The 72,089-nt window shown below is 45.5% G+C and overlaps 3 protein-coding genes across 3 annotated transcripts; all 3 read right to left on the bottom strand.

Moving 5' to 3' along the window:
* Positions 1-12,413: 12,413 nt before the first annotated feature.
* On the bottom strand, positions 12,414-22,425 carry kif23 (kinesin family member 23). The gene is made up of 22 exons (XM_036543992.1): positions 22,348-22,425; positions 21,807-21,873; positions 21,297-21,425; positions 21,053-21,158; positions 20,757-20,893; positions 20,530-20,642; positions 20,201-20,371; positions 19,383-19,495; positions 19,166-19,287; positions 18,661-18,763; positions 18,306-18,385; positions 18,051-18,170; positions 17,645-17,804; positions 17,389-17,550; positions 16,958-17,298; positions 16,368-16,565; positions 15,774-16,007; positions 13,768-14,001; positions 13,454-13,542; positions 12,978-13,047; positions 12,632-12,696; positions 12,414-12,487 (listed from the first exon to the last, which is right to left on the bottom strand). The coding sequence occupies exons 1-22, from the start codon at positions 22,368-22,370 to the stop codon at positions 12,472-12,474; spliced, it is 2,853 nt and encodes a 950-aa protein (XP_036399885.1). The 5' UTR covers positions 22,371-22,425; the 3' UTR covers positions 12,414-12,471.
* Positions 22,426-25,677: 3,252 nt separating this feature from the next.
* LOC118788312 (membrane progestin receptor gamma-A-like) lies at positions 25,678-32,084 on the bottom strand. The gene is made up of 8 exons (XM_036544271.1): positions 32,031-32,084; positions 31,773-31,900; positions 29,645-29,850; positions 29,290-29,416; positions 28,799-28,843; positions 26,776-26,872; positions 26,079-26,223; positions 25,678-25,958 (listed from the first exon to the last, which is right to left on the bottom strand). The coding sequence occupies exons 1-8, from the start codon at positions 32,082-32,084 to the stop codon at positions 25,678-25,680; spliced, it is 1,083 nt and encodes a 360-aa protein (XP_036400164.1).
* Positions 32,085-40,716: 8,632 nt separating this feature from the next.
* Positions 40,717-67,874, bottom strand: LOC118787609 (D-glucuronyl C5-epimerase B-like). Its single transcript, XM_036543134.1, has 5 exons — positions 67,706-67,874; positions 53,757-53,870; positions 49,257-49,759; positions 46,724-46,963; positions 40,717-44,971 (listed from the first exon to the last, which is right to left on the bottom strand). Exons 3-5 carry the CDS (start codon positions 49,744-49,746, stop codon positions 43,947-43,949), a joined length of 1,755 nt encoding a protein of 584 aa, XP_036399027.1. The 5' UTR covers positions 49,747-49,759; positions 53,757-53,870; positions 67,706-67,874; the 3' UTR covers positions 40,717-43,946.
* Positions 67,875-72,089: the final 4,215 nt, after the last annotated feature.

Genomic DNA, 72,089 nt, shown 5'->3' with positions numbered 1-72,089 from the left:
GGAGGTAATATAAATGTTGTGTAGACATTCAAACATTCAAACCTTCCTGTTTTCCTGACAAAGTAGCACATTGCTGGAAACAACATCCATCTACTTACATGTGTCTTAGTGCAAGTGAAAGGTTCCTCTCTCCCAGACCCACATGGGAGCCCCACTGCTGTATACTGCCAATGCCTCTCAGCATCACTGAGCCGTTGCCGCTAATGGGGAGTGCAGGCCAAAATTAGACTTGATTGACAGTTAATCAATAGGACGGTAGGCCTAGTTGGACTGATGCATGTTTCATCTTTTCAGATTTGTCTGTGTATGTGGAATTGATGAATGTAGAATTGTTGTCAGTCAGAGTGCTCTTGTGTGGATCTGCTCTAATTCTGTCATGCCTCCAGCCGAGAGCTGAAGTTAAAGAGCCTGTTGTAGTGTGTGTTAAAATCCTGTAAAAATGTTCTCTTTAATTGAAAAGAAAAATCTAAAATGTGATAAATCTTTTTTTTTCACATTTTATTGCATTTGTACGCAGGCCAGCAGTACATTAAAACACTAAATCATGTGGAATTTTCATGTTCAATAAAAACACAGAAGAAAAAGAAATTACTGCCAGGACAAACATTCATAAATACTGTTACTTTTAACATCTGCCACTTGCATGTGAATTACAGGCTGTACGTCTAAGCTGCCCAGAGACATTGTGCCCTTTTAGAAGTGAAACATGGATATATCAGGAACACTGGGGTGATCAGAGGGCCAGCATTATGTCTTAGTCAATAGATGAAGTTACCGCCCAAAGAGAAACCTCCAGCTCAGTCTCCATTTCCCCAGAGAGTCATCCTGTATAATGTTGCTAAAGTATTCTATAGAGATTCATGCTAAGGGTAGAACTTGCTGTCTATTGGACAGACACCAGAGCGTGCACATTACAGGTGTGAGAGAGTATATCTGTGTGTGTGTGTGTGTGTGTTTGTGAATGACAGTGCATATCTGTGTGTGAATTTGTGCGAAAGAATGTATATCTGTGTGTGTGTGTCTGTGTGTTTGTATGTGTGAGTGCATATCAGTGTGTGTGTGTGTGAGAGAGAGACAGTGTGTATCTGTGTGTGTGTCTGTGTCTGTATGTGTTTGCATGTGTGAGTGCATATCTGTCTGTGAGTGTGCAAGTGTGTGTGTGAGAGAGAGAGAGTTTACATCTGTGTATGTATATGTTTGTGTGTGTGTGAGAGTGCATATCTGTGTATGAGTGTGTGTTCCCTCACAGAGATGCTGCTGTGTGGCTGATTTTTTTCACTCTGTGTTTATTCCTTGTGTTACGCTTTGTTCAACAGACTCTTGTTTCTAATGTTCTATCAGGCTTCTGCCAGCGGGTTGAAACACATCTCCACCAAAGTGTTTGCTCTGATCTCTGCAGCACAGATTCTGGCCGAGTCTCACAGACACTAGACACAGCAGCTCATGGTTCTGCATATTCACTTGGCTGAGTAAGAAACAGGATATAAACATTATTTTTTATTTCCAATAACACAGCTGGTTTGAGTGTCTGCCCCATGCTCATCAGTCTCCCAGTGGAGACACTGGCGCAACCTAGGTGCCAGCCGTGACCCCCCTCCCCCCTGCGCCCCCAAACCCACCACCCCAGGTCCCAAACAAATAACTCTGAGCAGCCATGTGAATCAGGAATTAGAAATCCTTATATTTGCTTACAAAATAATCCAATCACTAGTCATCCACCAAACCTTCTTAGCAATCACAAAGTAAGTGAGCTTGGAAGAGTAGATGCTGTGTAAATATTTTCCAGGAAGCTTGCTTTATTTGATTAAGAGTGGCTGCCCCCCCAGGGCTGACCCACACTTTCCCACCCAGCACTACTTCTTTGAGTGTGTGTGTGTGTGTGCATGTGTGTGTGTGTGTGTGTGGGTGGTGAGGGGGGGGGCTGGCTTTCATAGTGCTGCATGTACGGCAGGGACTGCTCAATTGTGACATTACTGGATACTTTGACAGTGCAGAAATGTCACATTCAAAAATCCCATTTGTGTGTTCAGGCAGACTGGCCCTCGATCAGAACTATCACCAGAGCACAAAGACACAAAATATTCATTTGTCTCTCAGAAAGAAGCCAATAAATCTTTTTAATTCACAGTCTTGAAGAAAGTGAATCCAGCGAGGAATTTGTACTGTAATGCGGAGTTACAACAAAAGGAAAGACACATATATAACAGGAACGACAAAAGAAGGGCTAGAAAAAGGCTTTACACAGATATGACTGGCGGAGAGTGTTCACTTTATTTCTGTTAAATAAAACAGGTTATCGGGGTTATTTTGTGTTTCACAGCTCCCTTCATAAATCCGCTTAACAGAAAGCTAACAGCTTCATTCTTTGCAAATCTGTCCACCTTAATATCACGCTCCGCTGAGCACAGATTAATTTAATAACTGTTTAATATTCTTTAAAAAAAGCTGCAGGGCTTTACATGGGCCTCTGGTATGGAATGACAGTGTGAGCTACGGTTTAAAATGACAAATTTAAAATTTACCACCAGGAGAAGCCTGTGCTCTGGAATGTTGTAGGTTCACTTCCCATTCGAAGCACTAGCTGTTTGTCTCCTTAAGCAAGTTACTTGATCCGATTCTACTTGTGCAAATGTCTAGCAGCATAAATGAACATGTGTCAAGAGAAAGCGATAAATAATAAGACAAGGAAAAGATGACTGTCCCTGCCTTTTCCACAATTAGACAGGTGCAGTGGAGACTCTCAGATAGTGTCCTGTCTGTTTCTCCCATCAGCAGAGTCGGCCTTACCCTGCATGCAATCACATTCATTTGTGTTTAAAAAATAACGGCGGCCTCAAAGCAGGTCACTGCTTTAAAAGGAAATGCACTGCTGAAAAAACACTGCTCGTAATTAAAGAAGCTGTTTTCGCAGGCGACACATGCTCTGCTGCAGACTGCGTTGTTTCGGAGGAAACTGGAAACAGCTGGCAGTGAGTGGGTGGAATCTGTCCCCCGGGGATCGGCAGTGACCTGTGGCAGATTAAGTCTACTGACCTGTGGGAGTCAAGCTAGAACCACACGATCCGTCTCAGTCTACAACCCGCCTGTGAATTTAATTTCATTTATTATTTTGATTGGCCTTCGCAAAGCATACATAACACTATCGCAAGCACCGCTTTACGAAGCATTCAGAAAAAAGAGCGCAGTGCTCTGTGACAGCTGATGTAATGACAGTAAGGTGATAGTGAAACACAGAATTTGCTTGTTACTGCTTAAAAAAGTGGTAAAAGGCCCTTCCTGATTATGAAGCACACCCAGTCAAAATAACACTGTTTACTTCACACTCACACAGCCTTTGCCTCACAGCAATGCAATCTATGACAGGGGCCAATGTGCCTCGTCTGGGCCCTGTCGAACGCTGCGAGTGGGGATTTGTTGATCTTTATTGTGCGTTTCCGCAGTGGCAGTCTCGCATGTGGCCATGGTGGCGTGACTAAATCCGCCCCACAGAGTGACGCGCCTCATTTGGGTTAAACCACAGTGTTTTTACGGGCCGACCCGGTTCTTTAATGACCCGCTGTGTCAGAGTCTCGCTGCAGCAGCTCAGATTACAGAGCTGTGGGTTTCGGCGGCGAGATCGCTTACCCACGGAGAGAGAGAGAGGTCTGCTTCCCATTACTGTAAAAAGGACGCTAAACATCCAACGATCTGAAAACAGAATTACGCATGACAACCAACATCAAATGTCTGTCATTACAGGCGGAGGTAACGGCGCGGCCAGCTTTGGCTGGCTTTGTGAAAATAAACAGAGTCAACTGCAGACCATGTAATGAGAATTTGCTACATTTGGTGGTTCCCCACAGCAAATGTCTCATCTGTTTTCTATTAGGAGGAAAGTCAGTTTACAGAGATACTATAATGACTGTGCCACACTGCCACTGCCTGGCTGCCAGAGGCATGGCCCTGACCATACACAGTGTGAGACATGAGGTCAGAGGTCATAGGTAAATTTAAGACTTTACACAGTCATATGACCCACAACCACTGAGTGTGCAGCAGAGACCCCCACTGTGTCTCCCCACAGCGCTGATAGGGTCAGGCCTGATTCCTAATCTTCTAAGAACAGTTTGGATCCCCTCCACTCTTCTTCTGCCAACTTGTTCCTGTCTGAGGATTAGTCCTGCATATTTTTTCTATCATTGGTAATTGTGTTTCTGTGAATTTGGCAAGTTCTACCTGTTCCCTTTTGCTGTTGTGGAAAATCTAAAAAAAAAAAATATTGGTCTCAAATGAAATGGCTTTATTCTTCAGTCCAGAAGCCTAGCCCACAGATGGCCTGGCTCCATTTCACTGGAAGCTGTATCAGCTTTAACCAGTTTTTCTTAACATTTTCCACGTGTCAGATGGGCGGAGCTTCCATTGTGTGTGACGTAGTGAGAACAGAGAACACACAGACTTACCCACCAGCCCATTGCCACAAAGACGCTAGTTTACCCACCAGCGCTCTGCCACAGAAAGCTACAGAGATCCTATCTGAGTGCAGATGGCTCCACGGTCTGCAGGAGAGAGGCCTATGGATGAGGGAAGGCCCCTCAAATCTGACTCTAATTAAGTCCTATTCAGTCAACTTCTCCTCCAATCACAGGTGAAAGAGTGTGCTGTAGGAGGGATCCATTGGTGGATTAGCAGGGCCAATTGTCCAAAAGGACATTAGGTAGCAGAGGATGGGTGGGTCTTAGAACAGTGACTAACCAAGGGGGAGAAAATCTCAACTGTGCCAAGACCTTTAGTCCAATTCTGCCACTGACCACACTGTGCAACCGTGTGACCATGTGACTTTGGCAGCCACTGATTTTCATACTGACTGGTTAGCAGGGCCATTTTCAGTGATTTCTCAGTGGCTTCACCATGTGACACGTGTGTAATATTTTGCTGTATGTATTTCAAAACTGAGCCATCTTCAAAAGGGTAATTACTTCTCCACATTTCATTATATGTGATTGGATTCCAAGAACACCTGCTTTGGTTCATTTTTAACAACTGATGAATAATTTATTTGTTGATGTATTGAGGATGATTATCTCTTAGGTCTAATCTCAGCTTCTCTGAAAATGTGTGTAATTTGAATATTACACAGGCTAACCAGACCTAATTGAAAACATCAAGCACTTTAACATTTGGAGCTGTGTTTGTAAATGTTACTTGAGAAAGCTTAATGTGTTTATTGTGTATGTGATTGCTTTACCATTTCAGTAACAATGTTGGCACCATACACATCAGACACTTATAAATGTGGAATGTATTATCAAACATTATGTGATATACTATTATATATTATTGTTATTTTAAATTGCAATTAATTATATGTTTAATTGCAAAGAGAGTGGCACAGAGGGGCATTGCAACAAGCATTGTAATTGCTAATAGTTACATAGGATTTCTAATTGCTTAATCAATTAGATTTTTAATTGATATAAAAATGTTGTATGCCCTTGTCAAAGGAGTCATTGCATGTTTCAGAGACAGTTACAGTTACTTGACTGACTGCTAATAGGGCAGCAGGCATCTAGTTGATATGGCCGGAGATCTAGTTTTAACAGCGTCACCAAACAGCCAGAAATGAATTCATTAGAGAAAGGTACTTCAAGAAGCAGCCATTAAACTCCAGCTCAGTGATCTGCTCTGATATGATGAGAGTGCCTTTGAATGTGGGATACAGGTATAATACTGAAATGAAAGCAGCAGTAACAGATACTGATGTACATAGTAAACACCTTGTGGTTGTTCAGGAGTCTATCACCACTTCTTGTTATTAAAATCAGTAGGATCAGTGGAGCCTTTCGTGGTTTGTTTTTTTATTTAGCAGATATTATAAAGTTTTCAAAGAAAAAATGTTTCATAATCCCCATTAAAGTAACATCACCAGCTCTGCATTACGCAAAAGGAAATGAATGTTTAGCCACTCTAACAACAAAACTATACTACTGACCACATTATCTTAGCTTGCGAAAGTGTAAGAAATTGGCAAGCAATACAAAACCAAGAAAGACAATCTCACTTTTCAGAAAGAATCATGTGGCGACAGTGATGGCGTTGTGGAACATACCACTGACTGTGATAGGTTGAGATTTTACATTTTTAATAAAAACAGTCGCTGCTTCAGTAAAGACAGAAGCCCGATGTTAACTACTTATGGCATGGAGTTTCTGTTCACTTCATGAAGCAGGAGAAATGCATTCACCTCTGACCAATGTTACTGCAGAGCACACACACACCTGTGACGCGGTGAAGCTCAGATGGATGTTTTCTCTTGCTGTCTTTGGAGAAGCAGCTTGATTTGCTGCAGTTAACCCGTCAGCTGATCCAGAATCACCTGTGTCAGAGTGACAGCTGACAGCCGCGCCCGACCGGTTCACTGTGGTCTTTTCAAAGCCGTCACTCAGCGAGCCGGCAGGTAAAGCAGCCCGCACAAACAGGACGGGGCGCGTTACAATAATAACAGTAAGAATGTAAGAAAAGCTGACAGCACAGAGTGTGAATAGCTATTTGAACAGCGTGCACCATCAAACACAATCGCTCTCCATGTATTTGTGTTTGACGGCCGTGGCCAAGCCCCGCCAGTCACAGCAGGGAGAAAAGCATAAAGACTTTTACATTCATCACCAAGGTCCCACAAATGACTCGTGACCAACTGAATACAATGTTCTAATGCAAACATCGAGATCGCGGAGATAAAAAAGTGTTTAAGGAAGAATTAGTGAATGTTTAACTAGGAAGAGATGTTTGGAAAGCCTCGGGGCATATGATGTTTGCTCAAACTGCGCTTAAAGCTGTCTGCTTTGAAAGAACAAACTGCCAAGGGGAAGGTCAATATTTTCGCAAGGAGTCTGGAAAACGTAGAGAGGCGGGGCTACGACATGGTTGACAGCTTCCATGCCTCTGATAGCTTTTTTCAGTCAAATCAAACTCCTCGGGCGAATATCTGATATTTGAATGTGATTTGGTTAATATCCAGCTTAGCCTCAAACACCACAGGACAAAATGTTTTAGACAACTAAAAGAGGTCAACTCATGAAATATTTTTGGTTGAACTCTGGCCTTTCATTGGTTGTTGTGATTATCTAGCTATTAGAGATGAGAAAAACAGCACCGCAGAATTGTGCATTTTATGCCATTAGAGGGGTCAGAGGTCTCACCACAGGCTTATTTAGAGTGGTTAAAGTCATCATATGGACAGCTCTCTATAGCTGTATAGAATAATACTGCTTTTACATAGTGTGCAGTGAGTCCAGAGCATAACATTACAGCAGTCGTGGAATGGGCCATATCGTTATAAAAACATTACACACCACCCAATGTAAAATAAGTATGACACAAAACAGTTAATGAACATTTAGAGTTAAGATTTGTTGCTCATAATTTTACACTGTAAAATTGAAAGTTCATTATTCACTTCATATGTTTTGTTTCTGAATTACATGAAATATGAATTGTTACTGACTACTACTACTGCGACTACTGCCACCACTATGACTATGACTACTACTACTAATAATAACAATGTAATGTCACTAACTGTGCTCTATCAGTTTTTGTGAAAGACACAGTGCCACTGTTCACACAGCATACAAAAACAGCATGTAGACTATTTCTGTGTGTTCCTTTACCATTCTCATAGGTTACGTTTGTCTCATAACACATCCTCAGCTCTGACCTCTGTCCCTCCAGCACCCTGAAAGTGAGGTCTTTCATTTTGGTTGTATTGGTTTGGTTGTAATGGCTCAACGCACTCGCTAGCTTTACCTGCGAGTTGGTACCTTGCCTGGCCAACCTTTGGTACTTTGTCATGCAGTACTAATAATGTTGACTCTGTATGGTTTTTCGCTTATGTTGCATTGTACCTCACTTGTAAGCTGCTTTGGATAAAAGTGTCTGCCAAATGAATGAATGTAAATGTAAATGTAAATAAGCAGGCAGAGGGTGATGATGAGCAATGCTAGGAGAATGGCTGGTGGCAGTAAGAAACTGTGATTTTTCACCTTAATGAGTATGTTATTGCTTCACTGTGTGAATATGTTGAATTACTATGTTATTGTTAAGTGATTACATATATAATACTGTGTTTTATAATAATGTGTAATTAAGACATTAGAGAGCTTTATTGTCATTGTTCAGGACAATGAAATTACAGTTGCTATCCCATGTCAGTGCTATGACAACATATAACAAGAATTTGAAGACAACAAGAATAAATACAAAATGTGTGAATATATAGAATAAGAGGAGTGTATGGAACATGGAAATAATAATAATAATAATAAGTCTGCATTGAGTGCATTGGCAGAAAAATGTTCTCCCTAGCTGTTACCGTGAAAAAAAATCACTTTTTATTACTACTTAATACTATTTGTTACTATTTGCTATTTGTTACTATTGATACTAATATGTAATATATGTAATAATATGGAATTACTGTTGATACTATTGAAGGCCATTCATTGAACAGCCTTTTTATCCTTTAGAATTCTGCATCAATATTTTAGACATGTGTTATACATTTACACAGCTTACAATTTATGCTTAAAAAGAGTGGATGTAGTCAATGGTTCAAGCCAAACCAGGACCTTGCAGGGATAAAAAGTTAGCCTATTTTACATGGTTGAAATAACTAGGTAAATGGTGGCAATAATTGTAAGTTGTTTGTAGTGTGTGTGTGAGTGTGTGTGTGCATGTGTGAGGCCTCTGAACAGTAAATAGCATCTCAAACATTATTTATAGAGCTAATGTTGACAAACAGCCACAAAGCATGAAGTCAATGTGATCATATGAATCCTCAACTAGGAGGCCATTCTTTCAGTTTGAGCTTAAGGCTTTTACACGCCGTTCGTTTGAGAAGCAGTGATAACACAACCCGTTAACCAAACAACATGCCTCATTCACAAGGAGCTGTTCCAGGCGGTTATGGTGAAATCGCTCTGCGGTGCATACAAGCCTATCTGTCTGTGGTGGGTGAAGCTTGAGCTGTGGGCTCCCCATGCCACAAGCTGTTGTGTGCACGGATTTTGTAAGAATGATGTAATCACTGGGTTCAGTCCAGACCAACATCGTATGAAGGAGGAAAAACAAGTCTGTTTAGCGTTCTGGATCTTCATCTGAACAACAGCTTTTAGCCGCAAGCTAACAAAGTCACAAAGGAAATGTCACTTGATGAGCAGAAGCAAAAAAGAAAAATCGAATCTCTCCAAGAATTCATTTCCTTTCTGAAATTTGTACTGATAAATTATTTGCCATCTTTTTAAGAGTGTAATAGCTCTGTCTTGTCTGATTGGCTCATTTTGGCAGTGTGTCTAAGCAGGAGCCAGTCTGCTGCTGCCCTAATAGACAGTAATAGCTTCATCATGTGATGCCACTCAACAGTAAAGCACCACAACACTTTATGTTTGTACTCAAAAGCAAAATTATGTCACAGTAAATCAGTTTTTTTTCTCAAAGTCCCCTGCTGCCACCTACTGGTGACCCTTTTTTACTGCTGGGAAGCAGACTGCTGGTTCTAATGCTGCGTTCCATTTACCTTGGAAGTTGGAAGTCGGAGCTGGGAATGACGTCACATCTGCGGTGACTGCGTTCCAGTACAACAGGTTGGAAAACCAAGATGGACGCCTCCATTAAAACCCTTGTTAGCCATTGTTAGCAGTACCAGCTGATAACACATTACGTGGTATTTTGCGCATACAGACAACATAGCAACAACACAACATGCACTTCTGAAGACCTACTGCAGCTGAGACAGAACAAGACCTCTCTCTTGCAGTTCTGGAGAATCCTTTGCCTCCTATTGGCCCAAACACCAGGTTCTGGGTATGTTTTTGCCGCTTTTAAACCTGCACATATCAGGGTTTGAGCTCCTCTTGAAGAGCACCTTGTAATATGAACATGGTGGGGCGGAAATCATCTACATGTCTACGTCTACATGTACATGACACGATGACTGTTTTTTCCACAGCAGGTAGAACTTCAGCACTCAGCAGTGTAGGTACAGAGCTGGGATTCACATAGCAGTACAGGCTGAGGGACATGGCATGGCAAACACTGGCATCCACATGGAATGCGGCTTGATAGCACTGCAAAAACCACACAGCCTTAAAGTGGTCTAAGCTGGAACAGGGCTGGTTCCATGTAGCTAAGGAAACAAGGAGGAATAAAACCCATGGACTCCAGATGAACAGAACTCCCTAGATGGTGACAGCCATTGCAGGAGGAAGACCAGTTTGTTGGAGCAGTTTCTGGATAGAGCACCCATACACAAAAGAGATATTCTTTGGTTTAAAATTCATTGGCATTTTAATATGGCACCGCATTCCAGTCAACACTGTTTTCCTTTCACACTTCAGGGCCTCCAGCAAAACTCTTCCTACAACACCATCTCCAAGCTGGCTCCTGCTTATTCACCACCCTTAGCTATTCCAAATCTCTGATTTCTCAAAAAAGACATTTGCCACATCTAATTTCAAACCCATTTTCTATGTATAGACTTCATGATTATTTAGCTAACTTTTGTTAACTACATAAAAAACATTTTTTTTAGCAGATGTCAGATGTCAGGCTGTACAAGCTTTTCATACTTTTCATTGTGTTTAGATTCCATATTTAGTTACTTGAACCTGCCATTTGTCTAAGCATGTTTTGTACTTTGGTGATTTAAAAAAATGCACTTCCCCTTTCATGACATTAAGCCCATTTTCATATTCAGCTTTTTCCCACTTCAGTTAATACTGGTAGAAAAAAACCCACAGCTCTCTATAAAACATTTCTTTAAAAATACTTTGTTCAGAGTGAGATACTAAGGTGACCACTGTAAACAGTAGAAACACTTTTGTCAAGTTTTGAGTCATTTTCCATGGAAGTGAGGACAGTCAGAACCCTGGATATCGCAGCAGTGGACTCTAGGAAGGGCGCCACTATTGTGCCCTTAAATGAACCTTCAGTTAATGCATCCAACTGCAGCATGACCATATAGAACCAAATGATGGCAGTGTGGCACAGTGGTTAAGGGGCAGGATTTAACCGAAAGTTTGCCGGTTCGATTCCCTGCTGGGCCACTGCTGCGGTACCCTTTGGCAAGGTACGTAAAACACAATTGCCTCAATGAATATCTTGCCTTATAAATGGATAACGTAAAAAAAAAAAACTGTAACCAATGTAAGTTGCTCTGGATAAGAGTGTATGCCAAATGCCAAAAAAAGTACCACAATGTAAATGAACTATGGATATCCACCTGGGGGTTTTCAGCAGTAAGCAAATTGAACATGACTGCTTACAAAGAATAGGCTTCAGGTTTTTGCACAGAAAAACATTTTACTAGTGTTTAGGGATAATACACTTATTGTGCAGAGGAAGTAAAAGATAAAGCTTTCCTAAAAGGACATTATTTATCGTAACTATCAATCCCAGAGCAAAAGGCTGGAGGGACCAGTACAGGAGGAAGTGATTATGATATTTCAAAAACGGAGTTGTCAGAGAAATGATCAGATATAAACTGCACACAGAAACAGATTTTTAAATAACCACACCTTAAAAATCAGAAGATTTACATTGAACATCAAGATTCAAAGAAACTGAAAACCACACAGCAGTAGATGTAACAGTTCCTTCTGATTTAGCATTTCATATCTTCTTTTAGATCAGTCCTGGTGGACCACGGTGCTTGCTGGTTTTTAGTTCCAATTAGACTCAACTAAACAAAATCTCAGCACATTTATGGATCAAAGTTATCTGCTCAAAATTCATTAGGAGAAATGTGTAGTTGGGTTTGTTTGTGCCACTAAAGATAGATGGAAAGGGATCTTTTTAGCCAACTTAGGGAGCATCTCTACCTGGCTTTCTTATTTGCTCTGGGCCTTACAGCATTAAATAATGAAAAAAAAAATATCTTGACTCCCTTAGAGCTTAATCTCTATCACTAATTCAAGAGGCATAATTACAAATATTTCTCAAACGCCATTAGTTTTTAGCAGCATACACATCCAAACTACACATAAATCCAACCTCAGAAATGAACCACGTAGCTGGCATCATATTGACATCAAGCTGTGAATTTAACAGCCCACTCAAACCTGATTAACCCCAGTGAGAACTAAAAGCAGCACACAGTGGTCTGCAGAAACAGTTCCATATACTGACTTTATCCCCAACCAAAGTATGAAGCAAGAATGAGCATACTGATGAATATGCAAAAAGCTGCCAGTGGACTCACTTGCCCCCTCTGCTGGAGTCATGATTTACTACAACTCTGGCTTTTTCACACTCTTAAAAATGCAAAATGCTTTACAGAATTTTATATATATACATTCTAATATATATCAGGAAAAAAAACATTTGAAAAAAGTATACATAGTTTAAAGTGAAGGAGAATTCAAAGATATTGCACAAGAGCGTGAGGATTAAATAGGGTTTGAGGCTTGTTTCCTCCTTGTGGCAGTTATCCCTGCAGTCTCAAGGCTTTCTGCGTCTACAGGAACAAAAACACAAATGAGTGAAAGTATTCATCCTTTCAGTGGCACAAAATGACAGTGACACTAAACCCGTTGCACAGGAAAACTACCATGACTAGCTCCACCAGCATTACAACACTGCCTCAATGGAATTCACTTACTTCTGACATCCATGCAATGCAGGGTCCATCTTTGAGCCTGACCTCATCTCCACAGCCACAGCACACTAGGGGAAAGGAAACAGAAGGGTTTAGTGTTCACTGGGGGAGAGAGAGGGAACACAGAAGGGTTTACGGCTCAGGGCACAGCAGCAGTGGCGTCCAGTTTATGGACAGCGTGAAAACTGGAAGATTCAAAGTTCCTCTAAATTCAGGGACTCGAGTTACAGACTGAGCTGGATGTAGACCAGAAACCCCGTTTCTCCAGTGGAGTCCACTGCTCTGCATGAGCGTGAACATGAGCAACAGCACTAAGACACAGCTCAGGGGTTCAGAGATCACGGCTCACCCTTGTCTCCACGTCTGTCCAGTCCCCCTCTGGAGGGTCATCCTCCTTCCCTGATGATCTCCTCTTGCGGCTTCAAAAAATACAGAACATCCAATCAATTCACTTCACTTCTAGCCTATATTTCACTTCACTTTCTACATCAGTAGAAAAAAGCACTGCCCATCTTTTTCACGGCTACTTATTTTGGTCTAAACTTACTCTCAAAACATTGTGTTTCAAAAATAAGATGTAAGCTCAAACAAGTTATATTATTTGTTAAGGAAAAGTCTTCAGCAAGAACCATTGTTCATATTTATATTTCCATTTGTAACACTGTACACTTTCTCGAAGCAGTTCAAGTTAAGTTCATTGCTTAAGACTACTTAATGAGATTATTATGAAAGTCAGTTGTGGTCTCCAGTGGTATCAGTCTGCTGGTGGTGTTACAGTGGCAGGCACAGTCCTGGAGTCACAGGAGAGACTCAGGTAACTCTTACCTGGGAGCCGTAGGGCACTCCTGTTTCAATGTCTCGATGTCTGTGAAGTGGACCGACTGCCCCCCAGCTCTTGTTTTGAACACTTCTCCCTGCAAGACAGTGCCACACGGTAGAGAGAGAATTCAGGCAAAATTCCCCATGTTCTAGACCTCTCTCCCAGCAAGCCTATCAAATGAAACCAAACAATCAAACCCAAAGCAGAGCGCATGCTCCCACACCACACTCTTTCTGCACATACAGCCCCTCTCCACACCTGCCTACAAGGCAGCAGAGGCAGGTAATCTTGGCAGGGTTGGAGGAGCTCCAGTTTTTACCTTGATCAGTTTGGTTCGAATCTCTCCGTCCGACGCCACCTCCTGGTGCGTCAGCACATACTTGTCGCACTTAGACAGCGCTTTCTCAGTGGGTGCTGACACTTTGATGGCGTTGGGCAGGTTGGGCTGGAGCACAGTGTCGAGCTCCAGGTTGGAGGGGGGTTTGTGATCAACCCACCTCTCCGCCCCCGCAGAGTGAGAGCGTCTGTGTCGCGGTCGCACTGGCAGCCCAGTCTAGCCGATCACAGCAAATCAAGTAAAAAAAAAAAAATCACCAAATTATTCAGGGAATTACTGTGGCACAACACAGGCTATGATTCTCTGTGCTGGCATTACTCTGACCATGCAGGAGACCTCAAGCTGCAGTAAGTCAATGGCCTGTCAGTAGTTTTAGCCTTCCGATCCTGGGCAGTTCCTATGCTTATAAAAGCATTTAAAGCGGAACAAGCCATTCATTGTGTCCCCTTCAATTTATATGGCTCTTTTTATTCAACAGAACTAACCAGATCTAAATGTGCCTTCTCATCTACTACAAGGGCAGCTAATGAGTTTGAACTTCAGAGTGGAATGTTTTTATGTTTTTCCAAATTTCCAGAGACTTTGCAGCGCCCTCAGAACTGAGTTTCAGGAAAATGAAGCTTTGAGGCCTTCCTGCATTGTGCCAGCTAACACACAAATCACAAACAGCACTTCATTTCAGACAGAAAAGCTAACATCATGCAAAGCCATGCAGCTCTGGATTTTCTACAAAGCAGGTTAATTAGGAGATTAATTAGTAGATTAAAATAACCCTGATTACTTTTGTGGATTATTTTAGCAAAAAATGGCAGAAGAGATGAGACAGCAGGTTTTCAAACCACAAAACTGAAATGAATGTCAGACACCATTTCCTTCATATGCACTCTGATCATTTGTAATGGCACTTTTGAAGTCTTTCGACAAACCTGAATGCATTACACCTCCAGACCACCCTCTCATTACAGAACACCTGGGTTTAGGTTCAGAGACCAATCGCAATACTGACAGAAGTTGCCTGGGTTTAATATACTTACATAATTTCAGCATTTTAATCAACTGACTCCACTTACCCCCCCAAAGAAAAGCAACAGCTTTTCAAGCCAGACAATCTGACAATCCATTCCAACCACAATCCAGTGCTTTAGTAGTAACACAACAGCTGTAATGACATGCCTATGTGTTTGAGACACTTAATATTACTGCATTATATTAGCAGTGTTACATGTTCAAAATGTTTGTTGAGAAAGGCTCCCTAGGGGTTCAGCACTCATCGTGAGTGCAGGCTGACCCCTATGGCCCAGGGATGAATCTGGCAGCATAATCTTTCAATAATGACCAGAAGCCCACAGCAAGGGAGCAAGCTGGCTTTGTTCCAGCAGAGATGGGGTGGGTAGGTCTGTCAGAATTTTCTCATCTCACCACTCTCAGGTACCCTGCAATTTCTCAGGCGCTTGTGAGCTGTTCTGATGACAGCAGGAGGCCCAATCCTCCAAGTGGTACCTACTTCACTGTACTGCGCTGTGACTTGTAGCGCGAAAAACAGCAATTAGCTGAGTGTGAGTGTATTAGAGGGTCACATTCATCTTGCTTCAACACTGTACAGAGTGAATGGTGAACTGCCACAGTAAAAAAACAAAAAAAAAAAAAAAAAAAATTCTTAACATACAGCGTCCAAACAGAGTTTGCGTAAAGAGGACAAAAACCCTGTATGGGAGGGATAATATATTGCAAGCAGATTTCAAAGATACAGTTTAAGCATAATATAAAGTAAAAGAAATTAACATTTGCACAAGATACACAAATGCTCATTATTAGAAGAGGCTATGAACACCTGATCTCCTGTGCAGGAAATTGACTCTTGGAACTGAAAACCTGGTCAATCACTTTGGAGCATTTGAAACTGAACTTGAATGAACCTGAAGAGCAGCTGCGGTGTTAATGGCCTATGGTAGAGCTGCCTACAGCTACAGCAAAGCTTCTCCACTGACCCTCTGACCAAGCTCCTCTAGGTCACACGGCCGGACGGGGACTTCTCCGTCTCCGGTCCAGCACCTGCCCCTCCTCCGGCCAGTGTCACCTGGGGTGTGGACCCTACCCTGCCTGCTGTCCTGGGGCACTCTCTGCTCCCACTCCGAGATACAGGAAGCTACAGACATACTGCTGGGGGAGGGAGAGGGCGAAGGGGGAGCCTGCCTGACCTGTGGGGGCCAATGCACCTGAACCTGGCTGGAGACGGGAGGCTGGGCCAGGTAATAAGAAGACTGTAGGCAACACCAAATTAGTACACATGCACACAAATACATACACATAGATGTAGGTGTGTCAAAGTACTGCACCATCAACAACACAGAAGGTCAGTGAGAACAGACCACGATAAATGAATTAGAAATGCATAAGATTGAAAAATTAGAAAATATTAACGTGAACTTTAGTCCTCAGAGTAAATGTGGACAGCTTAATCATAGTATAAAGTGAAAGAAATTAACATTTGAACAGGATACAGAGCGCAACAACAAAATCTGGATATTTCCAGTTTTTGTTATGACGTGGCAGAGCGGACAGGAAGAGTGAGAGGAACCTACAGGCACAGGGGAGGGCGAGGCCGATCTTTTAGCAGGCGTGGGCGCTGGCTCGTCCTTGTCCTTGCGGGGCATACGCTGGGGCTTTTCTGGCCGCTCACACTGGCTCTCTGTCACGATGGCTTTCAGCTGCTTCAGCTTCTCATCCTTCACCCACAGCTTATTCTGCATCTCCATCTGCTTAGCATTCACACGCCTCTCCTACAAAGAGCCAACAAGGTCATAGACCACACCCACAGCACACACCCACCCAGGACAGAGTCAGGTCAGGAACGAGCCTCCAACTTTAGCCGGACCCAACCCACCTTAGCAACCAGCCAATATAAAGCCAGACCCCAGTCACCTCAGAACAGAGCCAGAGACCACGCCCCTTATCACTGAAAAGGGGCTGTGATGGTTTAGTTCTGAAGGAACTTGCTTTGTAACTGCAATAAAATTTAACAGTAGGGCACTGCTATTTCATAACACTGCTGAACTGCTAGAGTGGAAAATCCAGCTGTGAAAGTGGATAACTTGGGAAAAATGAGAGTCAAGTGAGTCTCCCTCTATAAGGACGTGCTGTGTGTGTTCGGCAGTGAGGTGCAGCCACTTACACACTCCTTCTCCCACTTGAGCTTGGTGTCGGACACCATGCCCTGCATGCGTGCCTCCATGCGCCGCTTCTCCGACAGCTCCCGCTGCAGCCGCTGCTCACGGCTCTCCAGCTCCTGCTGCAGCGAACGCTTGTCCTCCTCGTAGATGTTGGTCGTTTTCTGCAGGATGTCGATCTTGTACTCCAGCATTTTGGCCTTCTTCTCCAGGCGGTCAATCTCGGCCTTCTGGTTCTGGATCATTTTGTCCTTCTCTCCCAGCTTGCCCCTCTGGTCCTGGATGAAGTTGTCTTTGGCGACGAGGTTGCCGTCAAACTCCTGAAGCATTGACTTCAGCATGTTGGCTAGAGATATTCAGAGGAAAGTGAATGAGTGAATGAGCAGGGGGGAAAATGAATAAAGCGTTTCTTTTGGAGCCCCATGTTGCCTCTTACCAGCTTTATTGTACTCCTCTGTGAGCATCTGGCGGATGCGGTGCCGCTTCTCCAGCACCTCGATAAGCCTGGGGAGGGTGTGGTCATCGGTGGGGTCAGTCAGCTCGCTGGGCGGCAGCGGGGGGAAGCTCTGCATGAGCTGGTTCATGACTGAGAGGGTTTCTGTGGGGGGAGGGAGACGTGTAGACAATTGAGCTGACGGCATTCACCTGGGTGTGATGAATGAGAGGCAGGGCATAGCAGAGCGGGGCCTCACCTCCGTCGATGGGGCCACCTCGTTCCTCTAGCCGGCGGGAAAGCTCCTCCTTGAAGGCCTGGTTTCTCTGCCGCCGGCCGGCAGCGAAGCCGCAGATGGGCCGGTCCACCGGGCGCGCCACCTCCACCTCCTGAGTCATCTCTGCAAACCGCATCACCAGCTGCAAAGGACACGCCACAGACATGAACAGACAGCCCAGCTCCCCTCCACATACACACACGTACCAATAACAGCAGGCCTTCAAACAGCACACTTCCTGATATCAGCTGTAAACCATTAGAATGTTTTTGAACCTCCATAAATCATGCCACTGTGATATTCTGCCTTAAAAGAGTTCTGGTTTTGCCACATGTTCATAAGCCTGGATCAAAGAGACCATTAAAGGTACCGCTGTACAGTGTCTCACCATGGTCTCTTCATAATCCTCAGCTTTGGGGTTCACGCAAACCACCATTCTGACTTTTCCTTCACCGTCAAAATAGTTCTTAAACAGATGAGTCACTTTGGAGTCTCTGTAAGGCACCATCTGCAGAGAAACACAAAAATAACCATGCCCCATACAAGATCAGCACAAGCCAGGAAATGAAGCACAACCCCCCACCATTAACTATCATCACAAGACAGGAGATGAATCAAAAACACATCACCAAGCTGCACTCACCTTGTTGGTCCCACACATCTGATTCTCACGCAGTACTTCAATACATGTGCGCAGCGTCATCAGGGATTGGTTAATGTTTCCTGAGTGGGAAGAAAGGAACATAAACACTCTTGACCGCGATCAGCACTTCCGGCCCTGCATGAAACCGCTGTTGTGTGAATAATGACTCACCACAAATACATCTAATCTTGCTGACATTTTCAGGAGGAAATGTCATACTGAATTGAATGACCTATTGTTTTATGCTTGCTACTCAGATGCTCCCTCGTGAATAACGATGCAGCATTTGTGAATGAACACACACTGAAACGCTGAAGCCAGTAATTAAAAAGCCATTCGTTGGCCTCGGCCTCACCTGCCTCCCGCAGTCGGCTGCCCTCTGCCCGGGTCCTGCTGGTGCGCTCGCTCCCCGCCAGGTCGACCAGGCACAGCTGACTCACGTTCACTTGGTTCTTATCCTTTAGAGTGAGAGGCACGGTTATGGTCCCACTGCAGTCAACATACGGCCCAACTGTACCAGTACACTTGATCTACCCGGCCCCTAGTAACAGCAAAGCCATGTGCCACTGCCTGCTCTAGGTGGCCTTGGCTGTACTAAGTTGAGCAAACGTGTCAAACTCAATTCCTGCAATGTAGAAATGCATACTGGGATTCCTTCCAACCATGTCCCCTGGCTTCACTTGTTTAGTTAGTTAATTTACTGCCATTCGTTTATCTAGCTAAAAACATACACATTTCCACGCTCAAAGCAGACAGAGCTATCAGCCCTGTGGGTCCTGGATCCTCTAGTCCCAGGTGGGGAAGGCAGGTTAGTGGTAGAATGCTGCAAGCTCTGGTCTCAGATGAGGAAGGTAGGTTACCTGTAGAACATTGTCCCCATCTGCATCCAAAGGCGCCTGGGCAAGTTTGATGATGAACACACTGTGGGAGCGGCTCGACTCTCGGTTCAGCTGTGTGTTCGCAATTCTGCGCTTCTTCTGACCTGCAAGCACACAGGGTGCAAGGCAATCACTCCCACATCCACCTTACCATCTTAAAACACTCAGGGCTACAAGAGTCATTACACCAGCAGCTCACCTCTCCAAAAGACCTCAAAGGCCTCTTCTGTTGACTTCACCTCCACCTCAGTGCACCCAGCCACATACATGTTGTGGTTCTGGTCCTCTCGCAGAATCTTAGACTGGGGAGGTCTACAAGGAACGCAAACAGAATTAAGCCAAATGCATGTGCTGAGATGAGAGTCTGCCCGAATCACTATTACAGGTCTGTTACATACCAAGACACAACAGAAGCACATACAGCTCAATAAATGAAGCAAATGGGTCTCAGCCGTTAGGGGGAAACACTAATGATCACTTACTGTTCAACATTCAGTCCAAAACACAAACAACACAAACCAAAAAGCACCAAGCACCTACAACAGCAGCCAAAGCAACAAAGACAATGCACTGCGCATTCTACATACACCAGCAGAAGAAGATTAGAGACTTCAGACTGAGTGTATTTTACTGTTGTGGTCTAGAGCTAGGGGTAAAATACACTGGCCACGTACACGAACTCAGTGTTCCGCAGAGGCGTGCCGCCACCGTTCCACCTAATGAAGGAACAGAGAGATTTTTACCCTCAGGCTACACTGACACCAACGCTAGGGCACATGGCCCTTCTCCAAGACTACATCAGCTCTGCACATGAGCCAGAAAGCACTGAGCTTAAGAACATGGCATAGATATTACCATGGTTGTATATGAACAGTTTTGTTGAATGTACATTGTATTTCAGTTTCTGTGTTGGCAAAGCTACGTGGTAGTGAATAATCTGGACCAGCTTTAACTCACAGAACAAAGCAACTGCTTGATCGACAGCACAAAGCTTCCGCTAGTGAAAGCTGAACTTACTTTGGTTTAATGGGGTCAATAGGAAGTTCCTCCAGGAGGTCATAGATGTAGTTATTGTATATTTCTATGTAGGAAACAAACACGCTGTAGCTGCTGTCCTCATCCACATCCTCAGCTCTGCAGGCCTCCTGAGGGTTGATCATGTCTGCAAACTCAGGGTCAAGTTTCTGCCTGGAAATCAAATCCAAATACACAACTCAAAACAAATCAGGGCAAGAATTACTGAGAGCATGAAGCTGCCAGCTAAACTGTCATTCTAATTGAGTTAACCTGAAGTACAGTAAAAACATAATCAGACTTGTATTGTTCCGCCAGTGTCCCACACTAACCTGGATGAGGGGGTTTTGGGAACAGACTGCTGGCTCTCCCTCTTTTGCCTCTCTAAGAGAGCATCCACCTGGTTCTGAACCTCCATGCCATTCTTGTCATCAGTCTTGAATACCTGGAGATAAACAATCCCCCAACAAGTTTAGAGATATACTGAAGTTACTGAATTCATTAGATGAATACAAGTGACATGACCACCAATTCTGGCTCAGACAAAGCACTCTCTTACATATCGCTTGGCCTGGTAGGGACTGATGCTGTTGAAGATCATGTCCAGAGACCGCGGCAGGAGCCCGCCCTGCCCAGGGGAGCCTGTCATTGTGTAGGTCTTCCCACTGCCAGTCACACCGTAGGTGAAGAGTAAACCTGTCACAGAGGACATTTGTAATGAGCAGGGAAATTACACAATTCTTTATGGAATTTGAGCACTGTAACAATTACAGCCTCTAAACCCATCATCACAATCAAAGGAAATTAAATAACAAAAAAATATGGACTGATCACATCTATTGTCAGCTGGCTCACCATTTTTACAGTGAATGAGGTCATCAACAAGCGGTTTGGCCACATCCTCAAACAACTCCATCTGGGATATCTGGATGCCAAAGACCTTCTTGAAAGAATACTGTGTCTAAAATACAACATAGAGGAGGACATTTAGGGCAACCTTAAGACACTTTCTTGTAGCGTTTCAAACGTGTAGCCTACTGTGAGATGACTGCACACAACGCATCTGTCAGTGCTGTAGCATCATTATCTACAGACGCACCTCTTTGAATTCCCCATTCCTGTTGGCTTTGATGCCGTCTGGCGGATGTAGCTGGATGGTGGTGCTGCTGATCACCTCCACGCAGCATTCCTCATCCTCGCTTCCCAAGGGTCGAACGCGGCAGTAAACCTACAGGCGAGCCGAGACACAACATATCCACCGACCCCAGATCAGATACGCCTGAACAGGTTTTAGCACTTGAAAAGTAAGGATAATCCCAATACGTGTTTACATGGCAAACAACTTCCATGTTATACTCCCCAAAAGAGTAAAGCTACCGTTTCAGCTTTTTAGCTAAAAACTCCATTTTGCAGGTATCTGGTATCCCAGCTACTTTATTACACCGATCTTGTCTCTAACACATTCGATTATTAATCTAACATCAGCGAGGGGCAAGCCAGCAAAATGCAAATCAGAGAGAAATGTTTATTTAGCTAACGCCTGCTATCGTAGACTAGGTACGTTAACGTGATCCAACCACATGAAAATACAGCTAAGTTAGCGACTTACACCGACTGGGTCTTTCTGGTTGTTGACTTGTTTTTTCGGGACAGGTCTCCGAGGGGTTTTACCCTTCCTGACAAGTAAAAGCAAACATATTTAAAACGACAAACCATTAGCTAGCATTCTTAGCAAAGTAACGTTAACAAATTACAAATCATACCAGACACGGTTGCTATGATTACGAGGACTTAGCCGGCCAACAATTATTCTTGTCTAGGCCTAACTAGCAGGATGGCACGTTTTCGTTTTTCTAGTATGTTTAGTTCGATAACACTTTCATTTATGAATTGCTCACCCAACCAGACAATTAAATGCAATTAGCTTTGCTAAATTACCATAGCTAAAAACTAGACAGCCACCAAAGGATATGCCATTGTGCCGTTGGTGACAACAGAGTTCAAAAACAATTAGCAAACTAGCTAACCTGTGAGACACATATGCTCATAAAAATTGCACTTGGTACACTAGGACATGAAAACATTATTTACTGCCTTTTAAGAGGCTAATTTATACACTTTTGTATGATTATTCGAAAGGTTATACTCACGTGTTAGCGTTGGGCCGTGACATTGTGAGTTATTCTGTTTTTGTTTGATTGTGCGACTCCTTCCTCCGTCTCTCCGCCTCACAATTCGAAGTTTCCCTCCGCATCGAGGACAACGGATTTTTCAAATCGCACCAATGAGCGGCCAGAACTGCAGTTCGATTGTGAAGGAAGTCCCGCCCACTTAAGCGGCTGTTTCCGATGCCTTTCGCCTCTGCGTAAGCTCTGTGTCTGTCCTCAGATCAGTGTCAGTGTTTTCACTAAATGGTGGCGGTTAGGGTCTAGACTGGGCGGTCTTATCTCAGATCTGCTGTCAAGAGGATATAGTTCTCGGAGCTGTCAGACAGCGTGAATTCACTGACAGCGATGTACGCGTGTTTGTTGATCCGATACTCCGTTTCTAATGTTGACGCAAAGGTTTGAATTGTCAACAGTGTTAGCGCATTTTATGCCGTCCTGTCAATGAAACAACTACTCAATGAGACGTATGTTAGATGGGCAGCCACCAAGGTAACAGCTAGCCTGCGAGCTCGTTGACATTAATGCACAATTTAGAAAACTCCCATTCAGTTTGAGGATTCCTTCTGATCAAGCGATGTTTTCCAGCGCTGTCAGTTTCATTATTTACCGCAACTTGCTGTACAACTTATACATTCCCGCTAGATGGCGATAACTTCATTCTTGGTAGTATTCCTACCGTAATGTAAGACGGTAAAAAACTTCACTTTTGAAAATCATTGTTTTATAGATCTCCCACTGTGATTATTGACAATAAAAATCAGTTGAATGTTAAAAACAACTGCCTTTGACACATTGTTACGTGTTGGAGCAGGGCAAACTCAGAGTCCTAAAAATGACACGTTATGGTTTTTTGTTTGGCATTCCATTTGTGTTCATGACTATTTTTTATTCACATAAAAAAAAAAAAAAAAAACATTCATTGATAATTTTTTAAACAAAATAATAGACTAAGTCTATACGTTTAGCACAGCTTACTTCTCTTGTATCTTACAGCTTACCCATGTGGCCTGTCACATTGAAAATTTGCACAGAGCAAATATGAGTCTAAACACTTGGAATAGTTTATTTGACAAATGAAGCACAAAGCACAGTATTAATAAACATGTGACATTAAAAAACTGATGTCTGTGAAAACAGAATAATGTGCTTTCACATACCGGTATACCTGTACACAACCTTCAGTACAACCCCGCTGAAGAGCAAAAAAGTGTGTCACAAAACACCTGATGTGTTTAGCTTGATGCCAGTCTGTGTGTCCTGAAGCTTAACCACCCGTTTTCAGTCTCATTTGAAATTAATTTTATTTCCCCTTTAAAAATAGGAAGAAATCCCAGTGTTTTCCTGTACATGTAAACCAGCACACATATCAGCACCTCTCCAAGCCTGTAGTGCCTGCAGTTAAAGAGAACATTATGAATTAGACATCCAACCTGATTTGAGTGAAAAAGCCCAACCAAAACCAGGCTGTTATTTTGTTTCCAGTGTCAAATTGATGAATGTTTCAGACAAGACATCATTTTAGAATAAAGTGTTTTAAAATGAGCAGTGAAATTGCACTGAAACAAATATTGTTAATTCAGCATATCAAAGTGATTAATAAATGAATGCAAGGATGATTAATTGCATATTGCAATGGTGTAGCAAACTGATGTGAATATATACATATACCAAGGTGTAGAACTACACTCTCACTCATTTAGAATGATAAGAGGAGTTGCACCACATTTCCAGGAGTGGTCAAAAGCTTCTCCAGGTAAAATTAGCATTTCAACTTTTTGAGCCTTCATTTTTCACACATACAAAAAACTTGTATGAAGACATCTGTTGTGTGAGGAAAATCTAAGATCCAAATTTCAAAATGATCTGATCATTTTAGAATTGTTAACAAATTGGATTTACAGTCGTCAAATACGCATGTACAATTATATAACATGACAGTGCACCAATATAAGCTTTAAACTCTTGTAAATAGTTTTACTCCTTCTGTATGAACACAGTACTCTAAAGCAAGATAGAAAAAAAAAACATTAAAAGAAGACAACAAACCGTGATGAACACAAATATACCCAAAATAAAGGCAGATATTCATGTCTTGGAGGTGTACGATGTTTTGCAATCACTCACAGACATATGAATAGACTGGTGATTATCAAATCACAGCACAAGCAAACATCATGTCCTCTTCAAAATCCAGACCAGCTTCTCTCAAATCATTTTTTGTTCTTTGAGGCATAGATTATTCTTTATGTGAAACTACTATTGTAATATTTTTTAATATCTTAATTATTTACAACAGAAAGAACAGAGTGTCAAGGATAGCTAATGGACCATGAGAACATATCCATGTTCTGACCTTTAGAAGAAAAAGCTGGATAACAAACCCACACACAGGCACACATCAATGATTTCCCCGATTGCATAGACAGTCTCTCTGACCATATTGCCTTCTCCTTGATCACATTTCTTTCTTCCTAATTTCTGGCCACCTCAGAGAAACAGCTACTATTGGATTGACTATTTGAGAAATACCCTTCAAACCCTGTCTTTCTACTAAATAAAGACATAGTGATTATTGGGTTGTGAAACTGCCTCCCAATTTAGCACATTATAGTGTAGAGAGAGTGAAAGAATGAGAGATAAAGTAATCAGTTACTGCTTCTTTTCACACCACACCTCACTGCCTAAGCAGCTCTTCTCTGCCTTACAGCACAGAAACCTTTCAAAGTTTTCAATTCAGATATTGTGCAGCACTATGTGGACCTTATGTAGCTTTATGCAGACATTATGTAATAACACAATGTCATTTCTTCAAGCAAGTGCAACTTGGAAGAAAATTAAGAATTCGATGAAAGACTACTCTGGCATTAGGAACCTTGTTGCAAACTAATATTCTGTGATATTCCCTGAAAATGTTTTTTTAGATCCCTTATGCTGGTGAAAATTATTGTGTGTGTGTGTGTGTGTGCGTGTATATGTGTCAATGTACTGCTCTGTATAAATACAGTGTGTGTCTGTGAACGATGTGCTGCCTGAATGCTGTGTGTGTCTGTGAGGTATGCTCCCTGTGAATGTAGCCCTGATAGATGGACTGCCAGCAGACAGCTTCACAGACAGATGGTCTCTGTAGAACTCCATCAGAGTAGACTGACATCAGTGTTTCCTTGGGTGTGGTTGTGCTAGGTAGAGTGGGAGTGAATAATGTTTCTTTGGACGTGGTTGTGTTAGTTAACAATTAACTCATCTGCCCTCCCGGTCTCCACTGTCCCACACTTCCCCATCACAAAGGCCCCTGCTGGCTCACAGAGGCTGGTCTTAGCTGAGTGGCTGGAGCTTTGCGAGGATCTTGCTAGCAAGCGCCTGCAGGGGTCCTTTCTTTTTCGGGGAGGTCCAGAAAAGGGGCAGACTGAAGATGTAGATAACACACAGGCTGAGGATCACAGCCAGTAGCCCCGCCCCCAGGGTGCTGGCCAGGGTGACGGACGGAGCGTGAGCCAGGAGCCACGCCCGCCTCACTACCATGTCCTGCTCGATGGCCTCCATCTGGAACTGGGTACCAATGATGCCACAGACATGGAAGAGCTGGTGGCTATGGCCTGCAGAAAGAGAGGATGGAGGAGGGGTGTCGACGGTGTCGGGAGGAGAGAGGAGGTACAGCGTTAATGACAGAACAGAAACAAATCATTCAAACGGCAGTATGACGATGGGAGACACACCGATGTAGTCGAAGCAGCCGGGGGCCAGGCGCTCAGGAAGGTGAGTGATGAAAAGGAAGGCAGTGAAGAAGGCCAGTGCGGTGTGGCGGTAATGTAGGGTGTTGGTCTCATTGTCAGTGCAGCCTTCTCCAGTGCACACAAACACCTGCAGAGAGACGGCACAGCATCAGCTGTAACTACCCGCTTAAACCACCCCCCGGGTCAGACCCTCACCTGGTGTAACCTGACTGGGAGATATTTACAATAACAATAGCACTGTTAATCGTATCACTATTATTATTGTAATTTTCATTATTGCAAGGTTCAGCAGATATGATTTTCATATCTCTCACATTTTACACATTGTACTGAAATGGTGGATATGGTCAAGAGAAAATTCAGATTGAGTGGCATGTTCTGGACAACAGCAGCCCCCCCCCATCTGAGATCTGAACCTGCAACATACCAACAACAAGTACCTGCTCCATACCAATGTTACCTCACACTTCTGCATGTAGAATGATCCTGATCTTGACAGCCACAGACAGGCTCTAAGTTAAACATAAAGGATGTGCTCATGGCCATGTGCAGAATTTATAATACGAACATCATTTTAAATTTCAGTTTTATTCTGCTAGTGGGCCATTGGCAGTGTTCAGGGAGGTAGAGAATGACCAGGCTCTGGCAGGTGCAGGTAAAGCACAGGTGTGCGGCTCACCCTGTAGAACAGTGGGATGTTGTCGAACAGGTAGGGGTAGGCAAAGGCCAGAACACGCAGGGCTTTGCCTAGCTTTGGGCTGTGGCACTCTGGAGCCCTGTGAGGCAGAAAGCAGGATTCTCTCTTATCTCAGAGTCTTACACAGTTTAAACCAGAGAAACCACAGATAGAACAGTGCTGCACCCTTCAGACTGACCACTGCAGTGTGGTACTGTGTCCTTGACTGTTATGAATAAGGAATTCAAACAAGCACAACATTCTATCAGACTCTCACCTTTTCAGTTTTCAGAAGCAGTCAGACTCTTACACGTGTTAATATGTAAGAATCTGATTAAGTCTGAAAAGTTAAGTGCCGTGTGGTTTATGGTTTATGGTTGAAGCCCAACGGGAGTGAGTGAAATCTTTATCAAGCCCAGTGTGTACAGTATCGCCAAGTCTTTACATTATATTTCAGAAGACAGGTCACCAGCCCCATGACTAAACACAGGCCTCTGAATGCATGTGGAGACACACATTTGCTTAGCTTCACTGGCATCAGTAATGTGTTCAGGTTATTTTAAGTGCTCTGTTGTGCATGAGAAACAGTGTGATTTTCAAAAAGAAATACAACTCAAAAAGTGACCTGACTATGTGCCAATACAGCAGTGCCTATATCAGTGCACTAATATGCTAGCACCTTCACCAATGCGCAAATGCAGCAGCACTTTGACCAATGTGCTAATACTGCATTCTGCTGCCTCATTCCCAGATAAACCCATCTGAGAGAAGATAAACTGTTGTACCTCCCCCCCCTGATCAGATCTGCCTGTGACCAGCTCACACACTGATGATAGTGTTGATCTCTCCAAACAGGACTTCCTGTTTTTAGCAACATTCAGATAAATGCATCGTCACACATGAGCAGATTCACTTTCTTAGAGTTTTTATTTTTTATTAGACATTAAGCTAATTCAGTTCATTCTGGTTTGAGCTGATTGGATCAGACTGGGAGATGTAGTGGAAGACAGCACTGATCAATGCATCTCCCATAAAAAGGTGAATGAAGCACTTCACAAAAATTACACATAATGTATCTTTAAAAATTCTACTAAAACCAGAAAGCTTCCATAATATGGTAGGAGTTGATATTATGGATCACCTGCCTCCTAATACCAGGTGAAAATTCATTTTTCCCCATGGCAACACATCATTGCTTTTAGGAGCCTGAGCCTTCTGTGGAAGGGCAGGGAGAGAGAGCTGACACAGAGGGACAAAGGACTGCCACAGGAACTGTCCTAAAATGCCTCTCTGTCACATCACACCCCTCCTCTTCTCACTACACTGGCTACCTGTTATGGCTCAGATAAAAATTTAAAGCCTACCCTACTGAGCAGTGACAAGAATGCTAACATTTCATTTCCAAACCCTTCGCTCCTGCCAGACCACTTTGCTCTGCTACCACTGGTTACCTCATCATCCCTTCTTAGAAGGGTCGTTCATCTCCAGCACGTCCCACTCTTCCCTTGCCCCTAAGTGGTGGAATGAGCTGCCTACAGCTGTCAAAACAGTAAGATTACTGTCTACGTTTCAGCACAGACTCAGAACCCATCTCTTAAGACTGCCTCTTGGTTTCCCTGAACTTTGACCCCTCTCCCTGATGGTGATCCTGATCCAGCTGGATATGTCTGATAAAAATATATGTTTTTGCACCTTATGGCAGCAATAACTCCCCTGGTCGTAATGTTTCTCATCATGGCACTATATTTCAAGGATGGCACTAATAATTTAGTACCTATGTAGTGAATTGTCTAACCCTATTGATGACAATTTTTGAATGTCACTCTGGATCAGAGTCTGCCAAATGAATGAATATAAATGTATATGTGTCTCAAAGGAACACTCAGTATGTGCCAGTTTGAAGGAAGCAGAGAATCTTTTTTGACGACATGGTCCATTTGACTGACAACTGGTTAGTGGATGCTAGACCTCACCGAAAGCAGCAGATTAATGACAGTGAGCACACAGCGGTTAAAATAACGGTTACCTTTTTACGACATTAGGGTTATACTGCAGAAAGGGCAAGCCAAGCCTTAGCAGATGAGAGGAGAGGGACAGAAACAGTTAGAGAGGGGTCCTGTTGGGCAACACTGACACAACAGCACATAACATTCAAAAGAATATAACATTTAAACAACTAAATTAGATATTTAAACAACTGCAAGCATTTAATGTTTAAACCACTGAAAGCATCTAACATTTAAACAACAGCATTAAACATTTCAATAACCAAATCCAACAGTCCTTGGCACATTGTGAGTTACATCCCATAACTCCTGATATGGCATTGGCAAACAAGATTTTAACTCTGGTTAGTATCTCTTACACATGAAGATAAAGATTAAAACTAATGTAGAAGAGACATGCTCCTTGGTCATGGACATCTACTCTGAGCAGGTGCTGCACAGATCCACTGATCTAAATGTTATCGGGATGGCTTTGCAGTGAATGCCAGCATAGAGCCCCACATGATTTTACCTGGAGTAGCAGGCCAGTCCAGTGCAGATGACTGTGTTGAGCACTGCTATGGGGATGTAGCATCGGTGGAAAGTGCTGTTCACCCATCTGTCCGGGATCACGTATGCAGAATAGGTTATAGCTGAACCTGTGGAGAACATACACAATCACACATGTACACACGTACACACATGCACATATACACACACCATAGATTTCTGTGTGTGTGTGTGTTCATTTGTGTGCTCTGACTCAGACAGCCTGTAGAAGCTGAGCTCTGACTCCCCCAGACTGTAGAAAACGAGCTCTGACTCACCCAGGCTGTAGAAAACGAGCTCTGACTCCCCCAGACTGTAGAAAACGAGCTCTGACTCACCCAGGCTGTAGAAGCTGAGTGCTCCGTAGTCGAAGAAGAAGCAGACATGGCGGGCGCGGGCGGACATGGTGCTGAAGGTGTGGGCACAGCTGGAGGCCAGCGGGTACAAGCAGGCCGACACCAGGAACACCAGCAGCGGCCACCTGAAGGCATCGCACCACGCATCCTGCATCAGCAGCACCACCAGCAGCTTCCACAGGAAGTACCTGCAGGAACACAGCACAGACGACATCCAGAAAGCCGTTAGCTTCAGCTGAGCAAAGCAGCAAGGCAGGCTGCAACAGGTGCATTATACATATTATATATGCCCTTATCCAGGGTCTGTATGTCCAGTGTGTATATTTCCACAGCTGGTTATTTACTGAAGCCATTCCAGTATAGTTCCTCACCCAAGAGTGCTACAACCTCACCCTGGATTTAACCCTTAACTCTTCTGACCACATTGCTGCCCCAAACTGCTGATAAGAAGCATCCATGCACTGCTGTCTGTTTCACGAGGTCAACATGCAGCACAAACCAATCAGATATGTGCTGCCTTTTAAGTTGCTCTTAACAGGAGAGTTTGCTAAATATCTGGCTTCAGAAGGAGACACTGCACTAAGTAAGGTACAGTGTGTTCCACAGTGCAGGAAAGGACTGGAAAGCACTTTGGCCTGACCTTGATTTCCAGTCTACAGTGAGTGGCTGCAGCACCCTGCAGGATAGCAGAGGCCTCTCCCTGTGCTCTTCACTGCACTAGTTAGCTGTTGCAGCTTTGCTTCAGTCTTCAGAAGCGTCTCATTAAAGAAGAATGACTTTGAAATGTTTACTAATTGCAGGAGCTCATTAGAGAACTTTACAGTGGAGCTCTGCTCATTAGCAGGAAAAACAGGCCCTCAGCTCTGTGTTTGTGGCGGATTGTCTGAGTGACGGCAGGCGTCCCCCTCCCCCCCGCCCTGTCCCACCCCAGCCTGCTCAGGCTCAGTGGGGGCGGTAAACAGCAGCTCAGGGAACATCGATGCGCAGAGTTACACGCCACAAACACACCCACTCCCCACTCCACTTCTGACACACACACAGGCAGCCGTTGCCATGGCGCTGCTGATTGCCTTATCTCAGCGCTTAGCGCTCTTTAGATTGCATGGTGTTTGTGTCACGCCGGCGCTCCAGATAGCGCTGGAGAGGGCTGTGGTATGGGCTGGCAGGGACCTGTCGGAATGTGAACAAACACCAGCCGCTGCACTGCGGCCTCACACACACACACACCCTGCGGGTGAAGGTGCACAGGTGATCCCCGCCCCTGCTATCCCCCGCTGCCCACCCCTGCATCCCCACAGGTGGGTTGCCCTCTTTTATATACACATTATAGCATGATTTTCCATGTGTACACCACCACACAAACAGCAGCTCGTAGTCCAATCACATTCAACCTTCAAACCACTTGACGCACACATACACACTGCTGTTTCTAATGAGCTGCAGGTAGATGTGTGGCACACAGCTCCTCTGGGGTCTGGAAGTGCCCGTGTGCTCCATGGTAGAGCGGTGCTATTAAATCCAGCATGAAAACAGGAGGCAGCTGCACACCTACACATCACACGCACCTCACTGCCAGGTGCTGTGGACTTTAAACAGGCAGAGGGAGGCTCTGCCATGACCACCTGCAGCAGAGGATCTCAGTACTGTTAAATCCACACTGATTTCTGTTTTCAGCTATTACACTCATATTATTGTCTGACTTTGAAGACAAATGTGTGCCCTGTCCCTTATAGCGTTCTACAATTCCACTAAACTTAAAAAATCTCCTTAAATCAACAGTAGGTGAAGGACACGCCCATCCAACAACCATCTCCACCATCAATATGCTACTAAGCACAGGTATTGAACACCTATGAGAGATTTTTTGATTGGTTACAATACACTTGCATTCCGTTACAGACTATGCTGTCATATGCTGTCACCTCATGACTTTTCCCAACCCTGAAACAGCTTGTTTGGTTATCTGTCACATTGTATTGCTCCTGCCCTGCCATGGCAATGATCAATCAGCACTCCGGGAACAATAAACAGAAATCTACAGGCAGCTGGAATAAGAGACATGCAGAATTTCACATGAGTGAGTGTGTCTGTGGGCGGGTCTGAGCAGTACCAGGTAGGCAGGAAGTGGGTCCAGATGTTGAGAGTCTCATTGGTCAGCTGAAAGAGGCTGAGGAGGCAGTCAGTGGCAGAGCTGCAGGGGTGACGGTACCCCGAGATGATGCTGTCCTCGTGGAACACCTGCAGGGGGCAGACGGTTGACGAGCGAAACGGGTCCCCCAATCAAAGAGAGAAAGCCAATGTAAGGGATTTGTTTCAGGTCTGCAAGGGGTGACTCTGAGATCTGAAAATGAGAGAATCCTGCACTTACTTTGGGCACCTGGTTGATGGTGAAGACGCGGGGCAGTTTGATGAGGCTCAGCATGCTGTAGGTGTGAGACGGGAAGGCAGAGTGAGGGGGGTGGGAGCCACACCTTTATACACCTGCAGTCCTGCTGCCCTGAGCCCCACCCCTCCAGAACACGCTGAGCCGTCCTCCACCGCTCCCCTGTGTGTCAGGCACCGGGTGAGGCAGCCTCACTGCTCCCAAGACCCCTCTCACAGGAGCCCACGGCAGGCAAGAGGCGGCTAATGAGCTCAGGAGAGGAGAGAGCAGAGAGCAGTCAGTCTCACACACACACAGATATATACACACACATATACATTCACATGCATGCATACATACATACACACACACACAGATAAATACACACATATATACATTCACATGCATGCATACATACACATACACACCCACAGATAAATATACACATGTATATATACATTCACATGCATGCATACACACACAAATACATGCATGGATACTCACATTGATACACACATGCATGCACGGATACACACACACAACATATTAACATGCACACACACTCAGAGCATACACACACATGCACATATAATCCATGGGGGCAGCACATATGATCAACAAGTTGTTTTTCTCTTCCAGCTTCATTGTATTCATCTCTCCATATAGACATGTGTTTGCCACAACAAGTCCCCTTGGACACAGCACAAGTCTTTCACCTCAGCTGTAATAGTGTCTTACACTACTGTCACCATTTTCCAGTCTATAATGATGATATTATTCCATTAAATACATGCACAGATCTGCCAGTTCCAACAGCAGCTTTGATAGGCAGCAAGGGTACGCTCAGGTTAGGAATACAGAGAGAAGAATGGTAACATTCTCCTATGAGGGGAGGGGGTGATTGAGTCTGCAGTGTTTTTACACCTGGCTGCTGCCTTGACAACCAACAGATGCATTAAGATGCTTCAGCATAGAACACGCCAGACTGCACTGTGTGCAAAAACACCATTCAGCTGTTCCCTCCAGAACCCAAAATGGACCTATACCCAGACATACATCCTCTGTGCATTCTGACCCATGTAGCAAACTTGGCACTCCTGAAGCACTGTGGGACATTACACTTGCTTACACTTGCGTATGTGGTATTTTTTAAGTTGAGCCCCAGGAGAAATATATGAATGTAGAATCTGAAACTCTTTGAAACTGCTGGCCTCTCACTAAGGTGGTCTGTGATAGTTACAATCACAGCCGCAGCTTAAAATCACAGGGTGCATGGTTTACTGCACTCCACTTACTGCCTGGCACCCCAAATTCACCCTCCATGAGAGCGTGATTCACCCAGATGGAGCAAACAAACACCATCTCACTGCAGGCATGACAGGTAACACTGTACGCACCACTGGTCACAGGTGTCAATCTTCTGCCATGGGGTTGAGTGGTGTAGGGTCAAGTTCAACAGCTCATGGACAGGGATCAAAGGTCAGGGAGTTTGAAAAGTCATCATTTCCCATTCAGCACACACCTCAGTTTCACTCATTTTGGGTGAAACTATGGATTTCCATCCCTGTGGGTCAGAGCTGCAGCTGCACAATGCATTGAACCTGCTGCTATTCTTGGCTGCTGCTCATCTTTAAAGCTCTTTTCGTAAAGGAAGAGTCCTGAAAAACATACCCTTGTTAACCCCGCAGTTGTCTGAGGTGGGGCAGCTATTTTACACTGGGATTGGACTAAGATGGGATTTGTCTCAATAGCTACTGTTTATATTTTAAAAAAATCATTTTTCTATTCTTCTTTGCAGATAGAGAGAGTGATGTTTCAATGGTAGTATTGAATGTGCGAAGCCTGGGACTTGCTGTGAGATACTGATTCTGTTTTCTGTATTTAATGCTGCTCTGTAGAGAGTCCACACCAAGGACTGCTCACCTGTAATGTTTACACTTGTCAGATGCCCTCAGTGGATAACTCTTCCATTGCAAAACTCACCCCACAGACATTACACACTGAATTAAACACCTTGAGCCCTGAGAGAGGAAGCTATGAAATCCCAGGGCCATCTCACTGTCACACCACACGCACACACACACACACACACACACACACACACACACACACACACACACACACACAGTGTCCTGATCGCAGGTTGAAACATCACAGAATCAGCTGTAAATTTCTAATGATCCATGAGAAAAAATTAACTCATTCTAATGTTCCATGAGAGCAAATCTATCTTGAATGATATAACCATTCTCATACTGCAAATGATGCAGGAGACCTATATGAAGCAGTAATAGATCTCACTCAGGGGTTATACTCTGCCAACAGCACTACTTTTCATCCTCCCAGCTGAGGATAGTGATCACCAAAAAGAAGCTGAAGGATCTTTCAGAGCTCTGTATTTAGGACCACAAAGAAATGGAACACATTCAGGAAACCAAATGAACAAGGACGTTAGATAGCCTGTTGTAACCTGGTGTTGAACCATTCACAAGAGGGAGGAGGAAAACACACCTTTTTAGCCTTGAACACCTGGGTTTTCAATCTCTCAATGAACTCTAATTAAAGTCAGTGTGTCCATTTCAGCACCTGCAACATATTATTCTACAGTTTGCTTCATACAATGTCTGTCTTTGTAACTGTCTAATCCATTAGTATCCATTGGGATAACAGTAACAAAAAATGAACATTATTATTTTGCTTTTAATTAACTTCAGTTAATTAAAGTCAAACAGATCCCCCTGAGAAAATCTGTATTTTTATTTTTATGTTTTATTTGATGACCTGTTTTATGAGTAGTAGTACTAGCACTACAGCCAGTAGATGATTTGTTCATTTTTAACAGGGGGGGTGACAGATGCACAGGCAACACTGCTAACTAGGGGATGGAGAGGGGGGATGGCCGGTTAACAAGGGGGATGCATTTTGGTCATTTTGCTAACAAGGGGGATAGCATCCCCCCTCAAATCGCCTACTGGCTACAGCTGATAATAAGCATACGTTTATTGTCACTAAAACTGAGTGACATGTAAGTCTTCTCTTCAAGTGATCAATGTTCCATTAATATATAAATTTGTCTAAAGGAATCCTCGGAGAAATGAACAGAACTCTGACTACATTTCCATCAGAGAGATTAGAGTCAGAGATACACATATGCATATTTTCACTCTGAGCATTTGTGTTTCACTGTGTTTTGCAAAACCATACTGCATGGATTAAAAGTAGGTTATGCTGTTTATCTCATATGAGCCAGAAAATCTATTCCGAGCTCACAACCACTTGGCAGATTATCACCTGACTCTTAATGCGCACAAACACGTAATTAAAGCAAGAAATAAACAAACATGTAACCTGGCATACACGTCAAACTGTCAAGCAGTATATAGTATAAACAAAATTCTTACTGTTGTGTATTGTATCGGGAGGTGAGCGCAGTTTGGCGATTAGAAACAGAAAGCGGTATACAAAGCGCACCCATGCTAATAAAACCCTGCGAAGTTGGGGTTAATTTGTCATGTCTCTGTGCGCTGAACTGGGCACTGAACTGTTAAAACTGGTGATCAGGGCTACTTACTGTATTTCCCTCTGCAAAAGGTTTTCCCTGCAAAACTTTCCTTTCTGAGCTGCCGAGGTTTCATAATGGAAGTAAAGCAATAAAGGCGTTCGTCTTACACGTTAGTTTCCGTGACAGGTATTGGGGGAAACTGGACAGGCATGCATCAGCCGCAGCTATCGCGCTGCCGTTCCTTGCTCTGCGTTATCACTACGGTTCTCTCGAGACGGTCCACACCCTCTGTCGCCCTCCTTTCTGACAGTGATTGACAGGGAAACTGTTTTCCGTGATTTCGCCGGCAACCTGTGCGATGCCGAACCGCTCCCACTGAATAAACTGCGCGCCCCCTGAGAACTGTTACCTGTGGACGCTGAGTGTCCAAACCTTGCGCACCATTGTAACTGCAGTGTGTTGTGTTAGTAATAGAAATCGCATTGCCACTAAGTTGCACGTGTTTTAAAATAGAACCACATATTTGTGTGTAATTACCATAAACACTTGAGCCTTGAGTTTTTATTGCTAGGTCGAGAGTGTCTTGAACAAGATATTCATGTGATAAAATGTACTGTATGCATATGTGGTCTTACGCAATGTCTTCAACGATAAAACATATGACGTTAACTACAACTTGTTGCCGATAAGAATTACATAGAATTACATGTGTACACAAATGGTCACAGGTTTTGGGGTACAGGTATTCCACGACCTCACGTTTCCGCCCCACTGTGCCCATATCGTTAACTACTGTCTAAAGCAGTTCTCTCGTTTTCATCTGTCACTCCGCTTCTGGCGTCACGTGTCCTCATCGGTTCTAGAAGAGGTTACGCAAGTGGAGTGACAGCGCTTGGTCTGAACACCTTCCCACACGACGGGGGTATAAACCCCCAGATGGCAGAGTTCTGACTTCCTTTGCACACTCACGAACACACGTATCACATGTCACTCCTATCTACATAGTATTCGAGATGAATGCGAGATTTCAGAGGTGAACAGATGGGCTGACAAATTTTGTGTATGAATTTTTCGAAGTAATTCTACGTTACACTCACGGGTGCGCGTAAGTTGTTGATACTCTCATGGCTGAAATATGTAGGTCAGGATTTATGAGATCGCTCCAGCCGAGTGCACAACTCACACCAGCACATGAATTAATTTTGAGAGTGAGCTGACAAAATGTCGAGTCGTTTTTCCCTACATTGAAACGTTCTCATTTCTATGTGGTGTGAACAACCCAAAGCTGCGAAAACAGCCTCAAACACACTTTCAGAAAATGCCCTGACTGAGGTATCGTGTTATACCTTGGGAAGATAATTCACATTTTATGGAAAGGAGGGATGCAGTCTGTGACGGTATGTACAGAACTGCCCAATGGCTTTATTTGCAGGAGAGCAAACACATCACACTTATTACACAAAAGCATGAAGCAGGCGTGCGTGGGACTACATGCAACCTGCGACTAAATGCCCACGAGAAACCCGCAACCAGAGAATCTCTGGAAAGGCGAGCACGCGGTTTGTGTAAGTGGTGCGATTACTCTGTGATTTGAGAGGACTTAGGTCAGTGATTCCCGACTCTTGTCTGGTCCGGATGCTTATATCAAATCAGCTTTGGTTGAGCTGTTTATTAAATATGGATCTGTGGTCAACATCACTCTAACCTTGGCATAAGCGGGATGTCTTAGGTAACTAGTACCACTTGCCGTAAAGGTTTGTGTTTTTTCTCCAACAGTACGCTCCAAACCATCCATCAGCAGACTTTGACAGAATAAAACCTCCTGTCATTATGTAAATTAGTCAGCAGAGGGCAGTGTTACCTTTGCGGCTCAGAGACATCCCAGCCGCAGGCCGTTTCACACACAGAGGAGATGAGGTAGACCAAGCAGGAGTGTGTTTGGCAGGGTGAGGGGGGAGCTTTGGGACATCTGAGGTTTGTGAACAATATGTTCACCACAGAGAACTGGGGAATTCCATGGTGAATGTTTTGCCTCTGAGACCAACGAAATGCTTTGTTTTATTCTGTGTGTACACTAAATAGGTCTGATCTAGCACTTTGCAGCGGATACCAACTTCATCAAATTGACAACTTCTTTGTCCGATTTATGCTGTATCTTGCTTGTCTCGTCTGGCTGCTACGGGCATGAATACATTATTAACGAGCATTAAGAAGCACAGATGCTTCTGGGTGGGGCCGCGGGGCCGTGGGCCGGGATACAGGGCAGCTCCCTGCAGGCCCAGTACAGCAGCATCGCCACAGAGATGACCTCTGACCCAGCTGCTCTTGTCACAGCTATATCCCCACTACATCGCTCTGCTGGGAGAGCATGGCGGTCAGCATCAATCATTCATGGGTCTAACCAATTAGGAGTCTGGACTTTCCTCTCCCAGAGCAAGCTTAACCCTGCTACGCTCACAATGGTAAAAGCTGAATGAAAAAATTTATCTCTTCTATTTAAAGCGCTTTTTTTTTTGGGGGGGGGGGGGGGGGGGGGGGGGAGTCAATGCCATGTCTCAGAGTGGTGTATGGGTTTTAACTTTTCTGGTTAATCTATTTTATTTAATCTGTCAGGAGGGCCAACAGACTAATCTAAAACAGCAAACTATCAAACATTTTACTGATGGTGGACAGACCACAATTGGGAAAAATGAGGAAACAAGTACATTTTCTGTACAACCACCGTCTCTATTGCTCCCACCTCCATTTTCCCTGCCTTCCTCATCCCCTTAAGCCCCGCCCAACTCATCACTCAAACTCTACCCCCCCCCATGCCTAATCATCTGTTGGGCCTACTTCATTAGTGGCATATTTCATCTTTCTGTACCTGGGTCAGCAAGACCTCCGGAGTAACTGCTGTTGCTCAGTCCTGCTGGACCTGGGTCAGCTAGACATCTGCTGTGTTAGTCGCTACAGCGCTAACAGCCAGGGCCAGTAGAGAGGAAGGAGAAAGTGGAGTGAAACAGCAGAAACCCAGGAGCCCCAGTGTGTGCTTAAGGAGAGAGATTAACGCCCCCGTCAGGACGAGGGTAATGGCATTAGACTGAGGTGTACAGGGCAGCACTGCAGTCTATAAACATCACAGAGGCTGTGAGTGAGTTTACTGCCCACACTGGTGCCACTCTTTTACTGACCCCATCAATTCCACTGCCTTGAGCTGTATGTGTAAGAGTGTGTGTGTGTGTGTGTGTGTGTGTGTGAAACAGAGTGTGCGAGACTCAGAGAGAATGTGAGAGACAGAAAGAGAGCCCGCGTGTATGGGAGAGACATTAATAGGGTGTGTGTGCATATATACAGTGGCCTGAGAAAGTATTAATTCGTCTGGACTTTCACCACATTTTGTTTTTACAGCCTGAAACCTTGATCAATGTAGATGTTTTTTCTTCTCATTTATACAACTGGCTCTATGCTTTCAATGTGCTAAAAATGGAGGCTAAAAATGAATTCATTAAGAACAAAACTCATAAGAAATTTCATCGGAAAAGTATTCACCCCTTTTGCAGTAACTCCCCTAAATAAGCTGTGGCTCAGCCAGTTGCATTCAGAATTCACAACAATTTATTGGATGGTATCCACCTGTGTGTATCTGAATTGGTTAGCATATCTGTCTGTGTGAGGTCCCACCATTGACTTCATATTTCCTTCTATGGAATGCCCAAAGGAGCTTTTCCAACAACTCGGGAAAGAGCTGTCAACAGACACAAGTCAGGGGAGGGTAGAAAGATAGAAAGATTTCCAAAGCTTTGAGCATCCCACAAAGCACCCATTGTTAAGAAATGCAAGGAACACAAAATTACCCAGAATCTTCATCGACTAGGTCGTCCTTTTAAAACTGAGCAGCCAGGGAAGAAGGGCATTGGTCAGAGCAGCAACCAAGAGGCACTGAAAGGCCTACAATGTTTCTTGATTGAGATGGGAGAAACTGCATGAGACAACAATTGCTCAGGTACTCCACAAATCTGGGCTGTATGGTAGGGTGGCAAGGAGGAAGCCATACTTTTAAAAAAAATCATATTAAGTCCCATTTGGAGTATGCAAAAAGGCATACAGAAGCTGCTCAGACAATGTGGAAGAACATTTTTATTTCATTAGACCAAAAAATTGAGTTGTTTGGCCTTAATGCTAAAAGCTATGTCAGGCGAAAGAAGGGCACTACTCTGACAGCACCATCCCCACTATGAAGTATGGTGGTGGTGCATTATGTTGTGGGGATGCTTTACATTGGCAGGGACTAGTAAGCTAGTCAGAATCAAAGGATGAACGGATGGAGAAAAATACAGGCAGATCCTTCAGCAAAACCTAGAACAGTCTGCAAAAGAGCTCAAACTGGGATGGAGATTCATCTTTCAACAGGACAATGACCCCAAACAGAGCCAAAGCAACCCTACAGTGGCTGAAAAACAAGAAAGTGAATGTCCCTAGAGTGACCACGTCAAAGTCCAGAGTTAAACCCAATAAAAATTCTGTGGCAGTGGCTGATTATAGCCGTATATTGCTGGTCCCCACATAATGTGCAACAACTAAGCAGTTTTGCATGGAAGAGTGGGCAAAAATTAAACACGCAAAATGTGAAACCCTTGTGAAAACGTGCCACAAAAGAGTCGCTGTAATTTCTGCGAAAGGGGGAGCAACTAAATGCAAAATAACTCAGGAGGGTGAATACTTATCCAAGCTGGATCTTTCTGTTTTCTATTTTTCATTCAATTTTCTTTTTCAGTAAAAATGATTTTCCTCTATTGAAATTTTGAGTATGTTTTGTTTATTGTGGGGGGGAAATCCATTTGCAATAAACTTTCAGGTTGTAACTCCAAAGGGGGTGAATTCTTCCTACAGCCACTATATGTGAGGAAAAAGAGTGTATTTTCACTGAACGTAAACCTCTTGTGTGTAATTGCACTGGCATAACAGCCGAACATCAGGAGAGGAAAAAAAAACCTTGCAAACAGATTAAGAAAAGATGCCTTTATTTTCCACCTTTAAAAAGCCCTCTTCATTAAGCACAAAGATGTGGCTCTTATATAAACGCTCCTCTGCATAAAAATGCTCGCATGTGCAGATTGTGCTTCAATTGCAATGTCCCACCCCCACCCCCCCCCCCAACCCACAGCGACAGGAATCCAGTAAACAATTTATTGCATATGCCACATGTGACTGCAGCCACACATCAAACTGGTGAAGAGTGGAAACTACAGAGATAGAGGAAAGAAAAGGGCTGTTAAATTATCAATGACACCATGAACAGCAGCAGCTTTAGTAGAAAGGCTTTGCACATCGTCCGAAGACGATGAGCAGCCCACTCAAAAGAAGAAATCACGCCGTGGAGCTAGTTGTGCTTTTGAGCCATTCGCCCCAACAGCTTACCCGCAGTGTATGATTCCATGATGATAAAATAACACACAAAAAGCTCATTAGCCCCACCCTATCGCACCGGAGTCAATTTTCCCTTTAAATCCTACGATCCTAACTGAATCCTGACTCCACTGTTGCACATATCCCCTTTGATTGCTGCCATCAAGATCCCTTCACTCTATTCTACAGCATCTAAATATAAAAAAATAGTTTAGTAAAAGGCAGCTTGTTTCCCTTTAAGAAGCTGTTCACAGCTCTTCTTTCTCAGACACATCTGTATTCCTACATCTGATTAATAATTAAACGTACCATGGAAACCCCCGAGACACAACCAGTGCAAGCTGTCGTTCTCCATTCTGAACGTCGTGAAAACTCAGTCAGCCTCTCTCTCCATTCTAAACTCAGTGTGTCCTTCTCCATTTGGAACATAATGAAACCACAGACACACCTCAACTTTGGAACGTGCAGCATGCGATTTGAGCGTTTTGACCCATTAGACTCCACCCCCTTCGCCCTATTAAAACGGCTTCCTGTTCCTCATGCTGCATGAGGCAGAGGATAATGACATGAGTGTAGTGTTACCACAGACTCCTGGTCAACACAACGGTCAGAAAGCTGCTCATTACATCAGAGGGAAGTGCCCAGAGAGACTGCAGTACCAAAGACAACTTAAAAGGTTTCGAAATCTTGAAAAGGAGACAGTGAGCATGTGTGTATTCTCCCAGAATCCTCCACTGCCCTGGTCCCTGCCATCACTGCACTCTCATATCTCACTACTCATGACCACAACCTCCACATGGGTGCAGCCAACCCCTCCATGAGGTTACACTGTCACAGTGTCCAATCAGCATTAACACCCAGCCCAAGACCTCTGGAATTAAAGATCCATGTACTGAAGATTCAGATGTCTGTGCTTTAAAAAGCTAGTCAGCAATTTACTGACGAGAGAGAGAAAGAGAGAGTGAGAGACTCAATGTTTCACAGCTCCTGAAACTCCATTCAAATTATTCTGCAGTATCTGGATATAATATTAATTATGTCATTAGAGCTCCAGTGGCCGTCTGCCTGAAGCCCTGCAATAGGAGCGAACAGAGCTCAGTCAAGCTGGGTGAGACTCCAGAGCACTGAGAGCTATTTCAGTAAGAGAGCACAGCCAGCTGACGGGCTTACAGCACAGAGCTGGTGTGGATGTAGGCAGAGGTCAGCAGCCACAGCTGCAGCTGCCTGCATGTATGCAGAGTCACTGCCACTCTGCAGTCCTACAGCCTCCACTATTACCAACCAAAATGGTATATCATGCTCCATCATATAGCTGTATGGGGCTGACTTGATGTGTGGGGAGCCAATTTCATTTCCTGTCTCACACGACACAGCAGGGGAGCACACTCTGGAGGGTTTTTTAAACATGCTCACCTTCGGGTACCTGGAGAATGAAGACCCCATCACAGGGTCAGGAAGGGTCTTCTGTGTTTGGGGAAACTTTAAATTGAAACGGAACCTACAGTTATGGGATGGAGGTCCCTGGCTCCAATCTTTACTCCAGTTACAGCTGTATAGTTATATGTTTGCCTGCCTGATGTTGCATGTGTTGGCCACATGTTATAGCAAGTGTTAAGCTACATGTTACAGGCAGTGCTTGGCTACATGTTACAGGCGGTGTTGGGCTACATGTTACAGGTGGTGTTGAGCTACATGTTACAGGCAGTGCTGGGCTACATATTACAGATAATGTTAGGCTATGTGTTACAGGCGGTGTTAGGCTACATGTTACAGGTGGTGTTAGGCTACATGGTCTAGGCAGTGTGTGTTAATGCAGCTCTCAGAGATGCCTGTTAAAGTAGCCTCCTCACTTCCTGTCCAGATGTAGAGCACAGAGTAATCCTCCTTTAGTAATCCAAGCCTAATCCGACCAATCCCAGATCAGCCGCCTGCACAGTCAGGCTCTCATCCACCCAGCCGTTTACTGATCCTGGGTCACTGAAGGATGTGTGTACAGTGATCAGACAGCACCCCGGGGAGCTGTACTGATTCCTCTGAGAAACTCAGACATAATGCTAAAAAGCACCCATTTCCACAGACCAATCTATCAGAGACTGAAACCCTCAACTGAACTGATTAGCACCTCCAGAGTCTGCAGCTTTAATTCAGACAGTAATATACAGAGCCCTGATGGCTGAGTGTGAGCAATGACCTGGGATAACAGATTCATGGCAGCGCTGCAGAGAGGGGGTATGGCCTACAGAAGTCCATGCCCTAGTCTCAATGCTCAGGGGCACATTAAATGCATCTAATGGAGCAACATATTTCAATAACAACAGGTTTAGCTGGGCTGACTTATACCCACCACTGTGACATCAGGTGGCCCTTCTGAATTTAGAGTGTGTAATATACTCCATCCTTACCCATCTGAAAAAAAAACATCGAATCACAATCGCCCGCGGCAGAGACATACCTGAAACAACACCTGGACCTGTGGGACTCCAGACAGAACAACAAGGCATGCTGGGATTCCAATGTCTGGCATAAATTGAAAATGTACTGTGTTTATTTGTCTCTTTGGGGTTAAGATGTCCAATGGCCTAGTGAAGTTTCCGCTCTGAACAGTCTAAATGTTGAAGTCAGGCCGGTCAGCAGGATGTAAGAAAACGCTGTGTGGTATTCTGAACAAAAAAGACCATCTTTACTTTGCACCTGAGGCAGTCTGTTTGTCCTGTGTCCTGCACCAGTTTCCTGTAAAAATAAATGTCTGAAGCAGATATACACTCGCTCTCTAACACACACTCACACTCACACTCACACGCACACTCACACACACACACACTCACACACTCCGCAGCAACATCGGTGACCTGTGAAACACTGCTCTAACACACATCTGTTGGACCACAACCGAGAGGAGTGAGCAATGAGCGCATCCGCCCTCGCCTGCCCTGCGACATCGTTCTCCCAGCCGGCGTCTCGCCCCTCGCCCCACCCCGCTAGCGTCCGAGGGGAGAAGTGTTCTGGCGCCTCCTCATGGCTAGAGGAGGGCTCTAGTTGTGCTTGGCCCGGCCGCCTTTCAGGTAGCTCTTCCAGCGCTTGACGAAGTCCCTGAAGATGGGCGCGTTGTCGATGGAGGCCAGCAGCTGCAGCTGGTTGATGTGGGTGGTGTGGTAGTCCCAGCGCGCCAGGTTGGGGGCGGAGCCCAGCACCAGGTGCCGCAGGTCGTAGATGGTCCCGGAGCCCGTGTCGAAGAGCGGCAGCATGGCCTTCAGCGACTCCATGCCGCGGCTGAACAGCACGCCCGCCTCCCGGCCCAGCTCCGCCCCTGCCGTCTCCGCCAGGTCGTACAGGCCGATCAGGGAGTAGATGAAGCCGTTGAGGACGAAGGAGGAGGGCGTGGTGGGGTACTCCTCGTACCAGTCGTACTTGTTCATGAAGACAGCCTTGACACCGTGCTGCTCCGAGGGCAGGCGGAAGGGCCCGGTGGCCCGCAGGGCGGCGCTGAGGTAGGCGGAGTCCCGCGTCAGCAGGTACGCCCGCACCAGCGTGGAGATGGCCTGGCCCTGTGCCATGGCGGAGTACCAGCCCGGTTCCAGCGCCCGGAAGCCCTCGCCCAGCTTGCGGGTCACCATGATGGGCCAGCCGCCCCGCTCGTCCTGGTTCCGCAGCAGCCAGTCGCTGGCGGCGAAGAAGGCAGCGGTGTGGGCAGTGCTGGAGATGGTGACGTTGTCGATGAAGCCGCGCCCCTGCAGGACCAGCCTGACCACCCGGCGGGGCAGGATCTTGGTGGGCTTGACAGCCTTGGTGTTGGACAGGCCCACGCCTTTGCGCAGGTCCGTCAGCAGGTCCCGGGTCACCCTGCTCCATGCGCTCCGGGGACCCACCCCGTAGGTGATGTCGCGGTCCCTGAAGGCGATGAGCTGCGTGCTGGTGACATAGTGGATGACGAACGGGGGGCTCTTCTCTGTGGTTTCCAGCACCACTGACACACTCCCGTTGGACACGAACTTCAGGTCGAAGGAGATGATGAAGTCCTTGGAGTTACCCAGAGGCAGGGAGATGCCCTCAGAATTCTCTGCACGAAAAAAAAATACACAATCGTAATAACGTATGGTGGGGACTTTTTATAGCTTTAAATCTTCTTTCTTAGTTTTGTTCTTATTAAAAAGAGGCTTTGCTATGGCCTCTGTTCCCAGGGGTTCTGTAAATCTGTATGTCTGGGAGAATGCTGGGTCCCTGCAGTTAATCAGAAAAAGAGACTCCAGTCTGTGGGAAAGAGAAGTCTTGGCCCAGACCCTGCTAAGAAATCCTTTTAAATTCTCTGTCCCCACGCAAGGCAGTGGGGCCCTGCTGTCTGCACACCTTTTCCCTTAACTGTGCTGTACACCCCCAGTCTGCCCTCACAGTGACACAGACGCAGTGCTTAACTCTGCACCCCCTGCCCCTCCATCACCCGGACCACTGCTTTTCAGATCAACCTCACAAGCAGAGCAAGGACTCATGTGAATCAAATGAAAACTGTGCAAGTGCTCCTGTCAGCTAACAGCACTTCTCTATCCCATCGACTGGTGAGTCACTATGAACACATCATGGTTAAGCCTCCACCTCCAATCACTAATCAAAAGGACAAAAGGGGTAGAAACTGTATCACTGGTAGAGAGCTGTTGGGGGTGTTGTAGGGACAAAGCTGTTGGGGGTGTTGTAGGGATAGAGCTGTTGGGTGTGTCATAGGGACAGAGCTATTGGGGGTGTTGCAGAAGTAGAGCGTATGCTGTTGGGGGTGTTGTAGAGTGAGCGTGTTGTTGGGTCAGTTCCCGTTAAGAGTAGCAAGTGTCAGTGTGCCTGCTGAGGACAGTCTGGCTGCCCATTTCTACTGCTGTTTAATGCACTCATAAATCCATTACTTTAGGCAATCCATGGAGTAAGTGGATTTGTGCAGGCCCTGTGATTACTCGGCTGTCAATAGAGGATGGGACAGGAATACAGAGGAGATCCAGTGTCCTCTCTGTGTCCTGATCAGTCTGCCCTAAAGATCATCGCCTCTTTCAGCGACAGCCATTACTCCTGCGGGACTCTGAGGAACAGCACTGCTAATTCTAATGGGTATCGATTAGCAGCGCATACAGGCATTACTGCAGTATTAACAACAAAGCACACACTGGTGCCAACATCAGAACATCTCACTCATCCTGATGATATCTCACTACGCTGTGTCCTTGTCACACACATGCACAAAGACAGAGGGCTGTCTAGTCGGTTCATAACTCGTAGTTCTTGATGGCATAGATAACCAGGTGGTCCAGCACAGATTACAGCAAAATATGCTGAAGAAAAGAGGACATTGATTAAAAGCTGAGGAATAAGTCAGTGCGATGGTAGAGACAGAATGCCAGGAAACATTAGAGTAGTGTCAGTACAGTAGAGTAGCCTGTACTGTGGTAGATTAGTGTGCGCTTGCAAGTACACAGGCATGTGAGTGGTATTCAGTAGAGCAACATGTTTGTAGAGCAGGATGTGACTAGAATAGATCAGCATATGAGTAGCTAATAAGTAGCATGTGAGTACAGCAGCAGGAACAGAGTAGCATGCAAGTAGAGCTGCACAAGTAGAGCAATGCGTGAGTAGCATTAGTAGAGTAGTATGTGAGTAGCACAGCATGTGAGTAGAGTGGAGCATGAGTATCCTGTGATAAAAGTAGTGTGTATGTATTGTGGGACTAGAACACTGTACCTGCTGCAGGTCTTAGGATAGACAAGCATGAGGCAGCAGAGTATGAGTATCGTGTGAGCAGAGCAGCGTGTGAGTAGAGTATGTGGTGGCCGGGTACCTGGAGTGCTAAACTGCCGCACGGTGGTGGCACGACTCTTGTCATAGACGCGCGTGAGAGAGCAGCCCTTGGGCACGGTCCAGGCGCTGGGGCGGCTGTCGGGCTCCTCGGCCGTGTCGTACAGCTCCACGTGGGGCGGCCGCTCCGTCAGGTTCTTGCTGTAGTGGCTCAGGCCGTACTGTGCGATCTGGATGGCGTAGAAGTAGCCCTGCGGGCCCCACTGCGTGGACAGGGGCACACCTAGAACCAGGCCGACATAATGCATTAGATCGCAGTTGGACAGGGTCAGATGCTGGAGTCACAAATCTCCACCGACCAAATGTTCCCATTAATCCCCTTTAGTGAGGAAACAGTCTCCACTCCAGTTAATGTGCCGATCTGCATGGATCTGAGAGGGTCTGAAGCTGGAAGGCATGCGTTTTAAGATGAGCCAAATCACCAAGTCCGAATTGAAGGCCATCGTGTTTGATGTACAGGCTTGGGGGGTGTTTGTGAATAAGGTTTCTACAGTTAATGGAACATGGAGGAAGAGGCTTTAAGCTCTTGAAGTCTCCAAAGCAGAGAAGCAATGTAAGAAACTCAAACAGCTTGCATATTGGTAAGTATGTATCACAGGACAAACCCAAGTAAAATCCACCTTGCCATGTCAGCCCTCACTGTGGGACTTTGAGAGGTAGGAGGAAACAGAGGAGGAAGCAGAGGTAGGCCTTCTGCAGGCTCACCGCCCTAATGTTACTGATGCAGACAAGTGCAAGAAACAGAATAATCCCAGCTCTGTCACGCTTCCCAGCATGTGACTATAAACAAAATAACAGTTTCAAGAAGAATAATGAGGAGATGCAGGCTGATCGGCTTAGTAAAGACAGGACTAAAGCGGTTCCATTCTTCATTTGCACTGGGTGTTTGAGCGCAAACTTGCAAGGCGGCACTGGACGGACTCCAGCGTCTGCGGCTGACTAATGATGGCGTGTCCGGGGGGGAAAACGTTTAAACACGGTATTGATTTCCTAGGACACTTTTAATTGCGCACCGAAAGGTAATGAGTTTGTTAGAGACTTATTCTCATTACGTCCTACTGCAGAAAATATGCACCCTGGGTAATCTTCTGCTATCAGGAGAAATCCAATACTAATCGCACTGCAAATACGAAACAAATGAAGCGTGGGCAACTGCGCGGGGCTTGGCGTATTTACAAGCAAAGGCAGAAAACGGCCAACATGCAATGACACCCTTGTCATTACAGCACTGCTGAAAAGGGTGACCCCATACACAAAGGAAGCGCCATCAGACCTGCAGTCTGAACTCTGAATTGGGAAATGGCCTAAATGGACACATGATGTTAATCAGGCATTACTTCACATTGTGCCAGTGCCTCAGAAACAAAGCGGTTGACATTACTCCCATTCGGCATATGAAAAACAGCCACACGATAACCGAGTTACAGTGCCAGTATAACCTGTTAGAACTTTGGAGAACTGGGCAAAAGGTAACATGGCTTTAATCTGGGCCTGAGTTGTTTAGGATGATCTCATTTCATTACAGTAAAGTGGCAGAATGGAGGAGAGTGTTAAAGGCAAGGTCACAGGAATGGTCTCTGTTAGACATCGGGGGGGGGAGAGAAAGGGAGAGGACACAGAGAGAGGGAGAAGGAAAGGAAGGAAGAGAGAAGACACAGTGAGAGAGATGGGGGGCAGAGAGTCCGCTGTTCTCAGTCAATCAGCAGTCTCCCTTCAGTCTGTGAACAGGAAGACGCATATTTCTGTGAGGACAAAATGATGCTCCATTAGGTTTGGGGTCAGAGCAGTCAGGTCCTCCAGTCTGCAGAATCAATCCAGTTTGCATTTGCTTAATGTGAGCCCATTGATAATGCATTATTCACTCAGGGGCCTGGTTTCCTGGAAACTTCTCCACGTTGCCATTTAAATCACTGCCAGTGTAGAGGAGAGGACCGGTGTGTGTAGATAACTGAGAATGTAGAGGAGGGGTGTGTGTATATCAGTGATCGTGTGGAAGAGGGGTGTGTATAAACCAGTGACAGTATAGAGGACAAATGTGTGCTCTATACTGCACGCAGTCATGAAGATCTGCTATAACGGCATGTTCTGACTGACACCGACAGCTACCTTGAAACATTGATCAAAACCCAGTCAACAAGAATGATGGAGACAAAGCAAAAAAGCACATCAAAGCTAAATTCTCTGCTAAATTTACAGTTATACCTACTGTGCATTCAGACAAAACCATATGAGGACACAGATAGCCTATATTCTGATCAGATATTCTGCTCCAGCTTTCCTTCCTTGGTATGGTTGGTTGCGCATTCCTATGCTGGCTACAGATGCTCTATTTGAGACCAGGCCCCTTCATGAATATTCATGATGAGCCAGCAGATCATCTTAAAGCTTCTCATAGCTTTAGTACTGGCAGAGAGAGAACTTTCAATGCGAGGCGTACATAGCTGAATATCTGGACAGTAGATAGAACGGCTTTGATAAAGGAACCAGTACAGAGCCCCATCACTGCGGATGCTCACCTTCCACCCCGCTGATGCACTTGACACGGTCGCGCACCTCCACGTTGTAGCCCTCGAAGGACATGAAGACGCCATCGGGGTGGTAGTGCTCGCGCTGGGCGTACACCTTGGAGTAGCTGTGGGAGAACTCGAAGCGGTCGTAGCCGTCGTACTGCACCAGCTTGCCGTACACCTCGAAGTACTTCTCCACCCAGCTGAAGGGCAGGTACACGTCGCTGCCCTCGCGCCGGCCCTTGATGGTGACGTCATCGTTGATCAGGCAGTCGATCTCCTCGTACTTGATCCCCCCCGCTATGGGGGGCGGCTCCGGCGGCTGCGGCTGCTGGGGGTTGCCGTTGTCCTTGGGAGTGGCGGAGGGTGGCAGCCTGGGGGCGGGGCGGGGGGCGGGGTCTATGGCGCACCTGTTCCACAGCAGTATGGTGATGAGGGTGAAGACGGCACAGATCACGATCAGAGTCTTGTAGTTCACCCGTGCTGCCAGGCAACGCATCTTCACTGCAGACCTGCAGAAAACGTGTGCACAGACAGACACACACACACACACACACACAGGTCAGTTAAAAAAGGCAGCACACTTGAGGATGGACAGGACTGGAATGTGCCAGATGGCCTTTATTAGACACACAATCAAGAAAAATCCAGTGAAGAAAAGCATGAGATGACAGATGCCTGAGAAGAGCATGATTAACGATCACCTGCGGATAAATGCAGGGCAGAGTAATGCCTATTAACCGGAATGAGAAAAGCAATAATGTTAGCAATAAGCAGCGTTAGCGATCTCCTCCCTGGGCTCAGCTCTGTAATGCTCATAAAGACAGAGTGCCAGGCACTGTGGTGGGTAATAGCACAATGAGCTCTGGGCGGGGGTCATTAAGACTTGCACCATCAGTCCTGACAACCAGTAACCAGGGCTTCCACTAAAAATGAAGCTCCACCAGAGGGATTTCCAGGATTGGATAAATGGAGGTATGTTGTCATGTCAAAGGGGTTGTGTTGTCAGGTAAAGGGAGGGGGTCTGTCAGCAAAAAAAGCTCAGTCACATTATACAGGCTGTGTCTGTGCGAATCACTCGGTCTGATTACGATTCACTCAGTCCAAATACTGAGAATCACTGAAGCCGATTACTGGGAATCATTCAGCAAGATGACTGGGAATCATTCAGCTCGATCACTATATATATGAATCACTCAGACCACAGAATCATGAAACCAGATTATCAGACGATTACTGGCATAGTTTAGTCCAGCCAGTAACCCCCCCCCCCCCCCCCCAATGTCAGATTAAATCCCCCCAGGAAAAAATCTAATGAGCAAATCAGGGGCCCCAAACTGCTACAAATTTTGGCTCACAAGCGCCACTAACAGACACATGACCCTCAGGGAGTTGAGGAAACCCTTTACCTTCGATTCATCTCAGAATGTCTCTGTTCTCTCTGCCTCGTCTGCACGTGATGTAACACATACATACACATCAGAAAAAATGTCTACACACAGGCTACACACAAACACTGCATTACACAGTCCTCCTGTTCCACATCTAAACACATTGAGCACACAGGTACTTAGCCTGGATTTTAATTGAAATGATTCAGGTTTAGACATAGATAACATGCAAATGGTTGGTGTGTAAATGGATAACATGTAAATGAAGAGTGTGTAAATGGATAAAATGCAAATGGACAGTGTGTAAATGGACAGTGTATGTAAATAGTTAACATGAAATTTAAGATATGCAAGTGCCTGCTGAGCTAATATATATGAACACTATTAATCTAAGAAAGTAAGTGAATCTTATTTTCAAGTTTTAAATTATATTTAGTATGATGTGCTTTACATGCTCATATCCTTATCAGTAATTTCATACTGTGTTCATTCACTGTTAAACCAATTACAACTGCCGTTTCATCACATTTCATCATTATTTTAATCTAAAAAATTATACACTACTGTTCACAATGACCATAAGCACAACCAAACAATACGATATACAAGTGAGATAGTCTGGACCAAGCTGCTGTTGTTTGTTCCCTGAACTGCTCTTATGTACAGAGATAGAGTGTGTGAGAGAGAGAGAGAGAGAGAGAGAAAGAGAGAGAGAGAGAGAGAGAGAGAGAGAGAGAGAGAGAGGGAGAGAGGGAGAGAAAGAGAGGCAGGGGGAGAGGGTTGTTTTCTTGTTATACGTCTCCTTGATTGCTGTTCGTGCGATGGCAACATGTACTTTGTGCATGATGCCAATAAAGACTTAAAATCTGAATTTAAACTGGGAAAGGGAAAGACAGAGGCAGAGACAGCCAGAAAGACAGTCTTTCAACAGCGTTTCTGTGAGATCTCCTCTGTATAGACAAACCCTCAGCCTCTGCCAGGCAGCCACAGGGATTAAGCATTTAAGACTGCGCCGGGCGACTTCACACACCCGGATTGCCGCCCGAGGGGATGGCTCAGTTCCGCTTACATAACACAGACCTGGATCCGGCTTGCAGAGGGGGGGGGGGCTGTGCACTCTCCCGCACTTTGAAATCTACAGAACCCTGTCTCTTTAATCATAACATCAGCCTGTCCCCTGCGGCAGACCCCCCCCCCCCCCCCCCGCTGCTGTTCAGCATGTCTTTCGTGCAGCCCTGCCCCACCGCTCTGCACCCTCATAATGCCTGACTGATCACTCCATCACATGAGCTTTAGCAGGGCTGCGTCGGAATGGGGGGTGGGGGGTGGGGGGTGGGGGTCAGGGAGAAGGAGTTCATTGCTGTGCACGTTTTCCCACTGAATGGCTCCAATCAGCAGAAGCCGCAGCCCAAGCTGCTGACCCACTACAACATGATGATGGGTATAATGAGCCAGCCTGGTTCCAGCTCTACAGTGGAAAAGGGGCATGATAAGCAAGCCAGTGGTTAAAACGGTATTAGAGGACTACACTCCAGAGTCTGCCCCCACCTCCTCAATCACTGGCATCTCCAGCAGTTCGGAGTGCCCTGGCCCCCGATCCCGCTGGCACCGGGGACTCTGCGAACAGAGGGGTGCTTTGTGTGAGGACACGGGATGAGCAGAGCTGGCACGGGGTGGGGGGGCTGCGAAAGGGGTACTCTCACGCGCCAGGCAGTTTCACCCAGGAGGCCTTATGCGCCCCTCGGCTGGGCCTTTGTGGGGCCTGGATTTATGGCTTTAGCATGCAGAGGGGGAGCAGCGAGCCGGAGACACAGCACACAGAGGGCAGCAGCAGGAGGCCCCATTGGGTCAACCTGCCTCACCTGGACACAGCTGAGGGGTACAGGCTCGCATCGATCACCACAACACCCACACAAAACTTCACACCATCCCCTTAACTCAGCCAGGAGCTTCACATCAGCACACTTGATCTTACTCTGGACACATTTTGCTTCTTTCTGCATACATTTGGATATAAACAAAAGTTTATTTTGTCACTGTGAATTAACTCTGCAGTGCGACACACATCTCTATGAATTTCTAAATCTTCCTTGAATTGAGCTGACATGCCACAAATCTCTACGTAAGACAAATCATCCTACCAATTTTATAATTGATGAAACAGGGAGTGAAATTTAATATTGGAGCAGTAAAACACAATGTATCTTTCTTCACTAAGAGTGAGAGAAAGAAAGACCCTGCTTTCAGAGTTCAAGTCATTCATTCACAGGTCTAAGGAGGATCATCCAGGTTAATACAGAGAAGCTTATGATATTAAAGACCAGCTGGGGGGATTTCACAGACTCATGACTGACCAAGGAGAGCACAACATAACAAAAGTGCTCCTGTGACCTGAAAGCAGCAATTATAACCGGGCAAAGCCGCAGTCACGAGGCAGACCTGGAGCAGGAGGGGAGCCGGGTCAGGGGCAGAGCACGGAAAAACAGGTGCCCCAGTACGACCTTCACAGTCACGACGCCAACCCACAGAGTGATTATCCCAGGACCCCCAGCACGCGACACATGGCATCCTGGCTTGAGATTAGCCTCTCCCCCTGCATACTAGCCTCATCCCTGTATATCAGCCCTGCCCCCGGCACATTAGCAGTGCTAAACTGGAGGGCTGCAAGCACGACGCTAAGCTATTCAGTGCTACTTTAATCAGTTCCATGCCAACCAGCACCGCTGCAATCAGTGCTGTGCTAATCAGCACCACGGTAATCAGTGCCATGGTGATCCATACCACGCAGCATGCGGATCCGCACCATGCTCATCAGCATCATGCGCCGCTGCAATCGGCGCCACGCCGATGAGAGCCAGGCCGATCAGAACCTTCGGGCCTGCCCACTGCAGCGTTTCCATCTACAAAGAAGCCATCGGCTATGAATTTCAATTAGACATCTGAAGTGGCCAAATGAATCAGTAGGGTTTGCTGTCGATGTAAGTTTTTTTTTCCAGAAACAAATCTGTTCCAGTTATGATTACTCTATTAAGATTAGCCGGGGGAGGGGGATTGGCTCAATGCCCCCCGTGGTCAGTCTTCATTTCCTGTCTGAGAGCAGAGGGAGACGGCCGCTCACCCCGGTCCATTCAGCAGCAGCAGCGTGGCATTGAGCTCATCCTGCCTCACACGGCCTGCAGGCGTCCGGCACTAGCTCACAGCCCGGTGTCCTCCTCCACCGTCCTCTCCCCACCTGCAACACAGAGGGCTGTTAACACGCTCCGTATTTAACATGGTGCGGTCCATCAACAGCCCGTCAGTTCACACAAACCACACATGAAAAGATTTTAAAAGCAACAAATAACTGTGTAACTGAGTGAGCCAACTGAAAGGTCAGCCATGTATTCTAAGGGCACAAAAAGAAAAAGATATATATGACGAATAACCAATTGTTTGTAGTACACAGCAGTGATTTTGTTTTGCTGTTTATACTAACTCTTCCCAGAACAGGCAAGAACAGGCAGTTCTCTCCACACAAGAACCCCCAACCTAGAGCTAATCAATCATATGCAACTGCTTTTATCATGATTTTAGGAAAACCAGTGAAACTGTTATTCTGTTTAAAACTGTCAAGATATATATTTGAGCAGTCTGAACAGTCTGAAAACTCTGACCCCGCCCTTCATGCGGATTATCCAATCACTTGAAAGCATGTAGTCTACTGCGGCACAGCAGACAGCAAGGGCAGCTTCACTTGTCAATCAGTGAGCCAATCAACAATTCATTGCATGGTGAGGACAAGCAGGGCACAAGCACACACCTGGCAGGATAATGAAGGTGCAATGCAGACATTTACACATATTCATTGCTACTACCCTGTAACACAGCATTTCCCGAAACCCCCAATTATTTTCGCCACAAAGGATGACAAAGTCACTGCTGTGAAGGCGTTTGGGGCAGCTGCGGCGTGATAGTTAGCGATTCATTTTGGAGTCCAAACAGGGTGTGAGGATAATGACCAAGCCAGGGAGGAGTTTTTGTCTGGCTGGGGGAGTGCAGTGCTTCCAGTGGGGCCCTTTCCCCTCCAAGGCCTCCTCTCAAACAGGAACTCTGCTTGCTTTGGTAACACAGCAATTTAAAACTTTTAAAATAAGAACACTTTGAGAATATCCAAATGTCTAACCACCCCATCAATCAAGAACAACACTCCTCTACTATACAAAAGCACTGTGCAATCCACAGGCATTCCTGATAAATACTGCCATGATTATCTCCCAGTTTCAGACACAGGCTTCTCTTTGCATGTTTATGCAAAGCAACCATCATCCGGGCTAATGTAGCGGGTGGAAGTCAAAGAGGCCAATGCTAACAGGGGGCAGCTTCTGAGGGCTGTACAGGGGCAGTGCGCAGAGTCTCTCCCCAACAGAGAGGCTTTCCAAGCGACAAACTTGGCGAGAGCAATAAAAATGATCGGCGTAATGCTTTCTGACTGGCCGTAAATTATATTTTACGTCGATGCTCATCGATCCGCAGGCCTTTGAACGCGGCACGAACGACGGCGGAGAAACAAGCGCGTATTTGTAATTGTAGGAGTGATGAAGTTACAGGCGTTCTGACAGCGGGGTCATTAATGTGCACACATTCCATCAGGGCAGAGCGTTCGCGGAGTGACGGCCATACCTCACCCCGTCGTTAATCTGCATCATATAGCGCTCCTGTGGCTACAGAGAACAGGCTGTTAAGTTAAAGACCGTGTTAAATCACAGCCCAAAGAGAGGCTATCGATTCTTTATAAAATGGGATTATCGACGAACCATTTAAACCAGGTACTTGTGGGTTTACAGTGTTCCGTCCGGCGCAAGCTCCGCTCGCACCCCTGTGTTTTTACAGGTACCATATCATGGTTGTTAAAATGGAGAAAGCGTCCGCAGCTGGGAGGAGTGTTTCGAACCCGGGTTCAGCAGGACAAGGGAGGGAGGAGGAGGACTGGCCCTCTCTCAGCACATTCTCACAGGGATGCGTCATACCAGGATCCGACATCCGAACACACCAGACCAGAGTTCCAATGCGAGGTTTCTCTTCCATGAGCAAACTGTGTGTTTTCTGTCCTGCCACAGGGAGACTCCACACAGAGAGCAGGGGGTTATGGGTAGGGGACACTACATGCTGAAATTGGGGTCAGACACTGCAGACGGAAAGCAGAGTGTTTACCCAGCATGGACACATGGCGCATGGCCATTTAACACCTCATTTTCTCCACTCAGCTGTAGTGCTTCCCAAACTTGCTGCTTTTACACTGAAAACAGCTTGTACACGACTGGCTCATTATCGCCACGGTGCTGGTGTGAGCCGGTGGTGAAGCTCCCATCATTTAGCAGCTCCGGCTCTTCACACTCAGCTGAGCACCTTCTACTCTGAGCAGGAAAGGGCAGTAGGGTGTGTAGGTAGCAGCAATAACATACCATTCAATTTCCCCTGCTGTCTGCACTGAGTCTCAGAGGGATTCATCTAAGATACTTTCTCCAGCTCCCTGGAAACTGTTTTTCCAATCCATCAGAGATGTGGCAACTGATCCAAGATCAGCTTACCCAAAGCTCACCCTAACCCAAACCATTATGTCAGTGGTATAAAATGAAAACCCAAGGTCCAGAGGCATTTCAGAGGTGCCTTTTAATCAGCAGTCGATTGACACTTGGAGAAAGAGGTGATTTATGTTTCCAATCAGTCAAGATTCACAATTACACAATTCAATATTGACTTCATGTAATGTTTGGGGCTAAAACCAGCCCACAGAGGTCATGCCTGTACTGTGTGAAACTGCTGCAGGGTCAGTAATTACAGCAAGCGCAGTGTGGTAGGAGATGGGATATGTAGTCCAAGGCTGTGGGATAGCAGAGATGAGAGATGTAATCTCAGGTTATGAGAATGTTTGAGAGTTTTGATTAGTCTGCAGAGTTTAATTTCTTCATATTACACATAGTAAGACGTAAAATGCACAAAAAATATTTTCTTGCATTTTACATCTGCTTAAGTCTGTATTTAAACATCCTTTGTTTCATAAATCCCACAGCTATAATTTGAAATCTGCCATTGTTTTTGCATTACAGACAGATACAGCAATCCTTAGGATATCAAAGATACTTAACTGCAGAATAATCCAACGTGAAAAAGCATAGTGTTTAACAGTAACAGCATAATCATCGATGCAAAAATGCTTATAAATTAGCGGAATGGTGTTAACTGGAAAAACAGAAAGTGAGGGAGAGGGAGAGACAGAGATAGACAATCGCTGTAAAAAAGCTTCTTACGTTCATATTTGGCATGGGGTAGAGAAGGAAACGATAGCTAATTTCCATGATGCATAAAATACTGCAGGTTAAATAACAGATGCACACCTGAAAGTGAAATAGAACTCCTTATTTCAGATTTACACCAATAACAAACTGTCAGGAAAACTGTGAGAGGCGCTGGTGGGGGAACCTCTTTATTTGCCGAGGGGCTGTCAGAAACAGGATCACAGAAAGCTCTCCTCCCGACACTCATCCGCCCATGGGCATCGGAGAAAAGGAAACCCACTGAAAATGAGTGCTTTTCTTCTGCGTGCGACACGCCACTCCTATATGTCTGTGCCGCACCTACGCCGCACTAATCAGACTCCGCGTGCGCATCAGAGAAGGCCCCGCTGCCCGTCGCTGTGGGGGGAATTCTGTGGGGGGCCCCGGGCCCCGCAGGCCTTCCTGTCCTCCTGGGTAATCCTCTCACAGACGGCTTTAATGGCTGCCACGGCGTGCCCGGAGATGTGTCGCGGCTGTCACAAGCGCTCAGGGACGCGGTCGGTGAGTTCCCACTTTTCTCCAAAGCTTTGCATACATTTGCCTCCCCTTCAATCCAGGACCCCCCCTTCCCCCCAGGGTAGTGACTCACCCCGCCTCTCTATAGCATCCTTCCCCCAGCTCCTCCACAAGGCAAAGCTGCCCCCCCACAATCACAATATAATATCACATGGCAGTGATATCCCTGGAGCCAGCTTACAAAGCTTACATTTCACACCTTATGCATCTCTGTAGCTGGTTATTTACTAAAAGACTCAGTATGAAGGACTGCACTCAAGCACACAGCAGGGACTTTAAGCTGCAATCCCATGCCCAGCTTGTGAACCACAACACCACACCACCCCCAATTTTATGAATAACAGTCAGACCCACATCATCATCACCCACAGCCCTACAGATCCCACCCCCAGGGCATCATGTGAGCTCCCCCCCGCTCCTCCACTGGCATTACAAGCTCAATGACATGCATGAGGCCGTTAAAGCTCTGCTGAAACATTCAGCCCCTTATGCAGTTTAACGTGTAAAGTGTAAGCACACACACATGCAACGGCGCACACGCGCGCACACACACGCACGCACACCCCTCTGCTGGTCTCTGCAGTGCGAGTCCTGCATTGGGGAGGGGGATTATACAGACATCAGACTATGGGACAATGATGCAAGCGCTGGGACACAGAGGCAGGGAGCTGTCTGCAGCAGAGACAGAGTCTTCACAGAACTGAGAACACCCCGCTGCACCTCCCCCCCCCCCCCAGCAAATCAGACAGACAGGGTTAGACTCAGACGCCTGCAGACACACACAAGCCACGTCTTCAGCTCCGTGTTTGGTTTCTGAAAGGACTGGAATAGCAAACAGTGATCCGAAGAAAATCAAAAGGATTTTGATATAGAAGCTTCAAAAAGCCCGGCGATATCAGACGCAGGATCTCTCAGAGGCTGCAGATACCACAGAGGGAATAAACACAGGCGCAGAAGAAAGAGCAGGCTTCTGAGCAGATAACACACAAATGAAGGGCAGGATGATCCAGGCGCAGGCGTGAGATCTTATTGGCTAATCAAAGGCGGCCCCTTCAGATGACAGGGAAGAGACGGGGAAAGACAACTCTCTGAGCCTTAATGAGGGAGAGCAGGACGTTCAGAGGACTTCTTCACAGACACACACACGCACACACAAACACAGACACCCTCTCTCACACACACACACACACACACACACACACACACACACACACACAGACACCCTCTCTCACTCTCACACACACACACACACACACGCACACACAAACACAGACACCCTCTCTCACTCACACACACACACACACACACACACTGTCTCACATACACTCAGTCTCCAACTGTAACATACTCTCAGACACTTATCTTCAATGGTGCCCTAATGAAAAAACTGATTGCAACCTCTCTGATGATCTCTTTGCAGCTTCCTCAGCTGATAGTGCAGAGTGTGGGGGAGAGGCATAAGCTTGACTCCTGCACCATTTAAACCCCAAATCCTCCCAGTCCAGCCATCACACAGGAAGCGTCCCACCAGAGCCATCACACAGCACGGCCATCATACAGAAGATCCCAGCAATAGATATGAAGGAGATATCAGTTTTTTTTAACCACTGCAAAGACCAGCACAGGTAACAAAAAGGAAAACGGTCATGCAAGAGCTGCTGGGATGAAAAATCTGTCACTCTTAAAATCTAGTGTTTATGTAAACTCCATAATCATCGCAACAGGACAAAAAAAAAGAAAAAGGAACGAATTACAGAGAATGCTCTGACTGGGAGCTCCGTGAGCCACGCTGGCTATGGGCATCCAAAGCAAAGAAGTAAAAACCATATGAAAGAGCAAGGCTGACCATCTGGCTAAGCTAAAGCTGGAAGAGTGCTGGGAGGAAATGCCAATATGAAGCACAGAAAAAGCAAAAGTACATCACCCCCACCAGCACCAGCATCTACGCTAATATCCAAATTCAGTCCACTAACAAGGTGCGTGTCAAGATGGAGGATAAAGGCTGATGAACTCCAGCAATATGCTGCCAAAAGAGACTGTGGAATATACCTAATTAATGAGGGCAGGGAGAGGAGAATCTGATTCAGAAGGGGACTCAGAAATGACCCTGAAGTTGCTTTTCCAGCACATTCCCTGGCATCTCTTCCCCAACCCTCTGCCTCCTTACCGCCATGTGCCTCTATTTCTGAGTTGTGGAGAGCACTCCGTATGTGGGATGTGTCCAGGCTTCTCCCCCCACTGGTGGAAGGTCCCAGTCTGACAGCTGTGTGTGTGTGCTGGGGAGGAGCAGTCAACAGCAGAGTGCCAGGGGGTGAGGGATCCACAATGAACACGGGCCCTTCTCATTGGGGGGAAAGCAGAGGAACAAAGGCTCTTTCAGGAAGCGCACGACAAGCTGGGCCTCTCAGAGCCCCAAAGCACTCCATCCATCTGAGGACCCTGGGTGACACTTAAGCTGTTGTGCCTGAGGGTCTTTATGGGGTTTGTGGGGGTTGGGTTGGGTTGGGTTGGGGGGTGTTCTCTGCTCTCAGAGAAGCTCTCCATGGGACGCTTGGTGGCCCCGACCCGCTCTGTGTGTGTGTGTGAGAGAGTAGGTATTAATGAGAGTGTGTGCCTGTGTGTGTGCATGTGACAGTGTTCATGTATGCATGTGTATGCATGTGCAAATTCTACCCTGCTAGTGCAGAAAACACTGACCGACAAATGTACAAGCCCACCCCTGAAACTGCTTTGCGTTACCATGGGAGAGCTCTGGTTTGGGAGTCCCATTTACCTGTGCAGCTGCACCTTACAGTTCGGGCAGAAGAGTGAGGCTGGCCTGCTTCCTCCACTTAGCTGCCTGTGATCTGCTCACTGAAGCACAGAGACTGCCAGTCACAGCCAACCTACCAAAGCACAGAGAAACTGCAAGGCATAGCCAGAAATCTGCAGGCTAGACAGACTCCCTGAGTCACAGCCAATTCACTGAATCACAGACAGACTCCCTGAATCTAAGAGTCACAGACAGAGATCTGAAATTCCAGGAACTCTGAGAATGGCCAGGTGCATCTAACACCCCCAGCGCCCCCCACAAATCCATTGGCAGACGCCTCACTAAGCTTGCTGTTTGACAGAGCTGCACGGCACCATACACGTCCCCAAACAGGCTTTAGCGGAACAGAGGCAGATTAGCGCGCAGACAGCAGTTTCACCACACAGCAGCTGCAGGGAGAGAGGAAGCGGTCAGTATTTACCCTGACAGCATCATGCGTTTTCATTTTCTCTCCTTGTCGCCATACGAGCGGCAGCCTTCATGCAGCTCACTGTAGCCGACCCCCACCTGGCAGACTGCTTCATCCAAAGTCGAGAAACCCGCCAGGTCAGGGATGGCCTCACAGTGGAGGACGTGGACAGACATTCAACACTAGACACTAATGTTTGGATTCCATGGTTTCCATGGCACCCACTTCTTGCTGCACAGGCCCTGATTTCTCTTCCAGAAAATGAGTGTAGCTCTGCAAATTGGCCACTCTCATATGGCTGGGAGGCAGGACCATGGCCACACCCTCATACTTTGTGAGCAGACGGAGAGTCTGATACACTTGACAGCCACACAGTCCTACATCTAAACTGGATCAGTGGAAATGTACACTAAATCCATCCACTTTTACACTGATGGAGGAAGTCATCAATATTTAGTGTATATAGACACTTAGGCACACAGACTATGTCCTCTAAAGAACAAAATCAGACCCCATGAATCAAAGCCATGACTCATTCATTATGCAACTCACCACCAGCCATAAAACCACACCTGAGAAAGACAAATGACACCATCCTCTGGAAAAACGTTCACGCCGGCCGACTGTCCCAACATAAAGCCAACGCAATGATGATGACATCACACAGCCCTCTGACCTTGCCCGTCCCCCCCCCCCCCCCCCCGAAACTTTAACACAAACTGTACATCCCACACAGACGAGCTGTACTTCCCGCTCTCTGGCTCCACACTGTCTACCGCCAGCCAGCATCGCAGCCCGGGGATCGATCGGGAGATCACCGGAGGCCTCTGTTGGCTCCAGCTCATATTGATCCCTCATGCCTGTGATCCATTATGTCCATTTATATATTCACAGTGCTAAGACATGCCAAGCCCTGCTAGGGCAGTACTGGTAGGCACAGGACAGGGTTAGTTGGTGGAGAATGGCATTAGCTGGCGTTTAGCGGTGTTGGTTGGTGCAAAGGGGCGTTAGCCTGTCCTAGATAATCCACAGCGGCCGTTTTGTTGAGTCCAGACACCCCGCCGTGCTGCCATTTAAATCGCCCAGGGCTTCAGGGTGACCTTAATTACCCTGCTGACGAGGGGGCAGAACTGCGCCCACCCCCAGCGCCAGACCATTATTACACACAGCATGGGGGTGCACAGCTCAGTACAGTATCAAACACACACACAAAAGCATTGAAAATAAAAAACAGTAGAGCCCTCAGACATAGAGAGAGAGGGAGAGAAAGAGAGTGAGACGCCCACATAAAAGGCCTGTTTGCAAGAGACCATTCCTTTGCTATAAGTGTGAAACGTGTGTTTATGACAGTTGTTAGTCTCACAATGTGTGTTTACGATGGCTGTTAGCGCTGCACGGTGCATGCACGTGAGGACGGCAGTGCACAAGCAATGCTGAGGCTGGTCGATGAGGCTACCTGAGGATCCCTGCCGTAGCAGAGCAAAAAAACACTGCACTATGCACAGAAGGAAACTGCAGGGGGAGTGTGGACAACAGCAGCCTCTCCAATACAATGGACTGTAACAGCATGTTTTTGCTTTTTAGAGTCTGCCAGTGAGGTCCCCAAACCCCGCACTGTTAGACCTGGATCCATTCAGAACTGGGTGTCTCCCAGCAGCGGTGACAGTTTAATGTCAGCGCCGGGCTCCGCTGCAGAGAGCTCTTTCATCTTCTCGCTTCTCCTCTAACAGGGGCTGAAGTTCCTCATTACTGTGTCTCTCCTCCACCCCCATTAAAACACTGGCTTCATTACCAGGTAGCACAAAGGCTAATTTCCTCTCCCTGCTCCCTTTGTGTTCAGATCCAGAAGTACAATCAACACCTCCCCCAGCGCTGTGTAATTAGAGCACAGAAACATCATAAGCCCCTTAATTAAAGCACTTTGCAGGACCTGCCAGGGTCCCTCTTGCTTTAACAGAAGTTAATAAAGAAGGGCGCCACACCTACGCAGGTGAGGAGTTATTCATCTGAAGCCACGTCTTCATTAGGATTTGATCTCCTTTGTGTCACGGGCTTTGGGTGGTTTCTTTGGAATGCAGATTTGCCGCCGCTGAGGGGTGTGAAAGGATGGGGGAATTAAGAGTTTTTAACGAAGCCGGAATTCAAACGCGCCGCTCGCATCCTCCACAACAAAAATATCTTTGAACTATTTCCGAGTTTTCCGACACAGAACACGATCCAGAAAAACTGCTGGCTCATCTCAAAGCGCGATGCGGCCCTTATCGCACTGGCAGCGCGAAGACACGCAGACAACACAGGCACCTCACAAAAAGGAATTTATGTTAAAATGATGATTCACAGAAGCATCAAATTAGGAGCCGGGTTTCACAACACTTCAGCAGATTCTGCTCTGCTTGAAGGGACGTCTTCCTGCCTTACTCCTGTAATGCCTTTTACATAAAAATGCACCAGAATATCCCAGAAAGCCTTCAGAATGGAAGCTGAAGAACAGACCGGTTAATATTCGCAGCACGTCCAAAGCTCAGTGACCTCTCCAAGCCATGAGCAACAGCGGGAGTGCTTCAACACCTGTCCTCCTCTGCATCCTGTAGAAGAGAGAGAGAGAGAGGGAGAGAGGACTGGCCAGCCACTTCACGGCCAGGTCCAGCTCTACGGGACGTCCCTGCAAAGCAGTGGACAACATGGGGTAAACATCACAAAGGGGCTCTATATGCCTTTATAGCCACAGTCCACTGCCCCACCCATAACCCTCCTCTGCCACTGTGGCACACTCTCTCTCCGATGATCCAACTCTGCCACTACAGTCCACTGCCTCTCCCACAATGCCACTGCTATGGCCAACAATGGGTGAGGCTTTATTAGTACATTCTGCTGACTGCTGTTGGTCATGCAGGTTAAAAACAGAGAAAACAATTGGACAGTTGCATTCTGAGTACAAGCGCGTGTACGTGTGTGTGTGAGTGTGTGTCTCTCTTCCTCTCAGGTGTAACAGACAGCTACATGTCTGGAGGTTCATAGCAGAGGAGAAAAAAAAGAAATTGATGTATGAATAACTGACTGCAGATTTAACACTTCAACCCATTAGCCTTGAGACACTGTGACAGGCTACTGGTTTCCCGTTTAGGAAAGGCAAAAAAAAAAAAAGCTGATTCAATTTTATTTCTTTTTCACAGCGTTATCTATTTTACATTTTTAACATTTTTTTTTGCTTTTTAACATGTTCCGCCACATATTAAAATTAGAATCTATTTCAAAATCAACTGACACAGATAATCATCATGATACCAACCGTCAATCCAATGCCATGGCAACAGGTCACACCTATCACCGTGGAGCTCTGTGTCATCTCATAGCGCCTCTGTGAGCGGCAGCAGTGATAAAAAGCTTCTCCAAAAAGCCCTGCTTCCCTTGCTGCCTCTGAACTAACATGTGTCCCTTCTACCACCTGCAACAGGTAGATTCCAGTTGGATCAGTTGCATCCAACATTCTTATCACTGTGCACATTAACAATTTGCTTTTGGTGATGTTCAGTTTTTTTGTTATCTTTTGCCATTTGAAAGACCTTTGATGTTATTGGCCCCTGAAGAATACTTGTCGGTTGATTGGTGGTTAAGAGGGGTTTCAATGAATTAATAACAGAATAAAATAATGCCCATTCTTTTTCGGGACTGGATAAGCTGAGAGCCAGAGTCAAACAGTAAAGTGCAAATCCAGCCCAACTCAAGTGCAGACCCTGAGAGAGAGAGCAAAGAAAAGAGGGGGTTACAAGAGAGAATGTGAGAACACACACTTGAAAGGAGAGAGTTCAGCATTTACATAATGCATAATGCTGTTCATTGTGTGTAGCAGTCCCTCAGGACCTGATCTCGAGGGCCTCACTGCTCACTGTGCTGGGAATGTAGCGCAAACAGACCGCAACACGACCGCGTATGACCGCGTGGCACATTCTGACTTGCATAACCTCAATCAATCACAGTGACCGCACTCAACATTAAACCTGGGGAAATGGCTCGCTACTGAAGCCAATTATCAGCACCTTCCAGACGGCCACTCATAGTCAAGACAGCTTTCAACCTGCCGCCTGTCACATCTGCTGACGCATTACTCACCTCAGCCCACACTCTCCAAATCAGAGGTATCATTCATGCTCAAAGGAGAGGGGAAGGTTTTCAGGGCTTTCAGATGCACTAAAAGCACTAAAAACACAGAACTGTAAACACTACTTAAAGCCCTATTTACTTCAAAGAGCAACCACACCAAATCACTCTGCGCTGTAAATGTGCTTTGCCAGAACCAGGGAGTAGATCTCTACTTTCATTCAAAGGAACTCACACAAACTTCCACCCCACAGAGCACCACCAAAACGCCATCTGCTATATCAGGCACCCTGATAAACACACATGCAAACAGCTTCCAAGCTACCTTAATGACCACTTAAACACCGTCTCTTCAAGGCTTCAGTGGGCACATACAAGGCTAACCCCGACCATTTATTACCTTCCCAACTCCACAGAGCCTGGAGGCAGAATGAGCAGAAAGATCACTTTGATATATAGAACGAAATAACCCATGAACAGGAACTATCTAAACTACCTAAACCTACTAACTGAACAGATGTGAGAATGTTTGTGTGCAGGGACCACTGAAGCCTCGGCAGAGTGCTGCTAAAGAGACCACGGGGAAGAATAGCATCCTTTAGAGAGACAGTCTGGCCACAACATCACAGAGACGCTTTACTGCTACACCCAAGACACGCACAAAATAATCTTGCATCAAACACTTACTGCAAAGATGCACACCATTACATTTAGCTGTGCTGAATCCAATAGTCCAAGCCACCCTTAACCCTGTCTTCATATACAGGATACCAAACTAGGCTGCTTAAGGTTGTCTAATTGTCCACAGACTCAGTCACCACTAGACTAGCAGGGCATTCCAATGTTAATCCTAGAGGGGGTAGGACTGCACTGGAGCGGGCAGGGTCCTGCTCAGGCACACAGACCCTGGACCTATCCTGTGAGACACTGAGCCCACATCAAGATTAGTCAGGGTGGAACCTTTTCAGTTTCCAGCAGTGATTATTTACCCTGCCACATGAGGGTGCTACATGAACCTAGTTCTCACAGAAAGGCAGTGAGCTAGCATATGCCCTGCTCAACCTGCAGATATTCTATCATACCTATTAATTTATTAAAGCACATGTTATTAGTCCTTCTTTTTGCTACCACAAGGTATCACAGCACTGTCTTGGGGGCTGAAACATGCTCTAATGAAGTCAATTGTATCCTGTATGTGTTGTCTTTCATGCAACTTTATTAGACACTTAATGTTCTCTTTCTTTGTGAACAGCTCTGGATGTGTGTGTCTGCTAAATGACAGAAGGCAAATGGAAATGTATAACTTTTCTTCTTCCTCATTGTCATTCAAAAGACATGGTCTATATTTAACACAGTGTAACAGCGTCACTTGCTGATAGAGGAAGTTAGAGGTTTTAAAAGGCTGAAGAGGACACATCAGCCATACATCCTACCCATGATAATGGCGAGCAGGCTGGCCACAGCTTTCTCCGGGCCGTTAGAAAAACCAACAGGGCTAACAGCCTCCTGCGATATTCCCAGACAGACTGAAATAACTGGCGGCCAGCTGCTCAGGCTGGATAAGCAATGCTTATATAGACTGCCTGGATGCGGATTAAGAGAGGAATTCCTGCCGCAAACAAACAAGGGTAAATGAGTCTGGGCCGGACTGAGACTCATCTCGTTCGTTCAAGAGTCAAACAAGTAAAAAAAAAAAATAATTAAAAAAAAAAAACTACATTGCTTAGAGCCACCGCACGGAGAAAAAGCACAGCACTCCATCTCTCTGTCAGTCATCGCCGAGCGAAGTCACGAAGGGAAGCAAGTCCGATACATTGGTATCGGAAGCGCAGAGACAACCCGTACTGCCTGATCAATGGACTTGGCACGCTGTATGAGCTGCATGAATCTTTGAATCTTTCGTATTTAGGTCAAATAAAGTCCGTCGGCCAATACAGCTGTACTCAATTGGCCACATTTTATTAAGTTCACAATGGCTTTTGGTATTGGCAGGATTCAGTTGGAGTGATGAACCCTTAGCCACGACTACTAAATGAAAACAAAACCCAAAGCGACATCCTGTCGCTGTGGCAAGAGAGGACTTTGATCAGAAAAAAATCGGGTGACTTAGTTTGATACAACCGGCACATTTAGATAACACCGATTAGGCGCACTTAAAGGAAAACAAGTTCAGAATGAAACGGATCGTGCTACTGAAACGATGCTGGTCCAGAGAAACAGCCTTAACATCGTGATGACATGACAAAGACAGACAAACAGAAAGAGATGGGTGGAATATCAAAATAAACGCGTATCATAAAAGGCAAGATGCTTTATTCTCAGCAACCGTCCAGCTGTCTTCTGCAGCCAGATAAATCTAACTGTGAAGATAGCTAACGTGATTTATTTCAACATGCAAAAAATACCTATGTTAGCCAAAAAGCTAGCTACCGAGACACATATGTTAACACTTGTAAAGACCAATACTTCACTGGCATGTTAGTGAATTAGACTTATACAGCTACCTGACCGGTTTTCTTTCTCCATATGAAACTTGTGGCATAGGCAACTAAACCTGGGCAGGATCAGCAGCATGCCATCTGAGTGGCTAACGCTAGTTCTGGTTTTGGATGCTGCTTGCAAGCTGGCTAGCCAACCAACTTTAAATTGCTTGCTTACTAACTGGGGTAGTTACGTGAAGAGCTGAAACACGTCATCCCTATATGACAGAAAAATCCTTAAAAAGTCTGTTTTTCAGTACGCAGATCTCTTGACAAGAGGAAGTGTATCTTAGCGAATGCACTCTAAGGTTGCCTGGCTAAACTGTGAGAATGTGATCGCCCGGTTCAGGGCAATGAATTGTAGCGAGCTAGCCCTTTCCTAGACGAATAGACATATAAAGGGACATTTATCTACAGAACAAAAATTATCCCACCCACCTGCACGGCAAATAAGTTGCGTCCTTCTCAGATGGCGAGCTGCGTGTTTAAGGAATGTAAGCTACGTGGGTTTGAAGATACGTGCGTTTAATTCTCGCTTGTGTTAAGGGCTCCTCACCAGCAGCTTGCAGGTCTCCATAATTAACAACATTGTACGAGCAACTGGGAGCTCCTCAACCTGCAAGCACTTTCCTATCGCGAGAAAAGGCGAGAAGGGGAAGGATAGATGAGCCAATTAGAGACCGACAGGGCCGACCACAGAACGCAATGTCCAATCAATGATGAGATTCACGTTATTTATACGGCCGGAATACTGATTGACGTGAGAAACAGCCACTCAATTCTCAAATTAGAAAGGCATTGATGTGTTACAGCAACTAACCAGAAAGTTAAGATCAAAGTATGAGTAGATAGTGCAACCATTGATTTGTTTCAATGGCTAACCATTTGTTTTGAACAGAAGATATCTTTATGTAATTTTAAGTTACGCATGTATTTTCTCCTTTTATTTTCAAGTGATGTATCTCCTAAGGATGTGAGTGACTAGGGTGTACAGTGAGTGAAACTGTCATTTGTTGAAACATTACAGCAATATTATTTCACATTTTGACTGATAGCACTTATGAGTTGTATTTACTGTGTGACAAAATGAGGAGACCGGATTTTGTGAAATATAGTACCACACCCAAATCATAAAACCAGATCTAGTAAGTTGCATGCTGTAATATATTTTTCCCTAACAAAATAAATATGTAATATTTGCTTCCAGCTGCAGTCTATAGAATGAGAAGACACTTCCAAGCACAAAAGAAATTATTCTGAAATGAATTAAACTGGCTGTATATATTTATAGGTTTTTCTTTTTATCAAGGTCATCCAGGTTTGTGAAGGTTTAGTTTAGTTAGTTGTTTTTTATCTAACTTGTTTCCCCAGCAGGTGTGGAGCAGAGAGGAACTGGGAGAGGGCCGGAGCCTAGAGAAACCCAGCATCCCACTCTGCCACCCCCAACACACACAGTCTGAGCATATTTGTCTGAATGCTACACAATTGGTTAGCCCAGCTCATACAATTGCACTCAGTCACATGGGAACACCCCCACCCCCCACCCCAAATACAGGTACATCCACACCCCCAGCATAGAAACAGGGAAATGAAGGAGCACCCAAGGGAGACACTCAGCCTCTGCTGGTTCACAACAACAAACCATACCTCACCTAGCACATAACAACAAACCATACCTCACCTTACGTCTTATGTCTGAGGCAATATTCATTTGAGGGTGTCTGAGAAAAAGGACGAGCTCCCAGGGTTAACGTGATATCCATCTAGCCTCCTTCGACCTCCAGCAGAGCATCTCAGGAATATCAGTGTGTGTGTGCAATTCACAGCAGACAACATACAACTGATGATAAGATGAGGCTATTGTGTGCTTCAGCTCTCCTGGAAGCCATATTTTTATTCACTAAATGTGCACAGAATATGTGGTCATTATCATCTTGAAAATGGTGTTTCCATTGGAAAGGTCATTCTTTAAAAGAAGCAGAGCCACATGAGAAAAGGTAGGATTTGACACGCTTGAAAATCTAATAAAAGGTCAACTAAAAAAACTTCTATAAATAATTTCATGGATAATAAAAGGTCTCCAAAAGATATCCTTGTCAATTTTCCTGATTCAGTAGTGGCTGGTTATCTGACTGTTTCCAGTAATAATGGAATTTTCTTTGCGAATAACACAATTAAAGAATAAAGATCATTATTCCCAGAAAACATGCCCTAGATAGTAGGCATGCAAAGCACAAAACTAATGATCTGCCATCCTTATCTAGGGCACATTTGAACCAATCTGGCAGACATGTTTGTGACATCACAATGATGTTTCAACAGCATTGGAGTGTCAGTACTCTGCCCCCCTAGCTGTGGTGTTTTTGTTTGGAACCTGAAGCTCCTGTGATCTGCGACTGAGTCCTTGCCTGAGTCGTTACATGGAGCAACAGCACCACTGGCAGAATTTTTATCAACTGGCCAGCCCAGGGGGAGGGGCATCTCCTGAGGATGTGTTTCTCCCTGAGGGTTTGCTCATTGGTCACTTGATCACTTAACCTTGGAATCCTTCTTCCAAGACTTCCCTACCTGACACCACTCTGCTTCAAACTGGACTGTATGAATTTGCTTGCATCATAACACCGCAAGCAGAACCCATCTGGATGAATGAAACCGATTAACATCAACCGATTCACTGTAATGTCACAATTACATGCTTACATTTACATTACATTAGTGGCATTTAGCAGACACTCTTATCCAGAGCAACTTGCATAGGTTACAATTTTCTTTTACTTGTTACCCATTTATACCACTGGATATTTAGAGGCAATTCTGCGTTAAGTACCTTTGTATTTTACTGTATTTATTGTATTTTATCCACAATTTTGTTGCACCCCCACCGTGCAATGACAAAGTCTATTCTGATTCTGATTCTGATTCTTGCCCAAGTGTACAACAGCGGTGCTCCAGCAGGGAATCAAATGAGCAACCTTTCTTTGAGTTCTGTTCCTTACCACTATGCTACACTGCCACCCTGTTTAAATTGTTTAAATTCAGTTCTGAGTGATTTGCATTCCATTGTGTGTTTTCTCTGATGTCATTTCTGCCATTTTTCTGTTTGTTTCTGCATCATTGTTTTATTCATCCCTGCAGTTTGTGTTACACGCTTTCTTCTGATTGTACATGCATTTCTGTCATGCTCTCTGTAAAGCGGACCATGACAGGTTCTCTCAAAAAGCCTCAATGTTTACTGAATTGTGACTAATTGATTGCTGTGCAGGAAGCAGCCACCAATCAAAATCATGTTGTAGCACCATAGGGGATGTTGATACAATGAGAATCCAACCATGATCTCCTGCACCTCAGACAGCTGCATAACTACAGGATTATTATTAGATTTGGGTCATGTCACATGCCATATTTTTACACACAGGCCTGTCTGTGATGTTCTATGGGACCACAGCACAGTAGAGTGTCATAGTGCTTGTTAAATAAATTAGAATTTTCTCAGCAGATCAAACCTCTAACTTCCTTCAGTCTAGTTTATTTGGGAAGTCAGACTTGTCAGATGTAAATTACTCCTGGTCTACCTTCCAGAGACAAATGTTTTTAGCAAAACAGAGGGAAGCTTTTTTTAAATTATACATTATGTGTCAGGCAGAAACCAGTGAAAACACAGCTAGCATAAGGTCAAAGCAGACATTCCTCTGAGTGGAAAGAATACATGCAAATATTCATCTTGGGAAGACTGCTTTCCAACAATACACCACAGAGAATTTAGATTTTATGGGTGACTGTGTGATTACATTTCACTCAGCACCCTTGCATAGTTGTTTTAAGAGGCGACCAGTTTGAAATTCCTTGAAGAGACAGACAGGAGCAAGGTCTCTGTGTTTGCTGTTTTAACAAAATTGCCCATCCAGCCAGCTTGGCTGCTTTGAAACGGGAAGCATTCTGATTGGTTGGGGTTGGGTTTGTGATTTCAGCATTTTTTTGTATGCTTGGGTGTGTGTGTGTGTGTGTGTGAGAGGGAGAGACTGCAGGCCATAATTAGGATAATGAGCAGGGGAGTTCTGTTACCCTTTGGGCTCATGGACCTTTTCCCTTTCTGTTCCTGTTGATCATACTATCTAAAATAGCTCCATGTGTCACTGTACCCTAAAAACACAACATGGACCAAGTGCCACCCCCTTTCCCTGCTCTAACTCATGAATGTGGCTTTCAGAGGATACACATGCAGGCACCACAAGACTTATATCAAACTCTTGCACAGAAACTGCCTGCTAATAATGACCTAATAGTAATTGCGGGGGGGGGGGGGGGTTAAATAAAGTTGTTGACAAACAGAAGCTTACAGCATCAATTCCAGAGTGGGTCAACGCTATTTCATCATTGAGACAATTGATTGAACTGCATATCCTTAGTAAATTTCCACCTCTGTAAATGGATATGTAAAAATGTAAGGTGTTCATGTCGCCCCAGACTGAGGTGTCTACAAATAGCATATATAATGGATGTAGTTATCTGGCAGCAGCTGTGTAGGGCAGGACAAATTTGATGCTTGTTAGTCAGGCGCATCTTTTATAATGCCCAGTACGTCTGATTAGACACTTCATGTGGAGATGAGTGCATTCCTATCAGCTCTTTCCACTTCCTACATGCCACAGTATGCAATAGAGCCCTATTATATAGCTCCCAGACCAAAGTTCTCCTGCAATAATTAAGCCATGATAGAACCAATTGTAACACTGTGTTTCCATATGAGAATCATGTTGTGTACATGATTTTAGGGCATGTTATGTTAGGGGGATCTACATATTTATTGGTGAGGCTGCTGGGG

Source organism: Megalops cyprinoides, chromosome 13 (assembly GCF_013368585.1).
Source record: "Megalops cyprinoides isolate fMegCyp1 chromosome 13, fMegCyp1.pri, whole genome shotgun sequence".
Classification (NCBI taxonomy): domain Eukaryota; kingdom Metazoa; phylum Chordata; class Actinopteri; order Elopiformes; family Megalopidae; genus Megalops; species Megalops cyprinoides.
Note: the sequence above shows the minus strand (reverse complement) of the source record. Positions and strands in the feature narration are given on the sequence as shown.

Coding starts and splice junctions, on each gene's coding strand:
- kif23 (XM_036543992.1), bottom strand. CDS start 22,370: ATGTCACGGCCCAACGCTAACAC. Junction 16,566..16,957: donor TCAAGTGGGAGAAGGAGTGT/GTAAGTGGCTGC, acceptor GGCTCTTTGTAG/GAGAGGCGTGTGAATGCTAA. Junction 13,543..13,767: donor TTCGAACCAAACTGATCAAG/GTAAAAACTGGA, acceptor ACTGTCTTGCAG/GGAGAAGTGTTCAAAACAAG.
- LOC118788312 (XM_036544271.1), bottom strand. CDS start 32,084: ATGCTGAGCCTCATCAAACTGCCCCGCGTCTTCACCATCAACCAGGTG. Junction 29,417..29,644: donor ACTCAGCTTCTACAGCCTGG/GTGAGTCAGAGC, acceptor TGTTCTCCACAG/GTTCAGCTATAACCTATTCT. Junction 25,959..26,078: donor CGGCTGCTTCGACTACATCG/GTGTGTCTCCCA, acceptor CTCTTTCTGCAG/GCCATAGCCACCAGCTCTTC.
- LOC118787609 (XM_036543134.1), bottom strand. CDS start 49,746: ATGCGTTGCCTGGCAGCACGGGTGAACTACAAGACTCTGATCGTGATC. Junction 46,964..49,256: donor GTGCATCAGCGGGGTGGAAG/GTGAGCATCCGC, acceptor GCCTGGTTCTAG/GTGTGCCCCTGTCCACGCAG. Junction 44,972..46,723: donor GCGGCAGTTTAGCACTCCAG/GTACCCGGCCAC, acceptor TTTTTCGTGCAG/AGAATTCTGAGGGCATCTCC.